Genomic DNA, 72089 nt, shown 5'->3' with positions numbered 1-72089 from the left:
TACACTTAATTAGTCTTTACTATTCCTAAGCAACACAGGGGTTACAAAGATGAGTGAGACATGACCCAAGTCTAGTAAGGTCACCATACCCTCAAAAAAAAAAGCAACATTCAGAACACTACAGTAAGTATTCCCTTTGCATGGACACATTCTAGAAATGAAGCAGCTAATAGAAAAATTCCTATTTTAGAGTTATAAATCAAAAGTGGGTAGAGACAGAGTTGTTTAAGTTTCAGGATATATATAAGACACTTGCATTTGTAATCAAATTCCTACACTGGATGAGCAAATGTTCCAAGCAAAACCAGACTAAATATAAATGCCCAAAGCAAACTTGTCTTATGGGATGGACTGTTCAGTGTTAAGAAAGTTTGGGTTCAAATAGATGTACGGAATTGCTGAAGTCCCTTTTTGTACTTTTGGGAGGGCAAAATTTTATGCCCAGTAAGTAAGATTTTGTCCAATTTCAACTTGGCTGGAGGAGGTGGTGAAATCACGGATTCATTCTCACAGTGGACTAAAGTTGCAGATATCCATGTATCTCATGTGGATGCCAAGGCCACCCGTTTGTCCACTGAGACTCAACTCCTTTTCTGCACCTTTTATATACCTTTAATTGAGTCCAAAGGAAATCAATTTCTGTCTGCTTTATTAGATTTTTGAACTATGCCTATGCTGCCTAATGAAAAAGGTCCACCTTTTAGTAAATCTGCAGGCTCAAGGCTTTCCTACTGAATAGCTTACCTACCTACCACCACGGAGCAATATTTAATTCCTTAAATTGCTTATGCAAAATGAAAGACTAGCTTTTTCTTACCCAAGGCCTTGATAGCATAGGCACTATATAGTGACTATGATAACAGGGAACTTAATTCCTTTAGTCTGAGTTTTCTCATCTGTAAAATAAAGGGGTATTATCTAATATCACTACCCCCAAATTCTGAGATTCTCTCTGCTTTCCTCCTACTGCTCCAAATTCTGTCTCCAGCATGTGCCTCCTTGAATTATTTTTAAAAATGTTTTTATATCAACCTCTAACAATTTATGTTAAAATATGTTTTCATAGAATCATAGAGTAGTTAGAGTGTTAGAGTGCTATGAATACATAAATAACATCAGTTTATTGGCTTACTGTACCCCAAAATTGAGAAATACATTCACATGTGATATGTTTTGACATACAGATTCCTGGGTCTCCATAAACCTACTGACTCAGAATCTCCAGGGAAACAGGATTAGAAACTGCATTCTTTCTCTGGTTACATAGACACAATATTCATTTTATGAGACTACGTGTCTTCTTAGTGTAAGCTGGTATAAAGCTTGAAAATTTCAGTAATGTTTGTCTCCACACACTGTCATCATTTCTGCCTCTGGGTTTGTACACATGTTGCTCCATATTCTGGAATGTTCTTTCCCTTCGTCTTAGCAAAATTCTATCCATCAGTCAGAACTTTGATCAAGTCCTATCTCCTGACTAAATAATAGCTCATAACTACGTGCCAGACACTGTGCTAAGCGTCACTCAGACAAGCCTCATGATAGCCCACAAGGGAGCTGCTGTTCTTAACCCCATTATACAGCCAAGGGCACAAAGGCTTAGAGAAACCCAAGATTAGGTTGCTAACCTAACCATCTCTCAGTGAGTATAGACCGTGGGGTCTGAGCATGCTCTGCCTCACCAAGGACCTCTGTCACCCTCTGCATAGACCACCTTCCTTGCTCACTGCACAGTACAGCTCCCAAGCATCTCTCTTGTCTCTTAACTCCCCCAGAACATGCAGTCTGAGCCCAAGTGAGCACCTATTTGCAAGCTTTGCAATTCTTTCCTTGCATCTTCTGTCTTCCCAACTAAACTACAAATCCAGCAAAGGCAAGGGCAACATGGTAGGCTTGACTAATGTTTCTCAATTGATTACACATGAGAAAAATGTAAATTGTGAAAATGTGCAAGATTGTTATCGTGTTTTAACCACAGAAGAGTATCAAGTAGCAAAAGAAAATATCAAGTGCAGCGTCAATCTTTGTTCTAGAAATACGTTTTTTTTTTCTCTACGTAAGTTTAGGAGTTGGGAGGAGATGGAATGATAAAAAGCACAATGGAAAGAAATCCATTTCTCAATGGCCATATTTCACTTCCCGGAGACCTTGGCCGCACCTCTAGGACCACTCTACTGTATGGATTGTGCTGACCCAGAAAATATGAGAATTGTGGTCTTGTAAAATCTTTTTTTGCTTAAATCAATTCCATATGAGCAGAGCAATAAAAGCTCCCTTGTAGATGTTACACCCTGCAATGCATGCCCCTAATCTCTTAACAGACAATTGGGTAAAAGAATTTGCTGATAGAGTTACAATTTTGAGTTGGGTCACTTTATGAAATGAATGAATTAAAATGTGCTTTCCTTTGTCTTAGGGAAAATAATTTTTTCATATTTGTTGGTATTTTCCATATTTGACTTAAGAGTCATGTTGGCTTCAACACTAATAACTAAAGTTAAGTTAAATTTAGAGAAACTTCTGACCTAATGTGAATTCTATTTGAGGGTCTTTAAATTCTCTTAAGTGGAAATTAAAGATATTTGCCGGAGTAAATGTGTGCAATGCGTTATTGAGAGACTTCTGTTAATGGTAAAATGTAATCACCTGTACTGTTCTCTTTTGTCTTCTCCTACTTTAAAATATTTTTCTCTAATTCATCTCGGTACACACATAGATTCAAAAAAGAAAAACTTGTAATGTATATTAGCAGTTTTATTTCCCAAAACTTTTAAGCATCTAAAATCATTCAGGAAACTTTTTGTTCACCTTGTGTATTTTCAAGTATTTCTCAAGTTGGGAAGGCTAGGATACTAAAATAGATTATTTTTATCGTATTTTCAAAAATTGACAACTAGTAGTTCCTTTGAATGTTTATAACGACTTAAGTTAACAAAGTAGTTTTTCTCCCAAGGGTAAAAATAGATTGTGAGAGATTTGAACATTAATTTAATTGTAAAGAGTTACAATTAGTGGCAGTAAACATGTAGAAAGATAAACATCTAAATTTCTTAAATGTCTATAGAGCTTTTATTTTGGCTTTAGAAGTAATAATAAATGGCACATTATTCAAGATGTTACTCCAAATATAATTTAGAAAACTTTTCTTGTCTTTTAAGCATGGAACTAATATATTTAATTAGGTTCTATTAATTTTTCAAAACATTGTTCAGAAATTAAGTTTTATTTCTTGAAAGCCCTGTAACTATACTCTTGAATTTTCTGCCTCTTGTCACTGTCTATTACCAAAGGGTTTCTTTTCGAGGCCCTACAATGATAATTTAAACTCAAGGACTGGCCCAGTTTTTATTTGCTTCTGTCTGGCTTTATTAGTAGTAATTGTCTTCATTCTTTGTGTGCTTGTTGTATGCAGGGCATGGCTCATGATGGAGGCTTTAAAATATTGTGGAATGACGAATTTCACAGAGAATTATAGTAATGGAGAAGGTCTTAGTCTGTTTGTGGTGCCTTAACAAAATGCCTGAGGCTGGGTAGCTTACAAACAGTGGAAAGTTGTTTCTCATGGTTCTGGAGGCTGGGAAGTCCAAGATCCAGGTGCCAGTGGACTTGGGTGTTTGGTAAGGGCTTCCTTCCTGCTTCCACAATGGCTCCTTGTTGCTGCATGACCGTTTGGCAGAAGGGATGGAGAAGGGACAACCTCACTCCCTCAAGCCTTTTTGGTAAGGGTAGTCATCTCATTCATGAGGGTGAACCCTCATGGCTTAATTACCTCCCAAAGGCTCCGCCTCTTAATTCCATCACGTTGGGGGTTAGCTTCCAACATATAAATTTTGGAAGGACACATACATTCAAACCATAGCAGAGGGGCCCCCAGTTTTAATTCCACATATATTCAATTTGGTATTTTAGGTGTTAAAAACTTATCTACATGTGGACACATGGGGGGATCAACACACACTAGGGCCTGTTGTAGGGATGTTGGGGGAGGGGGAGCATCAGGAAGAATAGCTAATGGATGCTGGGCTTAATACCTAGGTGATGAGTTGATCTGTGTAGCAAACCACCATGGCACATGTTTACCTGTGGAGCAAACCTGCACATCCTGCACATGTACCCTGGAATTTAAAACAAAAGTTGAAGAAGAAAAAAAGAAAATGAAAAAAATATCTATGTGTCAGTCAGCCTAGAGTGTGTACTTGAGTAATCATCCTAGCAGGTGACATACTTACTCTTATAATATTGTCATTATTCAAAACACTTACTTTCCTTAGATCTTATTTGGAACTGCTCTAGAGTCAGTTTGCACACTGGAGAATAAAGCTCACCATTTCACGTTTGGGATCAAAGTGGAATTCTATGGCTCAGTTGCCCACTTTAACTCATCTGACTTGGAGCTAAGTGACTTTTCACTGTGTTAAAAAAATCATACTAAGGAAAAATTTTATCACTATTATTGGCAGTGAGCAATGTCTCTAATGGCAATTCAAAAAAGCACTTTCCAAAAATAACTTGTATATGGCCAAGGCACACTTCTGGGATGAGGGAGCCATCTTTCAAGGACACTTCTTTGAAAAGACCATACCCACTTGTTATGTGTGCTTTGAAACTAGACACATTATTTTATACCATACCTCATTCATTTAATTTATCAATCCAGATATACTTCTGTCAGGAGCTTTGGGAGTGTGGTTTGATTTTTTAAAGCATCACACCGTGCCCAAGTTCTGCATTCCACAATGAGAAACATGGACTTTAGGTCCTACCCTTCTTTAAGAATTAAGTTCTGTAGATAGGTTACAATGCTACAAGTGGAGAATAAGCAATATAAAGGGCTTAGCGAAATATGAACTTGGGAAAGTGAGCTGTTAGTGTCTGAATTATATTTTAATATGTCAAAATTAAATTTTGACAAACCAGACTGGAGTCATGTCATAGAATTTAATTAATGCAAGAGCTTTTAGAGATCATCTAGTTACAATCTCATCATCTTTTGGATTTAAAATATTGATGGTTCAAGCTTACATGACTAAGACCAGAGAAGTAATTTTTAGCCCTCAGAACTAATGCATCAACCTTTGAGCAGAATACCATCCTACCATCCTACCATCCAAACTGACCCAGTATTGTTAGTTCCCCCATGGTACCCATCACTGAAATACTTTTTGAAATTGTGCATTCATGAGGACATCTACATTTCTTTAGCTATTTTTTAATATATGATTTTTTTATTATATAAAGAAATTAATATATCTCATATATTTGATTTATAGGTGCATTGATTTCTATATAATGTATATATTTGACTTTGCATTTTTGGTATTGTCTGTTTTATTAGTGAACTAAAAGTTGCCCTTTTAAAAATACAGAGTAAGGATTTGTTCACAGGTTTTGTACGTATGCAAGAATTTTGCTTTTTCTTTTTCTTTTTTTTTTTTTTTTGAGACGGAGTCTGGCTCTGTAGCCCAGGCTGGAGTGCAGTGGCCGGATCTCAGCTCACTGCAAGCTCCGCCTCCCGGGTTCACGCCATTCTCCGGCCTCAGCCTCCCGAGTAGCTGGGACTACAGGCGCCCGCCACCTCACCCGGCTAGTTTTTTGTATTTCTTAGTAGAGACGGGGTTTCACCGTGTTAGCCAGGATGGTCTCGATCTCCTGAACTCGTGATCCGCCCGTCTCGGCCTCCCAAAGTGCTGGGATTACAGGCTTGAGCCACCGCGCCCGGCCCGAATTTTGCTTTTTCAATGTCATCTGTTTAAACTAGATGAACTTCTTTTTATCCTTTAAGTCTCATAAGCGTCAGTTTCTTGGGGAAGTCTTCCTTCATTTTTCAAACCTAGTGAGATGCACCTGTGGTTAAAACTTGGCATTGGAAACCCATGCTCCTCCCTGATAACTCTCAATGCATTTGTAGTTAATTGTTCATGGCAGTCTTCCTTGGTAGACTCTGGACTCCATAAAGGCGGGGACCCCATCTGTCTCAGACCCCCAGAATCTCTCCAGCATGTAGCATGCACATGGCAAGTATTTCTTCTCGTCAGGACTCTGGGTTGCAAGGTTACAACTCACACCAACTTATGCAGGAAGAAAGAACCAGTGGCTCACGGAGCTAAAACGTGTAGAGATAAAAGTGGGTTGTTTCATCACGGCTGTGTTCCTAGACTCAAGCTTTGTCCTTAGGATGATTTTTCCTCTTGTTGCTTTTACTCTTAAATATATTCTGTCTTTGTAGTGGCCAAGATGACTCCGGTTGTTCCAGGCTTACCTGATCCTTGGTACCCCATGTCTCACAGGGGTATCGATTCAGCAAATATTCCAACGTGGGTTTTCATTGTTCTGCTTGGGTCGTGGATTCATCCATGAGCCCCCTGATGGCTGAAGAGTCTGGTGTTCTGACTACGTTAGTCAGGATTGGGAGACATTCCAAAAACTTGGAGCAGAGGTCAACCGCACCTGACCCATATAAAGAGTGATATCTAAAGGGAGAAAAGGAATTCTCTTATCAGAACAGGGGGAATGAATACTGGGCAAGCAGAAACATTAATAAATGACTTATATTTATGCAGTGATCTATGTGGGTTTTTTTTAGACAGTGTCTTGCTTTGTCACCCAGGCTGGAGTGTAGTGGTGCAATCCTAGCTCATTGCTGCCTTGAGTTCCTGGACTTAAGCAATCCTCCCGTCTCAGCCTTCCAAGTGTCTGAGGCTACAGGAATGCACCATCATGCCTGGCTAATTTTCGTACTTTTTGTAGAGATGGGGTCTCACTATGTTGCTCAGGCTAGTCTTATACTCCTGGTGTCAAGCGATCCTCCCCCTTGGCCTTCCAAAGTGCAGGGATTAGAGGTGTGAGCCACTGCATCTGGCTTGCATTTACTAATTTAAGATGTGCACTGAAATGCCCAGAAAACTGGTGTGGAGGGAATGAATGAATAATACAAAGTTTTATGATGAAGGCCGGCCTATATTTCATACCTACAGTATATTGGTAATATTATGATTATAATTATGATGGTTACCATTATCGTTTATTGACTGCCAGAAACTTTGCAACTGGATCCCTGTACAGTGATAAGAGATTTTTCTCATCATTTATTAGAAAGCAATCTGAAAGGCCAACATCCCTCTAATTGTTTCTCATCCCATATGTATTTGAAGAACTTTGTACATGTCTTTGTTTGTGGCTTGCAGTTTGCATCTAATTTCTGGCTTTTATTTTTCTCATTTTAGCACAATTGCCTGCTACCTCATAGTGTTCTCTTGGGTGAGCTGACCAAGTTTTTTCTTATAATTGTAATTTGTATTTTGAGTGTTTGCATAATTAATTCGGCTTCTTCCCACTCCTTCTTCACTTTTTCATATAGGATAGCTTCCCATCTTCCACCCCCAACTCTTGGGATCTTTCTATTGTTCTTTTGAGAAACACTGAGCTTCACTAGATGAATTTTCTGTTAAAAGTCTGGTCCAAAGAGATTTTGCTATTTTACTAAGCCTATTAATTTTGGCATTCGCTTGTTATTAATTTTTTTCTAACTTCACGTCTCCCATAGTTTTCTTAAGTATTCTAAATTCCACACTAAGACCTTCCTGTTTTCCTACGGAGTTTTAACCTTCTTTGAGGAAATGTAGTGAAGTTCTTTTTGAGGAAATGTAGTGAAGTTCTTTTTTTTTTGAGACGGAGTCTCACTCTGTTTCCCAGGCTGGAGTCCAGTGGCACAATCTCAGTTCACTGCAAGCTCCGCCTCCCGGATTCACGCCATTCTCTGCCTCAGCCTCTCCAGTAGCTGGGACTACAGGCGCCCGCCACCTCGCCCGGCCAATTTTCTTTTTTTAAAAATTTTTAGTAGAGATGGGGTTTCATCGTGTTAGCCAGGATGGTCTCGATCTCCTGACCTCTTGATCCACCCACCTCGGCCTCCCAAAGTGCTGGGATTACAGGCATGAGCCACTGCACCCGGCCATGTAGCAAAGTCCTTAAAGTGGATTCTTGAAATCCCTGAGACTGCAAAAACCTGCGTGAGCATTCCCAGACACAATTTCCAGGGGCAAGGTTGGTATCTGTCATCAGAGTTCAAGTTTATGAAGCATGAATTTTTCAGAGCTGAGGTCCTCTCACCACAGTCCTGCTGGTCATTGATGAACTGATCTTCAGCTTCTGGCATAAAGGGTGAGGGCCTGGGTTTTTTGTCATGATCGTGTCTTGACTTTGGCCCTGTTCTCTATGTAGGGAGGGTTTCAAAAGAAGAGGGCTCAGACTGTCAACAAACTTATCTTCTGTCCTGGGTCAGTGACTGCAGAGGGTCAACTTCTCAGTGTGACACGGTCTTTGAAGACTTCTATGACCCTGCTACTTTGTGGCACCCTCTCCAGATGCAGCACTGCCTGCCCCCTGTCCAGCCATGCTTTATCTGCAAAGGTAGCACCCACTCCTTTTCCACGCATGCCTATTTAGGAGATTAGTGACTCATCACGTACGTTGTCTTTCTCTTTCCTGTATTCCTAGAGAGTTCTGGGTCTCCCTTTACTTCTTAGACTTGAATACATGTATATGGAACCTGGATGTACAAAAACCACATCAGGCAGCAACCTCCTATTCTTTCTTCTTTATGTCCTTATTGATGTCACTGTGGTCTGGTTGCTCTGCTCAAGTATAACCATATTCAGTCCCTGCTGCATGTTTTCCAGGCTGCTGGCACTTAGGTTCCTCTCTCCTTCACAATTCACCTACAGTGCTAAGCAGGGCATTCTTTGCCCTGGCCATCACTAGCAGAACAGAGGGACACAGGGATCGGGTTGAAGCTGAGAGGAAGGACTCCCACAGAAGACTCTGTGCCATAGGAGTAAACCAAGCTAAGTTTCAAACACATCAGACTACTTGTAAACACCACATTCTCTACATTAGAGGTGAGATGGAGGCCAATGCTGTAAAGTCAAGGGTTCTGAGGCTGCTGCCAAAAAAAGGCGGGGGGTGGTTAAAGAATCTGGAACAGGATATAATGATTTAGCTGGATTGAGATGTACAGCTACAGTTAGGCTGGATTAAAATGCAAGAGGTAAAGAAACAAAAGAAAATAATACCTGGGATTCTTCCCTACCATCTAAGACTTCCTCAGCATCATTACTGTAGAGTGAATGATCTGCTCATAGACACTGTGTGTGTGCTTGTGTGTGTAGTGATAGAAGAATGCGATGGACACATGCTCATCATTGACCAGTATGATTGGGAAGGGCATCAAATATCACTTTAGTCTTTATTCCAGACTAAATATTCTGGAAATATACTTATTCCTTAGAGAATGAGTCTCCTGCAATCTTATTCTTCCAGTGGTTACCATCGTTAACAGTGCGATGTCTATTCTTCCTATTCATATATTAAAATAAATGCACATGTACCCACAAATAGATATTTCATACATCAATGGGATCATCCATAATCCTGTTCCATAGCTTGGTTATTCTGCTACCAATGTATTTTAAGTATCACCATTTAAAAAATAAATTTTGAAAACGAAATAGATGAATATTTCCTGAAAATTTTACTGAAGAGCATCAGATTCAATTACATCTCTAAAGAAGCACCAGGGAGAAGTTTAAAAGATACTAATGATTAAGTCTGGAACACTTCTTAGAATCAATGATTACATTTCACAAACTCATTTTTTTTAAGTGAAAATCATGCTGGCACAGAATTAGATAATCTCAATGTGAAAACTGCAGCAGCCACCAGCTGACAACTGATGAAACCCGGATGCCACTTTGGCGTGTGTTAGCTATTTAACAGGGTTCGAATCAGATCAGAAATTATGAGAGTCAGATTAAGAACCGAAATTCTAACAAGTTCCACCGTACGTGCTTAACATTTTGCTCTCTCTACCCTTGACATCTATTTTTTAAAACTGGCTGTGATTATTAAAGTATCACATTCTGAACTATAGTGTTAAGTTAACAAGTGATTACGTAAGAGCCATCAAGGTCAAAGGCTGAAGCCACAGCAGTAGTAGGAATTAATGAACTAAGACCTCTAGCTTCTAGGTTCCAGCCAAGCTTTCTTTTTGATAAAACACTTTCTATTTTGAAAGAATTACAGACTCACAAGAAATTGCAAAAATATTACCAGGAGACACTGCGTACCCATCTCCCAGCTTCCTCCAGTGGTAACTAACGTCTTATATAACAGTAATACATTATTAAGCCTAGGAAATTGACATTAGAACAGTACAATGAACTAGACTACAGATATTACTTGGATGTCACCGGATTTTGAATACACTCTTTTTTTTTTACATGTTGTGTGCATAGTTCTATGATTTTACCCCACGTATAGATCTGTGTAACACCAGAGCTAACAGCCACAGAACTGCTCTGTTACTACGAAGGAGTTCCTTAGCACTACTCTTTTATGCTCACATCCTTCCCTCCCTCTCTAAGTCCTGGCAACCACTGATCTGTTCTCCATTTCTGTAATTTTGTCATCTCTGTATTTTTGGCCTTATGACATTCCCTGCTACCTCACAATCAATGTTTCTGGTGCAGATCTTCTCTGAAATGTCCATCTGGTCCCGTTCAGTCTTCCGTCTTTTGAGGCCTGGAGTTCCTTGATTCAATCAGCCATAAAGGTCACAGATGATCAGTGGTTGATACTGCAGTGAAGAAAGCAAGGTCCATAGAATCTAACGCCAATGACAATGAGAACTTGACTCAGCCTAATTTCACCAATGTATTTCTGGGGCTATTGTAGCAAAGCACCACACGTTGGGTGGCTTAAACAACAGAAATGTATTGTCTGATGGTTTAGGGGCTGGAAGTCTGAGGTCAGGGTGTTGGCAGGGCCATGCTTTCCCTGAAAGTGCCACGGAAGGATCGGTCTTACTCTTCCCTCTTACCTTCTGGTAGTCTCCTGACTCATGGCAGCACAGCCCATCTTTGTATGATGTTCTCCCTGTGTGCATGCCTACACGTCATGCTCTGTCAATACGTCTCTCTCTCTCTGCCTCTCTGTGTCCACATTTTCTCTCTTATAGGGACACCAGTCGTATCGGATTAGGGCCCTCTCTAATAACTTTATTTTAACTTAATTACCTCTGTAAAGATCCTATCTCCAAATAAGTTCACATTTTAAGGTACTAAGGGCTAGAACTCCAGTACACTATATTTTTGCGGGGGGATACAGTTTAACCCGGTGAACAAGTTCCCTGAAAAGAAATTTAGAAAAAAGAGATTTTATTCCAGTGAAAAGTTGCAAACTGCAGAGATGTAGCTTCAGTATAAACTGGAAGTGCATTCCAGATAATAAGAAAAGGGTTTATCTTCTGTAGAGAGTGTGCCCACCTAGGTTCCCTCTCAGGTCCTCTTTTGTGAATGAAGGATTCAAACTTGCTTAGTTTCGATTGCTTGATCTTTGTTGAGTTCTATTGGTTATATAGGTCACAGCCTATTAGGTGGTTTAGGTGGCATAAATAGGAACAATGAACGTCCCAAAGTTAAGCTGACCTGCAGGTTTTCCAGAAACTCAGGGCATGTGTGTGACCTTAAGTCAGCAAATGGCCTAAACTGAACTATTGGAAACTACTGTCTACATGGTGAAATCCAAGAAAGATGGCTGGGTGCGGTGGCTCAGGCCTGTAACCCCAGCACTTTGGGAGGCCAAGGTGGGTGGATCACCTGAGGTCAGGAGTTCGAGACCAGCCTGGCCAACATGGTGAAACCCCATCTCTACTAAAAATACAAAACATTAGCTGAACGTGGTGGCGGATGCTTGTAATTCCAGCTACAGGGGAGGCTGAGGCAGAAGAATTGCTTGAACCCGGGAGGCAGAGGTTGTAGTGAGCTGAGATCATGCCACTGCACTCCAGCCTGGGCAACGAGAGTGAAACTTTGTCTCAAAAACAAACAAAAACAAAAGCAAACAAACAAAAAACCCAAGAAAGATCCTTTCTGTGGCTCACGTGGGCTCCGTCTAAGTTCTTGTTTCCCTTTACAGGAGACTCACTTCTTTCCCAGTTAACTTCAGAAATGACCTCATCATCCCAGTGAGTTACCCCCTCTTCTGAAGTGTTCCAAGAAAATGAACGTTCTTTAACTCTACAGTAAACATAATCTCTAGGCAACCGGGTTTCAATGCCAAAAATAAAAATGGAAGGCTTGGTTTTCTTATGGAGTGACTCAGCTTTTTGTTTGTGTAAGCTAATTTGTTCTGAACTAGAAGAACTGCTGAACTATATAGTTTACATAGCCTGATAGATTGCAGACTAATAATGAGAGGTACAACACATCTTTCCGGCCGTTATTTAGAGGCAGTAGGCAATGAAGGTTGGAGAAGTTCTAAAATGCTTTTTTCTCAAAACCAGTTTTGAACAGGGGGGATTGCTTGGTTTTTCTCTGTCTTCTAGTGTTCTTTATCTTTGCGCTTATTCCTTGTGGTAGATTTACAAAGCAAAATATTAAATAATGCCAAAAAATAAAAATTAAAAGTCTCAGTTAAAGAATTTTTAAAATCATGCTTCGAAAAGGCATAAAGCAGAGGTAGCAAATATAACTTAATGATAATAATTGTATCTATAATTTATTAAGTACTGATTGTGAGCCAGGCACTCTTCTAAGCATTTTATTTGCATACACTTATTTTAGCATATAATTAAGGAATCTTAAAAGGAGATAGTAATCAAGAATTAACAGCATTCTGTGTTTTTAGGAAACATGGATTTTGTGTGGCAAAGTAGGTGGTTGAAATGATCACACAGATGTAAAAAAGAATCAGGGAGGAATAATGGCATAGAGAAAATTTAAAGAGTAATGTATTATGATCTCTTTAAGACCATAGTATCATAAAACGTCAACTTATATAACTTATTCAGTTAAAAAAATAAACTTCAGGAAAAATTCATGAATATTGATCAATGATCAATGGCACTCCAAACTTTTTTACACACTATACTGTTTGAGTGATAATGTATAAAAATGTTTTTAAATCCTAATATATCTTTTTAAGATTTAAGGATGGTCATATGACATTTGTGGTTAAATGAGTTGGCTTAAATGAAGCATTTGGAAAACAGAAGCATTATACAAATGCTGAACAGAATTAGATTCATAAGATGTTTAGAAAACTTTAGAGTAGTGACCATAACTCCTTCCACAGTAACAACTTTTTGAAGAAATCTAGAGTCTATTCATTTAGAGCTGTTTTCTACATTTAGGTTTTGAAGCTCAAGTGACGTGAAGGTTCAATGTGTTTTCTTTCCTACAGGTTATATGCACTTCTTGAAATTAAGAAACAGATGAACCTACTTCCTAGAAAACGTGGCAGGTTTTTTTATTGGAAGTTGTCCCGTATAATAAGGATGACACATTCTCTAAGATAAGAAATTGAAGGAAGAAGGGGGAAAAAGAGATGGTGAAAAGTGGAGAAAGGAAAGCTCTACTAGGTGTATACTGTATGTCTAGATGCTGTAGATTTATTATGGACAAAGATACGTGGTGTAGCATTTCCTTATAATTAAATAATGTTCAAACTTCTAGTCTTTGAGTAGCACTTGTTCAGTGTAGAGCTCTTCCAAATTCAATGATGAAAAATGTCTGTTGCCCACAATTTCCTCTTCTTTCTCATCTTTTATCCTAAATATACTTAGGAGCTATTTCAGAATAATAGATTCACTGTAGGATGGAATTTAACTATTTCATTACAACCTTTTATCTAAAAAATTTAAAAAAGCTATTTCAATAAGTATGAGTATTTCAAACTCGACCTATTTCATTGTAACAATTATAAGTAAATAGAAAAAAATTGAATTATGTCTTATGTGGACTGAAGAGTAAGACATGGGGAATTTTAATAATTTGAACAATTCTGAGTTGCTGGAAATATAAAAGAAAGTTTTAATAGAAAGACAATACATTTTTAAAGCTCTTTTAATGTATTGGGTCATGGAGTAAGACAGGTTTTGAAGTGGAAAACTTGTAAACTTTGATACATCCAGAAAAAAACAGTAACTCTTTTGAGAGATTAAGGCAATGTTTTTGAAGAATATCAGAGATTCATGGGCATGTCACTGATTCTGAGATTCCTAATGGAGGCCATCTCACCTGTCAGGTTATCCTGTCCTGCCTTAGCCTGGGAAGCTGCCAAAGAGAGGAAACAAGAACAAGGACAGCCGTCTAATAGAACAAGGCAATGAAAGTGTTTTGCAACTTATGTTGACTTAAAAAACATTTCTTTTTGTTTGGAACTAATTACGAACTCACAAGAAGCTGCCAAAAGTGTACAGAGAAGTCTCATGTCCCCTGCATCCAACTTTCCTCAATGTTAGCATCTTACATACATAGCACATTATCAGAACGAGGAAATTGATGTTGACAGAATACAATGAACTAGACAGCAGATCCCACTCAGATTTTACTAGTTTTTATATACACTCTTTTTTTTTTGGATTGACATTTACAAGTTGAGAATATTTAACCCAAGTTCCCAAAGTCCTAGTTAGCATTGTCTCTAATAATTTCCCTCGCTCTATTCCTCCTCCTTCCTTGGTTCACTCACCTGCTTACTCTTTTCCTGCCTGGTTTCCATCCATTCCACAATGGTACTCATGTAGTATCGGGTGACGTGCTATGTGCTGGAAATATTAGTGAAGACAGTGGTGGTGGGGCCCTCACGCACAACCCAGCCATCTCTCCCACCTTCTCTGCCATCCTCATCAGACCCTTAACAAGCCACCTGATGAATCTTCCAGCCTACCATCTCCCCCAATCTACTCCTTCCTTTCACAGCTCTAGGGTAATCTTCCTCAGGCACAGTTCTTGTCACCGCTTCTCTTGATAAAGAGCTTTTAGAAATCTCTTATTCACCAACAGAATTAACTAGTATAACATATGTTTAGTAACTACTCTAGAAAGTCCTATCCTTCCAATGTCCATAACTCATGCTCTGGCCAAAGTCTTCTATTTGTGGTTCAGGAACTCCCCTGCATGTTTTTACCTCTTGTCGCTCTATTCTCTGGAATGTCTCCCATCTCCCCCTCCAACAGATACATTAAGCACAGTTCACGTACCACCTCCTCCATGAAATCTCTTCTGATGGCTCCAAGTAGATGCAATTTTCCTTCCTTTAATTGCTACCCCCCCCCTCACCGCCGGTATTTCATTGGCAGTGTTTATCTTCTCCATCTCATTTGGCGTCAGATGGGTCTATTTCCGCTACTAGATCGTGCCTGCCTCTGTAGAGGGCGGAACTTGCATCATTCTCTTGTAGTTTTTCATTAATGTTTGGAGAAGGAACATGGGTTTGGAGTCAAGAGAGAGATTTGTAGTCTCCCTACTCCTGCAGGTCTCTTAAGGCTCATGTGCCTAAGTCTTGGACATTCAGTAAAATACTGCATGTGGAGTGCCTCCCATAGGGCTTGGCACAGGAAGCATGTATGAAAAAAAGTCTTCAAGCATGGGTGGAAAATGGTCTTTCCAAGAAAAGAGAAAACAGGTTTTGTAAATATGGCTATCTTCCAAGGAATTAGAGATTCCCGGACTAGTGAACACTTCAGAATATCTAAAATAAATGTTGAGTTCAGAACCATCTGAAAGCTAGAGTCATTCTGAGAAAGGAGCGGCCATTAACTCTTGACAACATGTGCTGGGAATAACACGGTCTGGCTGGGAGCAGAAACTCCCAACTCCTCTCCCCAAACACACTTTCCAAGGAGCTGAAAGGGCAGAATCATCCACATCCTTTTATTCCCCTCCCCCTTCCCCATACACCTGGATATTTTACCTGCATGTTACCAGATGACAGTTATACTTTCCTCCTAATTCTCTTTGGAAATCGTTGATAGAGACAATTCTTGATTGTTTAACTCACAGAAAGCTTGGCTTGTGATTTGCGTATGTGTTACCTAATTTGCATATCATTTATAAGTCTTTCTTTTATTAGCCTGAATGATTGAGTTGAATCTATATACATTTTTATCTCTCTAACAGTATGCAAGGCCCACATTTTATCAGATTTCAATGGATTCTTAGGGATATAGGCATTCCCCTGTGATTTAAACTGTGAAGATTAAATCCCTTTCTTATTTAAAGGGTTAGAAGATTCACTGACTTTGTAACTAGCATGCCCGGTCTACAATTCAGCTGGCAGGAGCTCTCTGCAAAATGACAATCATTCCAAGACCTAGAAGCCAAATATTATGTGGGCAGCCTCCAGTGATCTGGAAAAAGAGTTTAGAGGTTACTTTTGAGACTGATAAAGTTGTTCTGCCAGAAGGCCTAGGTCATGTAATTTGATCTTTTGCAAACTTATGGGACCTGCACCAAAATAAGCTTGCAAGGAGAGGAACATTCAAGGACCTCCATCTGTCTCTTATTGTTAATGACTAATAATGATAATAGTGAAACAATGATATGAATAAGGACTATCACAGAGCAAGGGCTTATCTTCTCCCAGACCTCAGACTAAGTAGTTTATACTCTTTCTCCTAGAAATTCTCAACAGTATATCTGTCTTAGTCACATTTTTAAGATGAGAAGCCCAGGCTTAAAGATTTTAAATCACTTGCCCAAAACCACAAGGTTACTAAGGGACTGGATCAGGATTTAAAACTGAGTTTCTTTGACTAAAAGCTGTGTCTTAACCACTGTGATCTCATATATTACATTTTCTGAACTACTTTAAAAAGAAGACTTTAAGTTTATTAAATTACTTCATCCCCTTTGCTTTCTTTTCTTTCTTTCTGAATTAAATGTTCACACCATTGTGGGCAAAATATGGGATTTACTAACCATCCACCCTCTTTATCTTATTTACTCTTAATAACCATACTTGTAGGGCATTATTAGCTTCACATTTAAAGATCTGGAAACTGATGTTCAGAGAGGCCAACTCACCTGCCTGAAGTCACACAGCCCATATGAAGCAGAGCGCAGATGTGAGCCTGTTCTGAACATGACGGCACAAAAGTGTCTTCCTGGAAGAACGTTTAAAGGAAGCTTATGAGCTCATTAAAATTCATACCTTACTCTTCACACTCCAGATTCTTTTTCATAGCACCTGTTGGCTTGTTGATTTTAATGTATCGTCCCCAATAATTTCTTGGGGTGTGCTTTGGAGTTAGGGAGCAGTAGCAAGAGGCATGGTCAAGGATAGATTTTTCTCATTGATGCCTATTTTTTTTTTAAGTTTCCAAGGTTGTTGTTATTTATAAGAGATCTTATTATACCTTTTGCTTCATGACTGAAATCTCGTAACATTCTTAGAAATATGTGGGTTGGTAACTACAAATTTAAAATCTTTACAGCATGGAAATTTCTTAGGTAAAAAATCTTTTATTCTGAGAAGAGATCAGAAATAGATTTATGGGATTTTGATGTGCCCTACGGGAAGGCAGGTGGTTATATAGCTCTAGTTGAAAATTAATGTTTGTCCTTTGAAGAGCCAGGTAGGAGTGAAGAATGTGTATTAATTCCCTGATACCTAATATGATGTCATGTAACACCCAACACTTGACAAATTATGGATTTTTTTGAGGCTTTTTCCCTCACTCAAGCAAATACTCCTAATACCTGCCTTGTCATAATGAGGCCTCAGCTACGCTGAATCCCCTGAAATGCCACGATATAGGCCATGTGCTGGGAGGTGGTCCTGCCTTTCAATACCAGCATCTAAAGTGGTTAAACTCCACCAGAATTTCTCAAAGTGTGGATCAAGGACAATTTGCATCAGCAATACGTGGGATGGGCCTGGCACAGTGGCTCATGCCTGTGATCCCAGCACTTCGGAAGGCAGAGGCGGGCGGATTACTTAAGGTCAAGAGTTTGAGACCAGTCTGGCCAACATGACAAAACCCTGTCTCTACTAAAAATACAAAACAAACAACAAACTACCTGGGCGTGGTGGTGTACGCCTGTAATCCCAGCTACACAGGAGGCTGAGGCAGGAGAATCATTCGAACCAAAGAGGCAGAGGTTGCAGTGAGTTGAGATCGCGCCACTGCACTCCAGCCTAGGTGACAGAGTGAGACTTGGTGTCAAAAAAAAAAAACACCCAAAAAACAAAAACAAAATTACTTGGGACTTATGTTGAAAATGCAGTTCCTTTCCACCTCAGAATCTCTGACTGGGATCCAGGAATTGGGTTCCTCAGGCAATACTTCTGCAGAGTGGAGTTTAAGACCCTATCTTCTGTACTAACTACTCCTGTCTATCCTTATCTTGTCTTTAATCCCACAGTAAGAAAGTCTTATTGGATATAAGAACACAGACTCATAAAAGATGAGTACATTTTCTTTCATCATGTTCTGTTTCTCCAGTAACACTTAATGTATTAGGAGTCAGCTGCAGATTCTCTCTGCAAAGTTACCATTAGGGATGCCCAAGTTCACAGATGATTCAACCAGTAGAAGTAAAAAATATATAATTTAGCAAACGCATTTGACCTTCATCCACAGTAAAACTTTCAAAGATTTTAAGAAAACAGCAAATTTGAAATATTGGGTTTTTGACTCCTTTAAAAACATTTCTACAAAGGCCATTTATTCTTCTTATGCTAATAATGGAGAAAAGTGTACACTTTAGGCAGTCAGATGAGACAGGAAAAACGTGAGGATTCTTGGTGTATGTGTGTGTGTCCTGCCTCCGTGGCTTCCGTCAGGAATATTGCATTGGATACAACTGGGCAGGAACCCAGTCTGCATTCCTCTGTCCAGGAGAGATTTTTTTTTTTTTTTTTTTTTTTCTATACAAAAGTGGTATAGGAAATTGGTTTAGGGTACTTTGTAATTTCTGAGACTCTTTCCCCTGGAGATAAGAGACGTTGATCTGAGTGCCTTTCTGCTGGATGAATTGAGATGATGGGGGTAGAGAGAATTATCAAGCCGGAAAGTAATACAGAGCCTTTCCCAGCCTCCCTGGGGGTCAGTTCTATTTTTCTGCGTTTGCTGGTGGAAGTAGGGTGGAGTGTGATTGGAAAGCCAAGCTGTACTCTGCAGTTTAGTCTGCAGTTAATATGAAGACTAGCAGCTGACTTCTCCTCAACGTGGGAAGGCTGAGCTTCAGTTTTCAGAGCCGGCCGGGCCCCACAAAGCCCTGATTTACTGCTAAGCTGAAGAGACACTATGCTCCTCCCTCATTAAAACCACGTGGTCTATTTCTGTCATGAAGGTGTATTTTACTGTCAAGTCACTTCCTCTCTTTCCCTCCTCAAAAACCAAAACCGAACCAAATCCAAAACAAAAACCCCTCAAGAACTCTAGAAATAGATATATCAGTATGTCATAATGCTGTAACTTCCTTGCTAAAAGGGCTGTTCAGGGAAGGCACTGTCAGTTCCTAATGAGTATGTTGTTAGCGAATGTATTTTTCTTTCTAAGAATAACTCAGAAGGGACTTTTATGACTTTTAACACGTGAGGTAAGAAAAGTCACGGATTTCTGCCCAGATCCCTTTCCAGGTGCGTGATGGCATTGCAGTTGGTGATTCCTTCATGAAAGGGTGACTTTACATCAATGACTTGGTCAGTAACAGAATGCCAGAATGTCCCTTTCTGTCCCATAATACAGCCCAAACATACCTGCAGAGCTGATCCTCCTTGACTATTTTATTTCATTAACCTGCCCCCACCCTGTTCAAAAACTTATTACTATTCCTTATTATTTCATCTTCTCAAATTTACAACATTCTATCATCTAGCCACATTCTACCATCTAGCCACATTCTATAGTCAATGATTATTTCCACTTTTTTCATGGATACTTATCTTGACTAAATAATAATGATAACAGTGATAGTAGGTATAGTAACAATGCTACTTTGTATTGAATGCATTTTGTTCTACACAGTATTCTTTTTTTTTTTTTTTTTTTTTTTGAGACAGAGTCTTCCTCTGTCTCCCAAGCTGGAGTGCAGTGGTGCAATCTCAGCTCACTGCAACCTCTACTTTCGGGCACAAGCGATTATCCTGCCTCAGCCTCCCAATTAGCTTGGACTACAGGCATGCACCACAATGCCCAGCTAATTTCTTTTGTATTTTTAGTAGAGATGGGGGTTTCACCCTGTTGGCCAGGCTGGTCTCGAACTTCTGACCTCGGATGAGCTGCCCGCCTTGGCCTCCCAAAGTGCTGGAATTACAGGCATAAGCCAACATGCTTGGCCCCTGTTCTACACACTGTTCTGAGAGCTGCTCTTGCTTAATCCTCACAACAAGCTGATGAGTTACTGTGATTGGCTTATTTTTATTTTTTATTTTTTGAGATGGAGTCTTGCTCTGTCACCCAGGCTGGAATGTAGTGGCGTGATCTGAGCTCACAGCAACCTCTGCCTCCCGGGTTCAAGTGATTCTCTTGCCTCAGCCTCTTGAGTAGCTGGGATTACAGGCGCGCACCACCACGCCCAGCTAATTTTTGTATTTTTAGTGGAGATGGAGTTTCGCCATGTTGGTCATGCTGGTGTGAAACTCCTGACCTCGTAACCTGCCCGCTTCAGCCTCCCAAAGTGCTGGGATTACAGGCATGAGCCACCATGCCCGGCCAGCTTATTCTTAATGTCTCCATCGAACACATGATCAGACAGGCTCAGAGTGGTTATATAACGAGCTCAGGGTCACACGGAGGCCTGCTTGATCATTCTCGTGGGCCCCACACATCCTTGCCACTACTTCTGCAGACACGGGGTTCCTCTGGCCTAAGATGCACTCTTTTTATCTCTATTTTCCTGAATCTTATACAATCTTCTAGACCTACCTCAATTCCTATCTCCTTCAAGAAGCCTTTCCTCATAATTCCTGTTCTCATTAACCTTCTCCCTCTCTTCAGAATTCCCCTAGAAACTCATTACTCTTTTCATTTCATATGTGTTTTGTCTTCTTCAACCGTTGCTTCCCAAAGGGTCGATCTTTTGCACCTCCCAAAGGTTCTAGCACTGTGCCGACAGCATAGTAGATGTTCAGTTAAGGCTTTCTTACTTGTAAACCCTTCCAAATCAAACATCTAACTGAATGCCAAAAATCTATTGAACAAACTGATGCTTTCGTGAACTCTGTGCCATGTACAAGGGATATTATCTCACTCCAAATAGGCCTTGCAACCCACTTGGATGAGCTGATAGTTTTTATGCGTTGATCTCCAGGCCAGTCACCAAAGGATTTGCACTTTACTTTATAACAGCAATCAGTTTAGGCATTTAAAATAAGTTTTTGAGATGAACTTCGTTAGAAATCAAAAGTCATCCTATGTATACTATTTTAACGGTAATTTGGCATCTTGTTTCTTATAGAGAATACTGAGGTCTCAGGTCAACACTGATTTTTGTGCAGTAGTAACTAACACCTCACTGGGTTTGCCACATGAAAGATATGTAACAGTTATAAATAAAATACTCCAATAGGAAAATGTGTCTTGCCTTTCTGTAAATTACCATCAATTCATGGAATCCTCATTTGATCCTTCTGGGACCAGCAAAAATTGGGAGCAGGAAAAGTGCCGCTTGGCAAAACTTTGAATTTTCCTTTTGTGAAATGTGAATATAGGACATCAACGATATGCACTAAACACTGCAAATTGTGTGGCTGCATTAAGCATGATAAAGCACTATGAGAGGATCACTAGGTAAGGGTTTTACACAAGAATGGAAAGAGAGAGTGAATGAGTTGAGGAGCTTGCCATGTACAAATTAAATCACTTTGATAAAAGGGACAGAAGTATCGAGTTCTCAGGGTTTCAAGAAGCAGAGTAAAGAAAGATGAGCCTTTAGTACTCTTAGTCATCAATCAAGCATTATTGAGGCTAAGAAAGCATCTCACCCTACTCAAATTCTGTATAGTGCAGTTCTCAAACCTGGCTGTACCCTAGAATGGCCTAGAGAGATCTAAAAAGTTTTAAAACCACACCACCACCACCACCTGAAGTCATCTTCAGGTAGGCTGAACTGGAATGTCTGAGAGTGGAACTTGGAGATCTGGAGTTTTGAAACTTTTTCCTGTGATTCTGCTATGTGGTAAATGTTGAAAGCCTCTTTTGTATAATTATCAGAATTCGGATGCCTTAGGAGGTTGATGCTTAAGGCTTCTTTCCTGCTAACTTCTGACATGTGCTATCACAATATAGCTTTGAGGATTTAGGATTAAGCCCAACTCTACTGGAAAAGCTCACTTAGCTTTTGGGCGTGAAGGAGCCCTCTATAGCCAAAATCTTAAAAGGGGTTTCATGTTAATAGATTCTTGGAATATTCAATTCAAAGTAATTTTGAAGGCAGTGAGAGTGTAGTATACCTCAAAAGAGATCTCAAAAGGGAGTTTGGAGTTGACAACCAGTGCCAGTGGAATAAGGGATCGGCGTTAATGTTAACACATGGTTTAAGTTAAAAAAGGCTTATTGGAAGAGGTCAGGTTCAGGCCCTGCATTTCCGTTTGTCTTTCTGTATTCTGTAAGCTTATTGAGAGCAGGGATAGTGTTTAGTTTGTCATAAAATCTCGACAATGACTGGCATAGAATAGGCAGTAGATAAATGTTTGGTGAAGAGATTCAGGCCCTGAGAAAAGATGGAGGCTAAAGCCTGGATTTCAGACCTCTTTGATGTGACCAGTCAGATACAGCACACGTTTCTACCATGGGAATTTGACAATTCCCAAGACAACAGACACCTGTTATAATGCAACATATACTTTCATAGACTAGGAGCTACTGTGGTTATGGGTTTATGTGTAGTAAATGCGAGTGTCCCTATGGTCAGACTATAGAAGTTTTTGTTCACTAGCGCAGTGACTAAATGTTTTGATTGTACATTTCTATTATGTATTAAAAAGATGAATAGAGAGAAAAAGAATTAGGCCAGGAAAACAAAATTTTAGCTTCTTTAATTTATTTAGATCATATGAAATCTTCCAAATTGTCCAGCCTAGGCAAAAGGTAGACTTTTTTTTTTAGATCATTTCTCAATTCTGTGTGCTCTTAACACCATAATTCTATTCCCAATTATGTTTTTAACTTTTTGGGCCATTACCTTAACATCTACACAATGTCAGAGGGTTAAGGTGATCACTATTGCTTCTCTTAGCTCTACAGCTCACCTACGGCTCTATAATCTGACTTGCAGCTTCTCTACCAGAGAAGCAATTTTACTATTCAGGAGTAGTTTTGGCCAAAGGAAGTCCCCTAATGTTCCTATTCTAAATGTTTTTGTTATCTTCCACTAGCCTGCTTGAAATTCAATGTAACTAGCAACTTCAAGCTATTTATGATATGGCTTTGGGCAATAATCCTAAAAAGCAAAAATCCTAAACGCTGTAATCCTGAATGTTGAAATCCCCAAAGATCAAAATCCCTAAAGCCTAAAACCCTGAAAATCACAATCCCAAAAGATCAAAATCCTGAAAACATGATTAAAAAATTTTTTTTTTAATTTAAAAATCTTATTTACATGTTTAAAAGAGAATTTATTTGAAAAACATAGAAAACCATGACAGGACACTTCAAAGGCCACTTTCCACAGTAAAACAGGCAATAATAACACATAGTTTTACAAGTAGATAACTCAGGCATACTAATGCCAGTCACAGTTATGAGCAGATGAGCTCTATTAATAATGAAATAGTTTACATAATTGTGGTCATCTGAAATATCAAGATGTACAACCCAAGTCTTTTGATGAGATTGATTGAAAACCTTGATGAGTCACCACCACATATGCAGTTGCTCAAAGAACTGAGATCTTGGAGAATTTTTACCTTTCCAAAATGCAGATGTATAAAAAAGAAACCTCTTCATTTATTGAGGAAGTTTCAATATTTTAAAATACATGCACAAGGCTTACATACCAAGTTAAAGTTGGATAATGCACATTCATGGAGTCAAATCTGCAAAATAAAAGTGCATAAAAAGAATTAGAGCTCTCTAAAAATTTTTACACAATTTATTTGGAAATGATGTGAAGATGAAACACCTAGCATAGTAAATTGTAAAAAGTAATGCTGACAATTTAAAACAGTGGGGAAAAGAGCTAAAAACAAACAAACCCCAAAATAGACAAACAGAAAAACTAAAATAAAAATTTGGCATGTGAAAAAGTGTATTAAAGGGATAGATTATGGGCAATTGCATGGAGATAGCACAGAAGAGCTGGTCAACTTTTACCATCACTAACCACATTTTGAAGTCTTGCATCACAATGAATAGCTGCTTTTTGTCTTTTAGGACATGACTTTTCTCAAAATACATTCACATTCATTTTCTAGGTGGCACTGCTCTTTTTGAAGTTCTTCTATGATTCAATATACATTGACATGAACATTTCCTGTTAAATTTTTCCATCTTCTGTGCCATATTTCTATGTTGTTTTGGGTACATGGGACTCCATTCTGCATGCACTCATACACAGACCACAAATTTGGCAGAAACAATCCTGGTGATGGAACCCAACACTGTTGTGTAAGTGTCTTCTTATCCTACCATGCTCATGATTATTTTGGAACCAGACAGTATCTTTGCTGGCTTCTTCCAGAAAATTTGGCTTTAATTCATTAAAAGCTCCTGAAGCTGATGAAATAATCTATACACCAAACACCTGTGACAAGAGTTTAGCTATGTAATAAGCCTGTACATGTACCCCTGAACCTAAAATAAAAGTTAAAAAAAAAAAAGTTCCTGGAATTATGTCAGCTGGAAGGAATGCCAATGCAGACAAATGACACATTTTTAAACTGAAATTTTCGTCATTGCCATATTACGTGGCCAATCCACTCCTCTGGATTTTTCCACTGAATGCATTGGGCTGAATGGAAAAACCCAACTTTATTGGTAACACCTTGAAATTCACTTTCAGAAGCCTTGAGCACACCTAATTTTAAATCTATCATTGTGGTTGGGAAATTCAAGTAGATGTTATGGATTTTAGACTTTAGGGATTTAGATTTTAGGAATCTCAACATTCAGGATTATGGTGTTTGAAGCTGTGTCTTTTGGGATTATGATTGGCGCTGTTATGAAATGAATGGTTCTTAAAATTGGTAACTAAATTGCATGATAATATGTAAAATTTTTGATATAGCTGATAGACTTTCAATGAACCAAACTTCTAAATTATTATTCATAATGTGATTAATTGATTTAGTCATCCAACCAATATTGGTGACCTCTGGAAGAGAGGTTCTAGTTACAAAGTAACTGAGGGTTTAGCAATGGTGAAGAGCAGAGACACTGAGTTTGTGTCCTTCCTACAGGAAGCTTTGCTGTGAAAGACCTGCGAGATCCTGAGAAGTTAAATAAAGAAGGGTGCGGAGAGAATGAACGTATTCCAGCAGACTGTGAGTAGAGGGGGAAGAAGTGATGGATCCAAGTGCTGACAGGGAGGAGTGGGGGGTTCCTTCAAGGGCACGTGGTGGCCTTGACAGTGCCTGATCATAGGACATAGTTTCAGTACTTCTGTGTGGCAATAGTTTGGACATGACTAAAAATAACACTAAGATAACACAGAGATCAAATTTGTTCTAGAAGGGTATGGGTAAAGTGTAAATTAGAGTACTTAAAAATTGTAAAACATCTTATTTGGTCATCCACAAAAATGTCATTTCCAGCTGTGTTAGCCTGGAGTCTCCAGAGAAAAAGAAACAGAACATCTCTCTCAATCTCTCTCTCAATCTCTCTCTCTATCTCTCTCTCAATCTCTCTCTCAATCTCTCTCTCTATCTCTGTCTCCCTTTCTCTCTCTCTGTCTCTCTCCCTATTTGACTTCTTTCCAAACATGAATTCAAAAAACCATATCTGGGGAGCGAGAGAAAGAGAACTGTTCACTGTAAGCAGAAGCTAATAAATATGAAGAACTTTAAAGGTAGTTTCCTACTTACAATTGGGAGAAGAGGATTATTCGTGAGAGAGAAAGACAAAGAGAGAGAGTGTGTGTGCATATGTGTGTGTGTGCGCATGCGTGCACGCAGGTATATTGTACATAAAGATACAAAGAACTCTGTCTCTCTCTCTCTCTCTTTATATATATATATATATCTAAAGAGATTTATTATAAGGAACTAACTCATGTGATTACGGAGGCTGAGAAATTTCAAGATTGCAGTTGGCAAGCTGGAGTCCCACCAGAGCTGCTAGTATATTTCCAATCCAAGTCTGAGGACCTGAGAACCAGGAGAGCTGATGCCATAAGTTCCCATCTGAATTCATGTCTGAAGACAGAAGACGACGGATATTCCAGCTCAAATGCAGGCAGAGAGAGAGAGAGAGAGAGAGAGAGAGAGAGAAAGTGAAAAAGTGAGGGAATTCTCCCTTACTCAGTCTTTGGTTCTATTCAGGCCTTCAACAGATTGGATCCGGCCCACCCACAATGGGAAGGCAATCTGCCTTACTGTGTCCACCTATTCAAATGTGAATCTCATCCAGAAACACCCTCACAGACACACCCAGAATAGTGTTTAACCAAACACCTGGGCACCCTGTGCCCTGTCAAGTTGATACACATTAATAACCATCATACTGGCTACATTGGTTAATGTTTTGCTTTATAGCCAGAAAATGGATTTATCAGACTTGCATGGAGTTTGGCTTTTTTCCAAACACGAATTCCAAAAAACAGTCCTTCCCTGGATTCCCTGTGAGGTAAAAGATCCGCCTTGGGTTCTGTTTGCCGCTAGAATTCATGATTGTAAATTGTTTCCGTTTTTAAGGGGGGATTATAGTCACCAAATTGGCCACCCCTAAATTGGTGAAAAATTAAGGGGGAAATCTTCTGGATGGAAGTTTAAGAATTCAAAATATTCCAATAATATATGTAGGATAAAAACCTTAGATTGCTAAGACTACCTCATTTAGCATCTGCCAGGAAATACTTATTGTTCTAGAGAATGTATAAAAATAAATACACTAGTAGCCTCCTTCTTACATTTTGGCATTACTAGGTTACTTTATTTAATACTTTTTTCCAAAGAAGGTACTTGATATGCTTTTTGAAAAATTTAATTAAGGAGTATAGTTGGAAAAATGGACATAGTTGGAAACATGGAAACAAGGAATGTAGCAAAGATAGAAAAAAAAAAGAATTTCAGTTGTCCATCTGTTTTGAATTTTAGATTAGCCAAGATTTGCTGGATATATGAAGCAGGACAGATCACCCTGAGTCAACTTCATTCTTATTGGTTCATAATCCTTTGTTCATATTTACTGGGTTGGTAGAGCAATAGATGGTTTCTAACCTCAATGTTCACTGTAAGCAGAAGCTAATAAATTTGACTAACTTTAAAGGTAGTTTCCTACCCAAAACTGGGGGAGGAGGAGTATTCATCAGAGTGTGTGTGTGTGTGTGTGTGTGTGTGTGTGTAGGCAGGCATATCATACATGAAGATGCAAAGATATTGTATGTAATATGTAAAAATATCTTAGAGTAAAATTGTGACAAAAATTTAGATTTGAAGTCCATAGTTTTTCCTATCAAAGTCCTTAAACCCCCAAATTTCCTAATGAAATGTGGCTATGACTTAGCCAAAGTCTTGAATTTTTTTTTTTTAGTTTTAGGTTTTTTAGAGACAGAATCTTGCCGTCACCCAGGCTGGAGTGCAGTGGTGAGGTCATAGCTCAGTGCAACCTTGAACTCCTAGTAGGCTCAAGTGATCCTTCTGCCTTAGCCTCCCAAGTAGCTGGGACTACAGGTGCATGTCACCACACTTGGCTTATTTTTAGATTTTCTGTAGCCTCAGGGTCTCACTATGTCGCCCAGGCTGGTCTCAAACTCCTGACCTCAAGTGATCCTCCTGTCTCAGCCTCCCAAAGTGTTGAGATTATAGGCATGAGCCACCACGCCAGGCCCAAAGTCTAGGATATTAATTGGGCCACATTTTTTTAAGGAGTCTATGATGAAGGCACAGTATTGGGACTAACGCCCACTGTAGTCACACTGCTTTCTGTGTCTCTCCCACCAGAGTTGGGAGAAGGCCAATCTGTTTCTTCCACTCTTCGTTTCCTGTGGCTATATTTTTGCTTCTAGGATACAGGAAGGAGTAAATCTTGCTTCTTCCTTAGCTACCTTCTTCAGTGTTTTATGGGGCTCTCAGATCTTCTGGGTTAGACCGAACCCAGATTCAAATCTACTGGGTAGATTTGAATAGCCCTGAGTGGGCATCTCTGGACACTGGAGGCAGCCTCTCTCATTAGTCCCACTACTCTCTTCCTCCTTGTGGAGGCTGGCATGCTCTGCACTGAGGTTTCGTCCTCCCACTGTGTCTACAGGGAAGTTGCCAGTGTGGGCTTGATAGGAGGGCAAGAATAGGCCTCTCCAGTTTCCTTATTTTGAGGCCATAGGTGGCTTGAGACAAAGGCAACTGACGATTGTCTATTGTGTCTCTCACTAATACTCTGCATTCAGGTTTACGCCCCAGGGCCCACTAGGAAAGACGTTGTGCTGGCTCCATTCCTCCCGGCTTACCTACTTACCATAGGATCTCATCGGAGGAGTAGCTGGGCTAGGACAGAGTGTGGGTATTCCTGGGACCTCTGCCCAAAGCTCCCCATAATACATCCGTAACAATTTCCAATGCGTGGGAGAATCTAAGTTTTAAAAACAGATGAATAACTTTTAGTTAAGCCCAACAGAATGGGATATTATCGGAAATATTGTGGGCAAGAATACATTAGTTTGACACATATTTACAAACCAAGCCAAAAGTTTTATTTTTCTTGCATGTAAACTTTATTATTCTACTTGAAAACCTACTGCAATACAGCTTGTTATTTTGTCTTGAAAATATTTGGAATTTTACTAGTCTTAAATAATGCAATACTGTTCAAATAGTTGTATTTTTAAGAGAAATATCAAATAAGCTAAAATTACTGTTAATATTGAAAGGCATAATGGGAAAGGTTAGGAAGCCCATTTTAAGTTTTTAAGGAAAGAAGTGAGATAGAGAAAGAGGAAATGGCTGAAATGAGATAGCACGATGCTTCTTATTCAGCATTAGTGATTCACACATTTGGAAACTGGCATTTTTGATTCAGGAAAGGATTTCTTTCTTCTCTCTGCTTACATTCTATTCAAGATTTTTTACAAACTTATTTTTTAATTGACCAATAATAATTGCATATACTTATAGGATACAATGTGATGTTTTGATCTATTTATGCATTGTAGAGATTCAGTCAAACTAAGTAATTTATATCCATCACTTCAGCAACTTATCTTTTTTTGTGGTGAAAACATTAAAAATCTATTCTTTATGCAATTTTGATTATGTTCATTGGAGGCTAGTTCTAGAGAACACGCATTTGTTTAGCAAGGTTAGGAAGTCTATCGTGCACACAGACCAAATGAAGATGCTATTTTGCCGTGTCAGAAAAAATTTAGGTCTATGTCAGGGAACTGATAACTTCAGCAGATCAAATAGATTTGCATGACAATTAATTTCTTAGAAATATGGTACGTGAAGAATAAGTTTTCAATAATTTCCTTGTTAGACTGGAGACATTCTTTTAGCTATTTTAAGAAATTCAGATTCTCAGGGGAAAAGAAAGCAAGTTTAAAGACACCACCAACAATCACAGTTTTTCTTTTTTTTTTTTTTCTTTGAGACAGAGTCTTGCTCTGTCACCTAGGCAGAAGTGCAGAGGCACGATCTTGGCTCACTGCAACCTCCACCTCCCGGGTTCAAGTAATTCTCCTGCCTCAGCCTCCTGAGTAGCTGGGATTACAGGTGTCTGCCACCACGCCTGGCTAATTTTTGTATTTTTAGTAGTGATGGGGTTTTACCATGTTGGCCAGGCTGGTCTTGAACTCCTGACCTCAAGTGATCTGCCTGTCTCGGCCTCCCCAGATGCCAGGATTACAGGCGTGAGCCACTACACCCTGCCCACAGTCTTTCTTTTAATATCTTTCTTACACTTCTCAATCCTGCTCTCGATCACTTACACTTTTGTCTCATTTTCTTTGTAGTATTTTTCTTCGGCAATGTTCAGATATCTTGGCTCTGAGTTCAATGCCATTTCAGTAGCCCAGGCTGTTCAGACCACCTGTTCAGTGGCCTGAATGTGACAAGAGGCAAATGCTTCTATTGATCCTTGGCAAGTCTGAGAATCACAAAAAAATATTACAAGTAAGATTTGTCTGCTGTTTTCATTGAAGGTAACACAGTTGTGACCTGTCCAAGACCTACAAAAAAAGAGAAAAACAAACTAATAAATTGCTTTTGATATTGTTATTGACAAGAAATACAAAATACCTCTAAGCAGGTGATAGGTAGGCAATTTAATCTTCACTAGTATTTAATCATTGGTGCTTTCCCCTAAAACAGAACACCTTAAAAGGGTACTTGTCAGCACAGAATAAAAAAGTGAGGCATATAAAATGTACCATTTGTTTACTGTTGTCATTACTGGTTGTCTTCCAAGAAGTTTATGTTGTTTCAGCTAATCAAGTGAGATGACATTATTTTCTTTTGTGAATTTTTTTACTCATTAAAAAAAACTCTTTTATGTAGGGGGTCCGAATACTAGTCAAATGTGGTGTCCAACAGTACACCAACTTGGTTCTTAGAGCAGTAAACACCCTTGGAACACAAGATCTTTCCAAAAGATTCATTTTGTAAGTTGCGATTACTGAAGTTACTTTCAATATAATCTCAATAATCTATTTTAGTAATGGATGCAATGTATAATCGCACTGCAAAATCAAAATCTGCTGCTTATCATGCTAATGTGATATTTACAAGAGTCATCACCATGGTTTCCAGTCCAAAGTCCCTCAAAGCCTTAAGCCTTGGTCAATGAAAAGTGAGACTCATAACCATGCAACTCTTAATTTTTGAAAGATTTCCTTAAAAAATAAAAGAAAACCCCAAGGAGAAATATTTTTGGCAGTGGAAATGTAGCAAATGTATCACTTGCAGAGAGAGACTCAAACGATAACTGTGTTTGATTGCTATATATTTAGTAATATGATCATTGGTGAGTAATAGAGTGTTTTACATGTAAAAGTATATTTACTTAAAATGTTTGATATGTCCTCCATAGTTTATAACTAACACTAAACAAAGCAAAAACTTCCCACTACTTTCTACCCAGAAATTCTTTCCTTTGTGATAATATTATTATTCTATTCTTAAGATTTCTTGTGTTCAATAATAGTCTAGGCTGTCTAAAGTTTGCAGTCATTTGGGGATCCTATATAGAACAATTGGTTCTGGACAAAATACTGTCCCTGAAAGCAAAAGGGTTGAGCCACAGTGCCCAAGTAGAGCAGAGTAGAACTGTAACGAGAGACAATTTACTCCATAGCACAGGCCAGTTAACCAGAGCCCAATATCTAGCAGTGAGAGGATAGCAAAGACATGGTCTTCATTTCAGTCACCTGACAGTCATTTCAAAGGTGCCTATTAATTTGTTGATTATGCACTATTATCTTAAAATAATCAGTCTAGTTCATACATTGTCAGCAGGGACAACGTCACCTTCAAAGGGACCACAATTTGTCCTTGGGGAATGAAAAATTTTTACTTTTTAAATGTATACAGCACAGATATACAATATATCTGTGGTATAAGAATTTCACGGGAGGGGCAGTGGGTAGGAAAATGTCTAAAAATGTCTCTTTAAATGGGCAATAATAATAATAAAAAAAAAACCACAGCTCTAGTTTCATTGAAAGGGATTGATAGACAATATCTGTATTTGTACCTCTCAGGAAGATAACCATAATTGCAAAGTTATCAATAGTGCTTCAGTGTGGCAACTGCTTCTATTATTGGGTTTCTTTAATTCTCTCTTTGGTCCCTATTCTGCTAGGTTGGCCTCAACTGCTTAGCATCATGTGATAGACAGCAACAGGTCAAATTAACTTGCTGTAAACTTACATAATCATGAATTGACTTCAGAGATACTTTAATCTCTCAATTTTTAAAGTCAAATATTTGTAACTTTATTTAAACTCATTTTAACAGATAATAAAACATGTAGTATTATAGAAATATATTTAATAAAATTCTCATATTCTCCCTATGCCATCTGGATGTTAGTTAACTAACAGGTATTTCTTAGGCAACGATTATATGCAATGTACAGAGGTTCAGCAGTTTCCCCCTTGCCCTCATGGAGAGGTGAAATGAGCTTAAAAGTGCTAATTACAAAATTAGTAATTTAATTACAATTTTTTTTTTTTTTTTTTTTTTGAGACGGAGTCTCGCGCTGTGTCACCCAGGCTGGAGTGCAGCGGAGCGATCTCGGCTCACTGCAAGCTCCGCCTCTGGGGTTCACGCCATTCTCCTGCCTCAGCCTCCCCCGAGTAGCTGGGACTACAGGCACCCACCACACGCCCGGCTAAATTTTTTGTATTTTTAGTAGAGACGGCGTTTCACTGTGTTAGCCAGGATGGTCTCGATCTCCTGACTTCGTGATCCGACCACCTCGGCCTCCCAAAGAAAATTAGTAATTTAATTACAATTCTTATAATGCTTATAATGATACAAGAGTGGAAACTCAAATACATTATATGGAAGAGCATTGTTAAAGCAAACTAAATATGGCCTGAGAAGGACTCGATACTTCTATATCTGAGTCCTTGTGGACAAACTGCCACCTAACTTAATAGGCAGACAAGATTGAAAACCTAACTTAGGAATATGTGCCTGTGACAATAGCTGAGTCTTGGCCAGTCCTAGTGGCCATACTTCAACCATTCATACACTGCTGAATGTTCAAACTGTGTTCAAATAAGGCATATGCCAAGCTGTAATCAATCCAGCCATTCTGTACCTCACTTCCAATTTCTGTATGTCATTTCCCTTTTATTTATTTATTTATTTTAGTCTATATATCTTCTTCCACCACGTCACTACTTTGGAGTCTCCTTGAATCTGCTGTGATTCTGGGGGCTGCCTGATTGGCGAATCATTCATTGCTCAAATAAACTCCTTTAAATTTAATTCGGCTGAAGTTTTTCTTTTATCAGCATGTATCATTGGGAACCGGCATTGTTGGAGGATAAGGAGAACCTACTTTATGGAGAAAAAATCCTGCTGAGATCTAAAGTCTGCAAAGGCATGGAGAGGAAGATGGGAGGACAGAGGAGGAAACATGAGTGGGGACTCTGAGCAGGAACGAGCTTGACTCTGGAGGATCTAAAAGGAGTGGTGTGATTGGAGAGAGAGGAACTGGGGGTGATGTAGGTGGGAACAAGGCTGGATGATGGCAGGCCAGATAACACAGGATTTTTGTGGGCTGTCCTAAGGATTGGGGAAATATTCAAACAGAAATAGAAGGTGATTTTAGAGCTTGAAGTAACAGTGAATTAATGTGACGAGCATGTTGAGATGCCTTCTGAGCTGCATTGTGGAATTTCATTTGGAGGAGAGTGAGTATGGGTGTGGGAAGCAGTAAGTAGGCTTTTGCATGAACCCAGTAGGGTGGTTGCAGTAGAGATGAAATAATAATTAGAAACTGGTGATCGACTAGACAGAGGAGTGAGGAAGAAATAAGTACAAAATAAGAGGCTTGGGTTCCTACTTGTGCAGCCAGCTGGGTGGATGGTGCGGCCATTGTCTTGGGGTGGCGCACACTGGAGGAAAACCAGATTTAGGAAGGCCAAGACCAGGGGTGTGGTGGGGAGCAGGGAAGGGAGAGAGCTTAGGAACCCAGTTCTGAATACATTAAGCCCAAGGTGCCTGTGAGATATTCCAGCGGAAGAGCTGGGTTGGCAGTCAGATACATCATTTGCCTAGACTTCGAAGAGAGAAGAGACCTGAGGCGGGGACAAAATTTGAGAGGTCTAATTGGACGATTGCAGCCCCAGGCATGGATGAGATAGTCTTGGAAATGGCTATCAAAGAAGAAGACAATTGGGCCTAGTAGTGAGCCTTGTATTACTCCAACATTAAAAGTCCAGCATAACAGACTGAGGGTGGGCAGAGAGGTTGCTGGAGAGCTAAGACAGTTCTGTGTCACCAGGAAAGAGAATATTACAAGATGGTGGGAATGGATTGAGTGGAAGCTTACTGGGATTCCAAATGACATGAGAATGGCAAAACCATTCTCATGTCGTCGGATTTGCTGACCCGGTCTTTCTCAGTGAGAATGATTCAGGCGGAGTCAGTGGAAATGTGGTTAAGGACACTGAGATGTAGAAGTTGAGGAAAGAGAAACAGCTTTCATAGACACCTCAGCCATGAGGGATAGAGTGAGAAAGGACAACTATTGGAAAAGGAAGTCGAGTTAAGGAGGAAGACCCCGCTGTACAGGATGTGCCTGCACGTGGGACCCCAGAGTCTTCGTGGTTGGAGAGACACATTCCTATTATACAGAAGGGGAGAATGAGGATGAGGGAAAATGAAGTAGTGTATAGACTTGGCCACAGAAATTTGAGAAAGTTTCTAGGTTGGAAATATCATTCTTATAAATATGCAGCCGAAATGCAAAACTCTCTCAAATTCCTGTTACATAGTCCTAAACTTGCTTATATCTTATCTTTGGACAATGCAGAGACATCTAACCAGTATCCCTCACCCACTCTCACCTCTCACTGCACCTGACTCAACAAGTTCTCTCCCTCTCACTCTTATAAAAAGGAAGAAGTCATTTGGGCCCCTAATGAAAAGAAAAAGAGGCAGTATCACGCTTGTATCTTCCATAGACGAGGTCCTAAAATAAATTCTTGGTGGGGAAGGTTAAGGCCTTATCCAAAGCTCATAATGGTTTTCCTCCTTTTGGCTCAGGGACTACAAGTCAGTGCCAAGAAAAATCTCATGCCCCTTCTTGTTTTTGCAGAGCACACAACATAAACGTAACCCCAGCAGTAACAAGACTGACACTTAGTTCTCTCGTTTTCTTTCCTCTTCATAGATGCCAAGGATTAGATCACTTCATAATGGAAAATTACAATTCCCTTAGGGATTAATTCAATTGAAATGTCAAAGAGCTGGGTGGGGAGGGTTTTTTCAGCACCTCAGCTCAAAAGAGAAGAAACGTTATTTAAATAGGTTCATATTTCATGTCTGGAGGGCAGGAAGTTTTAAGGTTTAAAGGGGTTACTGGTGCTTCCTGGAAATTCCAGGCTTGAATAGATTTTCCAGGTGTCTTCTCTCTCTCCAAAAAAGATCCTTGCACTTTTCCCACCAAGTTGAATTATATAATGTTTGGATGTGTGTCACACCTTTAGGGACATACCCTGGTCAGGTGTATTCACTATGGCTGTGACGTGGACTCATGTAAGTCCTGCACCTTTGCTGTGACTACCATTTCTCTCTCACTCCAGAAAGATTGTCATAGTTCAAGAGCAAGTGATGTGTATTAACACAATAGAAGTCTTGATGTCAGCTCAAAATAGCACACATTATGTATTACAAATTGTATATGTTATTCACAAACTATAGGATTATGTTAAAACGGTGAGTGCACAATACTTAGTAGGAAGCCTGGCACACAGTAAGTGCTCACCAAATGGTGATTCTGAAGAAGGAAAGTCAAATGGCTTGAAGAGCCATCAAGGTGAACCAACAACACGATAGAACCTTTCACATCCTGCTTCAGAATCAGTGTCTAACACTCAGTTTTAATGACTGCACATATTTATTTATTTATTTTTTGAGATAGAGTCTCACTTTGTCGCCCAGTCTGGAGTGCAGTGGCGCGATCTCGGCTCACTGCAAGCTCCACCTCCTGAGTTCACACCATTCTCCTGCCTCAGCCTCCGGACAGTAGCTGGGACTACCGGCGCCCGCCACCACGCCCAGCTAATTTTTTGTATTTTTAGTAGAGACGGTGTTTCACCGTGTTAGCCGGGATGGTCTCAATCACCTGACCTCGTGATCCGCCCGCCTCGGCCTCCCAAAGTGCTGGGATTACAGGCGTGAGCCACCGCGCCCGCCCAACTGCACATATTTTTAGATGGAGGTAATTTTGCGTCCAGGCACCATTTATTCCAGCACTGCCAATAAAAGTATAATGTGAGTGCTATATATTTGAATGACACATATAATTTAAATTTTTCTGGTAGTCACAAAAAACAGATGACACACACAAAGCAGGTGAAGTTAAGTTTAATAATATATTTTCATTGGACCCAATCTATTAAAATTGTCTTCATTTTAACATGTAATCAATATAAAAGGCTTATTAACAAGATATTTATATATTTTTTCATGTTAAGTATCCAAAATCTGGTGTATATTTTACTAACAGCACATCTCAATTTGGAAGAGCCATATTCCAAGTGCTTCATTGCCCCTTGGGGCACGTGGTTACCTTATCCAATATGCTGGCTTACGACTTCATGTGTATAATCTCATTTAATTCTCTGCTCACTCAAGGGTAGTTATACTTTGCCCATTTTACAGATACAGAAAGTGATCATAAAGTTAATTCTACTGATCTAAGACTCACCATATAGTAAGTGGTAGCATTAGAACCCAAACCCAGAGAGTCTCACTGGAAGTCCTGTTCTTCAAAAACCATGCCGTGTGCTTTCAAGTCGTTTAGAGACATGGATTCTTATACTTTCAAAAAGACCTTGAAAATATGAGAAGGCCATTACAAATCCTTCTTTTTCTTTCTTTCTTTGCCTCTTCCTAGCCTCTGGTTGTTGGAATTCTCAGCCTTCCTTGGCTGACAGCTACAGCACTCTGTGCTCGGCCTCTGTCCTCACGGGTCCTCGTTCCCTCTGTGTGAGCCTCTGTGTGTCTACCTATAAAGATGTCTGCCATACTGGATTTAAGGCTCGCTCTACTCCTCATCTTAAATAATTATGTCTGCAAAGACCTCGTTGCTAAATAAATTCACATTCTGGGGTTTCAGATAGATGTGAATTTTGGGGGGATGCTATTCAACCCAGTACAAGTGTCTACTTGTATCAGATGTTCTTCTGGGCACTAGGGGTGTACAGGTAATGGAGATGTGCATAGCCCCTGCCCTCTAGGAGGAGTCATGTGTGGAGACAGGAGACAGACATTGATCAAATAACTACACAGACACTTTCCTGGGTAATAGAGGTCTAAACAGAATTGAGAAGGAGGGGAGCAGGTTAGCCTCGTCCTTTAGGAAGCAAACTCCTTCATCGCTGGGACCAAATCTTACTCATTGTTGACTCCCTGGTGCCTGGTACATTGTTGATGTTCAGAGACTGAGTACTAAGGGAAAAAATGCCAATGAACTCATTATAGAAACAAAGTTAAAAGAACTTGGCTCAAGCCTGTAATCCCAGCACTTTGGGAGGCCGAGACGGGCGGATCACCAGGTCAGGAGATCGAGACCCTCCTGGCTAACACAGTGAAACCCCGTCTCTACTAAAAAATACAAAAAACTAGCCAGGCGAGGTGGCGGTGGGCGCCTGTAGTCCCAGCTACTCGGGAGGCTGAGGCAGGAGAATGGCGTAAACCCAGGCGGCGGAGCTTGCAGTGAGCTGAGATCTGGCCACTGCACTCCAGCCTGGGCGACAGAGCGAGACTCCGTCTCAAAAAAAAAAAAAAAAAAAAGAACTTGGCAAGAAGGTCAAAGACTTATTTTGAGATTATTCGTGTTGACTGAAGGCGAAGACGACTTATTTCTAACTAGAGAAAATGTCAAGCCCTCAGTCAATTTTTGTGGATAAATAAGTCTTGTCTACCTCACTTCCATTTCAGCACATCTTTCTTGTTCCATTTCTGATTGGTCTTGCATTCAATTAGTTTTTTGATGCTCATTGAGAATACAGTTATTTGGCTCATTATATTAGATAATAATAAAATTAGAATAATAAACTTCTTCCTCTCTTATGAGTTTATTGTATATTCTTGGATATTCATAATTGCAGTATATTTCAGTATATTATTTTGGATGTTTAAACTCACCCATTGGACCAGTTAGGTGCTATTAGGTGGTGAAGGCAATTCAGTAATTGAGAATCTTAATTTTTGTCTAGGGGCCAAGAGGAACAAAGTGAAGCTTGAGTTGCAATGGTAAAGAAGCAGTAGTTACTCATCAGAGAGAGAAAAATATTTTGTTACTTTTGTGATTGCATGGCTTCCTTGATTCTGTCCATGTTCAGATATGATTACAGAGTGGTCTTATTTGGGCTTGGTTTTATCATAGTCATGGTATGACCTCATGTGATGTTGAAATTCTGTGAAATTGTTTATGTTTATAGGGAACACTGTGGGTTGTTACCAGCTGTCAGTTTTCAGAGCCTTTGTTTATCTTCAGTAGACGCCTCCACCCTGTCAGGGAGTCACTTTCATTAGGTTCTTGTTTATCTTTCCAGTATTTCTTTTTTTTTTTTTTCCAAATACAGTCATGTATGTTCTTATTTCTCCCATCATAAACAAAAGGTAGCATACTACATACAGTGTTCTACAACTTGCTTGTTTTTCTTTAGAATATACACTAGCGATCTTTCTGTATCAGTACACAAAATTCTCTCCCATACTTTTTGTGGGTGCATAGTACTCCATTGTCTGGATGCATCATAGTTATTACAGAATTTTGGCACCTTAACAGCATATACCTTCTGATTCAGGACAGAAAAGCCCCAGAATTGATGCTTAGTTGGAGAGAGTTCTTGGCTTTGCCCAGGAAAGAATTCAAGGGAAAGCTGGTGGTGTTTGCAACTTTTATTGAAGTAGCAGTGTATAGCAGGAGCAGAGGTATTGTTCGCTGCAGTGCAGCACTACCCCACAGGCAGTGTGCGCCCAGAGGAACAGCTCAGAGGCAGTTCTGCAGTCATATTTATACCCATTTTTAATTATATGCAAATTAAAGGGTAAATTGTTCAGAAATTTCTAGAAAAAGGTACATTGTAGTAACTTCTGGGTTATCAGGTCGTTGCCATGGAAAGTGGTGGTAACCTCCAGATGTTGCCATGGTGACGGTAAACTGACAGGGCACACTTGGTGCACATGTCTTAGGAAGAGGTGCTTTCGCCTCTTCCCTGTTTTAGTTAGTCCTCAATCTGGTCTGGTGTCTGAGGCCTGCCTCTGGAGTTGAGTCCTGCCTCTTACCTCACTTGTACCTCTAAAATAACAGTGCGGACAGATGCTTATGTGTAAAACACTGAGCTTACGTTTGACAAGCACTTGCAATGTAGACCGGAGTCAAGACAGATGTGACACTCTGCAGTGTAGACCAGAGTCAAGACAGATGTGACACTCTAGCAAGCTGGCTTCTATTCTTGGTTCCACCAGCAATTTCCTTGACAAGTCACTTAAGGTTTCTGAGCCTCAGTTTTACATCTGTAAAAATACGGGGTTGAAAAATATTGGAAGCCTAGTCAAATTTCATCCTTTTGATTTTATTCTCATAGCAGGTAGATGTTTAACCACCGACTTTCCAGAAGAAACAAACACCTGATCTGTAATGTTTGCTGACTTTCACGGTGTAAATACTGTCAGCATGACCAAAATCTCAAGCTACTAACAATTTAATAGTTTTCAAAATTTCCAAAAATTTAACAACTGACTTTTGGAGCTGAAAAAATGTCCTAAAATGAGGCTCACTGAGATTCAGACATTGTAACGTCCTCAGAGAGAAGGTATATCCTACACACTTATCACACTTAGAAAAAATAAAAGACAACTAAAGGACATTATCCTCTATATCTACTATCTTAAACATTCCCTGAAGTTTTCATTAATCTGTAGCACAGGAGTCCTTAGGAACAAAGAGTAATTCACTTTAGTAACTGTAATAAATTACCCAATCTTTATCTGCCAAGAAATTTACTCCATTGGGTCAAAGTTTCCTGTATTAGTATACTATTTAATCCTGATTCTTTACTATTGCTGTACATTTTAATCAGCTTTTGACAATTATGCCAGCCAGGCCCCACCCCAGACTAATAAAGCAGAATTTCAGAAGAGTGGGTCTCAGACACTGGTTTGTTTTAAAAGTGTTCCAGGTGATTCTAATGTGCCCCCAGGGTTAAGGACAACCGGCCTCTGGATACTTGGTATATAGGTCCTCTGATACTTGCCTTTCTTTCTCTTTTTAAGTGAAGGACACTGTGCAGATACGTGTTCCCATACAGATAACTGATTCAGCTAAACTAACTCATGTGCAAGAAAAAAATCTTCAAGATCATAAAAACATGGCTAATGCGATTGATCTCTCTGAAAAATAAATTCAACAGAACTCAAAATCTGACCTCGCATTTTATTCCTCAAATGTAAAATCTACTGCAAGAGTAAAATGAGAGGAAATCCAAATGTCTAATTCCTCTCTGTGAGGTTTAAGTTTGTTTTGTTTTAAAGAAAGGTCATTTTGTTCCTCCTCTTTTTTTTTTTTTTTTTTTTTTTGCTGGCCTTGGGAAGCAGCCGACCATCCCAGCATACAAGAAATTAATTACCCTGGAGGGCCAGGTGCAACCAGTTAGTTGGTTGCTATGGGGACAGAAGCTATACATCTTGGACTTTTCAGGATAGTTTCTTATTGCATGAAATCTTATTCTTTTCATAAGGGCCATTCACAAAAATATAAATGTAAGTGTGATTTGATTACTCTTACATATGCATTAGTACATAAACAGGAAAAAATACATTGCCAAATAATAAGCCCTCATATTTGTAAAGAAAACTTAAGACTAGATACAACTTGAGTAATTAGTTTTTTTTTTTCTGTTTTTTTTTTCTTTTGAGAGGGAGTCTCGCTCTGCAGCCTAGACTGGAGTGCAATGGCGCAATGTGGGCTCACTGCAAGCTCCGCCTCCCAGGTTCAAGCCATTCTACTGCTTCAGCCTCCTGAGTAGCTAGAACTACAGGCACCCACCATCACACCTGGCTTTTTTTTTTGTATTTTTAGTAGAGATGGAGTTTCACCGTGTTAGCCAGGATGGTCTCAATCTCCTGACCTCGTGATCCACCCACCTCCCAAAGTGCTGGGATTACAGGTGTGAGCCACCGTGCCCGGCCCAAGTGAATTAGTTTTTTAAAGATCTAAGACATTTTGAAATTCTGTCAGACAAACTAGAAAAATAAACTTTTCTGGAGTCTTGTGACACTTAGAGCACAGGGCTGCTGTGCCCAGTACGAGTTAAAGTTAAGCCCAACATATGAGATGCATCAGCTCTCATCCAAGATTTCATTATAAACTCTGTTCAAGTAGACTGATTTTCAATTCTCCTGAAGAGACCCAATGTAGGGCTGCATCTCTAAAACATAATTAAAAATGATAGTGTTTTTTTCTTAAGAAGACATGTTAAAACTCATTATTCAAATAGCGTTTGAGTGATTTCATACAGTTGAATAACATTGGTACTGTTTCTAGGTTTTGACAAATGTACCATGGTTATTAGTGTTAAGATGTTAGCATCAGGAGAAAGTATGTGAGGAGTAGATGGGAAATGTCTGTATTGCCTTTGCAATTTTTCTGTAAACATAAAATTATTAGGTTGGTGCAAAAGTAATTGAGGTTTTTGCCATTGAAAGTAATGGCAAGAACCACAATTACTTTTGCACCAACCTAATATTCCAAAGTCGAGTCTCCTAGTGAGTAAGGTGTGGTCATTAACTTGTAATAGATTAATTTATTATAGTGGATACTGGTAATTGTTATATTGATTATGTTAAATTGGCAATGGAAATAATTTGGTGAAATTTTGGGAATCTGACTTTACCTTGGGATTTCGTGCTGAATTTTAAGCATATTCTAATGAATAATCTAAACCTATGGTTTTTGAACCATTTTTACCCTCTATTTGCATCATCTATAACTCTAGAAATGTCATAACTTTCATTTTGAACAAACCACTGTAGAGATTTAAATGACAGCATTAGCTATCTGTGATGCACTAAATTTCTTTGAATGTCTGATACACTGATGTTGTACATAATTTACTAGAGGCCAAATATTTTCATTTTTTTTTTTTTTTTGAGATGGAGTTTCGCTCTGTTGCCCAGGCTGGAGTGCAGTGGCGCCATCTCGGCCCACTGCAAGCTCTGCCTCCGGGGTTCGTGCCATTTTCCTGCCTCAGCCTCCTGAGTAGCTGGGACTACAGGCACCCGCCACCACGCCCAGCTAATTTTTTGTATTTTTAGTAGAGACGGGGGTTTCACCGTGTTAGCCAGGATGATCCCGATCTCATGACCTCGTGATCCACCCGCCTCAGCCTCCCAAAGTGCTGGGATTATAGGCGTGAGCCACTGCGCCCAGCCTTTCATATTCTTTTATTAAGTCAATCCAATTTGATATTTGAATGACATGTTTGCAATAAACTCTTATTTGCCCTCATTTGAAAAAAACAATTTTGCTTTGTTTTTCTTCAACTTGTCAGGGCAAAAAACGCTTAAAAAGATATGCGCTTTAATGAATTGAAATATGTTAGTTCTAACTACCTCTTTGCCAAATATTGTAGAGAAACCTAGGAAGTGTCAGTGCTTTCTCTTCTTTGGATGTGTGTTAAGATTTATTTTATAATTCATATTTAATATCAAATGACATTTATTGTGTCTAGAAAAGCCCTTGGCACATAGTAAATGCTAATATATATTTATTATATGAAGAAATAAATAGTTACATTTAATGTTTTCATATTTAGCTTCTTTCAAATGAAATTTACTTGAAGATATAGACCTAGTTTATTTACAGGAAAGTTTATTCCACAGTGTATATTTATCAAAGTCCCACAAAGGGCAATCCAAGTGAGTATATGTCATATCACCGTTATACAACTTCCAAATTATAGAACCAATTTAACTTATGTCTAGCTCAGAGTTTGTGACCCTATGAGTTTTGTACTTTTTAAATTCTTTTGCTTTTGACCTGGACTTCAGCACTAACTCCATAGAGACTGAGTTAAATATAGCTTCCAATTTTCAATATATAAGAGAGATGAAAGGTTAAGATTCTTAATATATAAAGTAACTTAAAAATCAATAAAAAGGCACTTCTGGTCAAGATGGAGTGACAGAGACTGGATTTACCTTCCAGCCTGAAACAACCAAAATGCCAGAAAAAAATAAATGAAACAAAGTTTTTGAAGACTTTAGACATCAAGCAAGAAAGGACAGTGGTTCTTGAAGAACAGGAAACAAGTGAGGTGAGACCTATGATAACCCCAGCTTATCGCCTAGATGGAGATTTCAGGAATCAGCACAGGGAGGGGAAACTGGAGGAGCTCAGACTTCTTACCCGGGTCCACCTGAGTTGAGGAATTACAGACAAGGGCCTGGGTAGATCTTGGCCTGAAATTCCAGGGCAGAGTACCAGAAAAGAGGGAGCAGTACAGGGAGAACACATTAACGATGTGTTCTTCAGTTCTTAGCTGAGTACAGAGCAGGGCCTGTATGAGAGGAAATTACCTGAAAACAGGAAAAAAGCTGCCTGACAGGATATAAGGGAAACACTGCCTGTTTTCATATAGCTGGGAATAGTTCATGTTCCAACGACCCAAAGTGGAAATCTTAAGAATTCATGGAGATTTACATTTACATAGAGGACTCAGAAGGCTTTGGCTTCAGTAAAATTACTAAATTACTAAATTAAAATTACTAAAAATAGCCCTCAGCAGTTGAGAAAAATTAGACCAAGACTACTGGTTGGAACTTTCTGACAAACCTTAAAAGCAAGATCTGAAATGATTAAAAACTGTTTCCTAGTAATTTAACTATGCTTCAGACCAAAGCTCAAGGATATTTATAGGAATACAAAAATATCCAGCACTCAGGAAGTTAAAAATCAAAAAGACAGCTATTTAATTAAGGCATGCTAAGAAAAGGCAAGAAAATACGACCTGTAATGATAAATCAATTGACACCAGTCTAGAAATGACACACATGATAGAATATAGTAGACAAGGACATTAAAAGTTATTATGACTGTATTTCATATGTTCAAGAAACAAGAAAAAAGGTTGCTCCTGAAAGATATAAAGACATCGGATATGAAAAACATGAAAATCAAACTTCTAGAAATGGAAACTATAATATCTGGGGTAAAAAGCCTACTAGATGGGATTCATAGCAGATTAGATATTGCCCAAGAAAAGAGTGCTATGAACTGAATTGTGTCCTTCTACCTCAATTCGTATATTAAAACCCTCACCCCAAATGTAATGGTATTTAGAGATGAGGACTTTGGAAGATAATTAGAGTTAAATGAAGTCATGAGGATTGGGCCTTCATGATGTGATTAGTACCCTTATGAGAAGAGGAAGAGAGGGTGATTACTTGCTCTTTGCCATGTGTGGATACAGTGAGAAGATAGCTGTTTGCAAGCCAGGAAGAGGGCCTCCATCAGGAACTCAGCTGACTTCCCAGCCTCCAAAACTGTGAGAAATACATGTCTGTGGTTTAAGCCACCTAGTTTGTGGTATTTTGTATAGCAACCTGGGCTGACTAAAATAATTAGTAAATTTGAAAACATAGCAAAGAAACTATCCAAATAAAACCAGAGATAAGAAAAAAAATGTAATGAAAGAGAGTCTAAGTGAACTATGGGACATATTTAAGTTGTGTGTGTATGTGTGTATATATAAAATATATACTAATATACTAAATCTATCTATCTATCCATCTATCTATCTATCTATCTATCTATCTATCTATCTATCTATCTAAAATTAGAGTCCATGTGGGAGACAGAGGAGCACAGAAAAAATATTTGAAAAGTAATGACTGAAAACTTTTGACATTTGATATTTGATATAAACTGTAAATACATGTATTTGAGAAGCTCAGCAAACCCCAGCAAAATAACTTGAAGAAAAATGTAAGGTATCTCATAACCATATTGCTGAACACTAGTGATAAAGATAAATCTTAACAGCAGCCAGAGGAAAAAAGACACATAACAGAAACAGAAACAAGGTTAAGGATGATGGCAAATTCTCACCAGAAACAATTCAAACCAGAAGACAGTGCACTTTGTTTAATGTATTAAAAGAAAAAATTATGTCAACTTAGAATTCTATACCCAGTGAAATTATTTTCCAAAAATCAAGGCAAAACAAAAACATCTTAAGACACAAAAACTGAAAGAAGTATTCACCAGCAGACCAACAGTAAAAGAAATGTTTAAGCAATCCTTCAGGCAGAATAAAAGTGATACCAAATGAAAATCTGATCTGAGTTTTAAAAATGTAGACAAAGAACACTAAAAATAGTAACAAAAGAACACTAAACCAAATATTTATGAAAATGAAGATGAAAATCATTTTAAAATTATTGAAAATTTTTAAAAAGATAATTGTTGGCTGGGCGCAGTGGCTCATGCTTATAATCCCAGCACTTTGGGAGGCTGAGGCAGGTGGATCAGAAGATCAAGAAATCGAGACCATCCTGACCAACATGGTGAAACCCCGTCTCTACTAAAAATACAAAAATTAGCCAGGCATGGTGGCGCCCGCCTGTAATCCCAGCTACTAGGGAGGCTGAGGCAGGAGAATTGCTTGAACCTGGGAGGCAGAAGTTGCAGTGAGCTAAGACGGTGCCACTGCACTCCAGCCTGGCAACAAAGCGAGACTCCATCTCAGATAAATAAATAAATAAATAACTGTTTAGAGAAAAAATAATAAAATAATAACAATGTATGTGAAGCTGTTATATACATAGGAGCAAAATGTATGACAAAGATAGCACAAAGGCCAGGAGGGGAGAAATATTCTAAAGTTCTTATGCAATATGTGAAGTAAAGGATGTATACTATAAATCTTAAAACAATTACTATAAAAACACAAGAAAGTTACAGCTAATAAGCCAACAAAGGGGATTAAATAGAATTGTTAGAAATAATGAGTGCAATAGAAGAGAGGAAAAAGAGAAAAAATGAGAGAAGGAAAAAATAGAAAACAAAGCAAGATGGTAGATTCAAACCTCAACTATATCAATCATAATATTAGATGTAGATAGTATAGCACCCCAATGAAGAGGCAGAGATTGTCAGATAGGATGAAAAAGTAAGGCCCAACTTAATCCAACAAGAAGACTTAATGATTCTAAATATATACGCACCCAACATTGGAGCACCCAGATTCATAAAACAAGTTCTTAGAGATTTATGATGAGATTTAGTCAACCACACAATAATACTACAGGACTTCGAGACCACACTGACAGTTTTGGACAGATCATTGAGGCAGAAAACTAACAAAGATATTCTGATCTTACAGTCGACATGACCGATTGAGCCTAATAGACATCAACAGAGCACTCCACTCCACAACAAAATATACATCCTCCTCATTTGCACACAGCACATACTCTAAGACTGACCACATGTTTGTTTACAAAGCAAGTCTAAACAAATTCAAAAAAAACAGAAATCGTATCAGCCACACTCTCAGACCACGGCACAAGAAAAATAGAAATCAATAACAAGAAGATCTATCAATACCATACAATAACACGGAAGTTAAACAACTTGCTCCTGAATGACTTTTCAGAATACAATTAAGGCAGAATTTTAAAACATTCTTTGAATCTAATGAAAAGAGACACACAACATACCAGAATCTTTGGGACACAACTTAAATGGTGTTGAGAGGAAAGTTTATAGTGCTAAACACTCATATCAAGAAGTTAGAAAGATCTCAAATTAACAACCTAACATCACACCTAGAGGAACTAGAAAACCAAGAGCAAACCAATCCCAAAACTAGCAGCAGGAAAAAAAAAAAATCAGAGCTGAACTGAATAAAACTGAGATATAAAAATAGATACAAAAGCTCAACAAAACCAAAAGTTAGTTGTTCAAAAGAGTAAACAAGATTGATAGACCACTAGCAATATTAATGAAGAAAAAAAGAGAGAAGATCTAAATAAACACTATCAGAAATGGCCAAGACAACTTTACAACTGACCCCACAAAAATACAAAAGATCCTCAGAGATTATTATAAACACCTCTATGCACACAAACTAGAGCACCTAAAAGAAATGGACAAATTTCTGTAAACACAGAGTCTCCCAAGATTGAACCAGCAAGAAATTAAAATCCTGAACAGATCAATAATAAATTTTGAAGCTGAATCAGTAATTAAAGGCCTACCAAACAAAAAAGCCCTGAGCCAGACGGATTCAAAACTGAATTCTGCCAGACATACAAGGAGCTAGTACCAATCCTACTAAAACTATTCAAAAAAAAATTGAGGGGGAAGAATTCTTCCCTAACTTATTCTATGAAGCCAGCATCATTCTAATACCAAAGCCTGGTAGAGACATAATGAAAAAAGAAACCTTCAGGCCAATATCTCTGATGAACAGAGATGCAAAAATATTTAACAAAATACTAGCAAACCAAATCCAGCAGCATAGCAAAAAGTTAATTCACCACAATCAAGTAGGCTTTATCCCTGGGATGCAAGGTTGGTTTGACATACACAAACCAGTAAGAGTGATTTACCATATAAAGAGAATTAAAAACAAAGATCACATAATCATCTCAAAAGATGCAAAAAGGCTTTCAATAAACTTCAACATCCATTTATGTTAAAAGCCCTCAACAAATTAGGCATCAAAGGAACATACCTCAAAATAACAAAAGCCATCTATGACAAACCCACAGCCAGCATCATACTCAGAGACAAATATGAGATGTAAAATAATATTAGGGGAATGGGCAAAAGCTGGAAGCATTCCCTTTGACAACCGGAACAAGACAAGGATGCCCTTTCTCACCACTCTTATTCAACTTGAAAGTCCTAGCCAGAACAGAAAAAAGAAAGAAATGAAAGGCATCCAAGTAGGAAGAGAGGAAGTCAAACTATCTTGGCAGATGATATGATTCTATACCTAGAAAACACTACAGACTCCACCAGAAAGCTTATAAAACTGATAAACAACTTCAGTAAAATTTCTGGATACACAATCAATATATAAAAATCAGTAGGATTTCTTATTTATTTATTTATTTATTTATTTATTTTTGAGATGGAGTTTCGCTCTTGTTGCCCAGGCTGGAGTGCAATGCTGCAATCTCGGCTCACCGCAACCTCTGCCTCCTATGTTCAAGAGATTCTCCTGCCTCATCCTCCCAAGTAGCTGGGATTACAGGCATGCACCACCATGCCTGGCTATTTTTTTTTTTTTTTGTCTTTTTAGTAGAGACGGGGTTTCTCCATGTTGGTCAGGCTGGTCTCTAACCCCCGACCTCAGGTGATCTGCCCCATTCGGACTCCCAAAGTGCTGGGATTACAGGCATGAGCCACCGTGCCCAGCCCAATCAGTAGGATTTCTACACACCAATGACATTCAAGCTCAGAGCAAAATCAAGAATGCTATCTCATTCACAGTAGCCACAAAAATATAAAATATCTAGGAATACAGCTTACCAAGGAGGTGACAGAGTTCTACAATGAGAATTATAAAACATACTGAAAGAAATCAGGGATGGCATGAATAAATTGAAAACATTCCATGTTCATGCATTGAAAAAATAAATATTGTCAAAATGGCCACACTATCCAAAGCAATTTAAAGATTCAATGCTATTCCCATTAAACTACCAATGACATTTTTTCATAGAATTAGAAAAAAACTATTCTAAAATTTTAATGGAACCAAAAAAGCCCAAATATCCAAGGCAACCCTAAGCAAAAAGAAAAAATCTGGAGGCACCACACTACCTGATTTCAAACTATACTACAAGGCTACAATAACCAAAACATCATGGTACTAGTATAAAAACAGATCAATAGAACAGGACAGAGAAAACAGAAAGTCACATACCTCCAATCAGCTGATCTTTGACAAAGTCAACAATAACAAGCAATTGGGAAAGGATTCAATAAATGGTGCTAGGATAACTGGCTAGTTGTATACAGAAGATTGAAACTGGACCACTTCCCTACACCATATACAAAAATTAACTCAAGATGGATTAAAGACTTAAATGTAAGATGTAAAACAATAAAAACCCTAGAAGAAAACCTAGGAAATACCATTCTGTACATTGACCTTGGTAAATCATTTATGACTAAGTCCCCAAAAGCAATTGCAACAAAAGCAAAAATTGACAAGTGGGACATAATTAAACTAAAGAGCTTCTGCATAGAAAAATGAACTATCAAGAGAGCAGACAGACAACCTACAGAATGGGAGTAAATATTTGCAAACTATATGTTCATCAAAGATGTAATAACCACAATCTAAAAGAACCTTAAATCAGCAAGCAAAAACCAAATGACTCCACAAAATGGGCAAAGAAAATAAACAGACATTTCTCAAAGAAGAGATACATGCTGCCAAAAAATATATGAAAAATGCTCATCATCCCTACTTATTAGAGAAATGCAGGTAAAAACCACAATGGGATGCTATCTCACATCAGTTGAAAGGTTATTATTAAAAATTCAAAAAACAACAAATGCTGGTGAAGCTGCAAAGAAAGGGGAACACATATACACTACTGGTGGGAACGTAAATGAGTTTAGCCATTGTGGAAAGCAGTGTGGAGATTTCTCAAAGAACTTGCAACTAACACTTGACCTAGCAATCTCACTATTGGTATATACCCAAAGGAAAATCAATACCAAAAAGACACATGCACTTGCATGTTCATTGAACACGGAATCAACCAAGATGCCCATCAACAGTGGACTGAATCAAGAAAATGTGGTACATAAACGCCATGGAATACTACGCAGCCATAAAAAAGAATAAAATCATGTCCTTTGCAGCAACTTGGATGCAGCTGGAGGCCATTATCCTAAGCAAACCAATGCAGGAACAGAAAGCCAAATACTGCAATGTTCTCACTTACAAGTGAGAGGTAAACATTGAATACACACGGTCACAAAGATGGGAATAATAGGCATTGAAGGAATTGGCACAATAGGCATTGGACACAATAGGAACAATAGGCATTGAAAAAGCCACTGCTTGTGGTTGGAGGGCGGGAAGAAGGCATGAATTAGAAAACTACCTACCAGGTACTATGCTTACTACATTGGTGATGGGATCATTTGTACACCGAGCCTTAGTGGCATGCAATTTACCTGTATAACAAATCTGCACATGTACCCCCAAACCTAAAATAAAGGTAGAAAAAAAAAGTAAGACCAAGTTATATGCTGCGTATGTGAAACATACTTTAAATATAAGGACACAAATAGATTAAAAGTAAAGAATGGAAAAAGATACATGGTGTTACACATAATTAACCTAAATAATCTAAATACTTAAAAGTAGCAGATTGTTTAAATAAATTATAGAATATTAATAAAATGGAATATTCTGCAGTTATTAACAATGTTGATGGAGAAGTATATTGAATTTGAAAATAATTATGATCAATTAAGTCAACTGTATGATATGAGAAATAATTGAGGAAAGTATTCCTCAAAATTTTGCAGGATTATCTCTGGATAATATAATTTTGAGTGATTTTATTGACTATGCATTGTGTTACTCATTATTAATAATGAATTTTGAAAATTAGCTGCCAGACTGACAATTTGGGTCTGGCTTTCCCCTGACTATACTCCAAGTTATATATTTAGAAGGTGGGTTATGCTTTTAGTGGTGCCCATTGCTCTTTGGAAACCTTTTAGTTGTTTAAAAAATAAACTTTGGGAGGATCAAAATATTTCTCTTTTACCCATCTGGCATCTTCCTGTCCCCACACTTGGAAGATGATTATATCTCCTAATTCATTGTAGACCAATACTTCTCAATCTATTTGTGGTGAAATACTTAAAAGAAGTCCCATCTATTTTCGGCTGATTATTTTGGTCTATTTGTAATTGAATGAAACATTCCTACTTAGAGAGGATGCTTAGATATCATAGCAATATTAAATTGTGATAAAAGTTTCTGGATGCCTAATCTTAGTTTCTTTACTAAGACTTGTAATAAAAGGTTTGCCGACCACAACTTAAGTATAAACAACCATCATGGCACAGTGGATTGTTCCCCTAGTGGTTATAACTGATCTCGGTAATTTACTGATCAATGACCCCTAAATTCAATGTAAACTGAATTGATAGAGATTAGTAAGTGACACCAAGCTTAAAAACAAATCATAAAGAAGAAACTTGAAGTGGGATAGACTTGAATCTATAGGAATTATGAGCATATTGTGAAGACTTAGATGCTTGGAAATGCCACATCTTAAGGCATTATTCCCTTTCACAATGGCTTGACATTTCTATAATTTTCACTTTTGGCGTGTGTATCTTTTGTGTTAATGTGAGTAACATAGCCAATTTAATTTACTTTAAATGTATGCTATAGAAAAGATGTTGCATTCTTGGGTTCAATTTTTATTTCCATCTGGAAGTCATTTTTGTTTTGAAGCAGTAGAATATATTCATTCCATTTTAAGAAGAAAGTCAGTGGGAAAAAGTTTGCTATATAAAACCTTGCTTCACAGTTAACTTCCATATCTGTTCCACATATTGAGGTGCTTTTTTTTTGTATTCTTCTTCCAAGCTCTTACTATAGATTTGCAAAATGTTGAGGGTAGAAGAAAAGAAATACACATTCTTTCTGCTGAAGCAATTTAATATTTCAATTTTCAATTACTTTCATAGGATTTCCATAAAATAGTTCAATAAGAAATATTGTTGCCAATTTTGTTGTCCAATCTTACTAAGTAATATCAACATAGTTGGGCTAAATCTTATTTTTTTCCAGGACACATAACTAATTCTCATTGCTGTTTCTATTGGCAGATGTTTCCCTTCTTAATCTGACTCTACATTTTATCTTCAAAGAATAAACATTCTCTCTACTAAGAACACCATGAGACAGAAAAGTATTTTTTTAAAAATTTCCTTTCCTTATAGTCAAAGCTAGAACCTCTCAGACTGCCAAAATGGTTTGCCTCTTTCCCAAGTCAAATTTGTCAAAAAGTAAGACTTGTAGTTTTTCCTAAAAGTTTGGATAGTGAATTTAGGATTTACAAATCAATCAAATATTAAGTGCCAGGAATATTCATATGTAGCTAAAGATGTGCCATACTCTTACAGCTGAAAGTGAGGTCAAAGGAAAGACATTAAAGCTACATAATGGGAAACAAGATACTTCTGAACTTTTGCAAAGCTTCTCCCTCCCCAGTTTCATTAAGGAAAAAGATATCTATAAAATCAAAGTCAAAAGATATTTCCAATTATGAGGTTCAGACTGACAATGTTAGCATGCTTTGCTATGGCAGACTATTGCAAAGATGTAAGTTACCTAATTAAGATCAAGGATGTAAATGCATCTCTACAGTATCCTGGCAATGGTTTAGACTATCAAGCCTTTTGCAGTTTTCTGGTGCCTGATTAATCTGATGCCTAAGCCTTTTGCAATTTGTTCTTTATTGAAAATTACACATCTTCCTCTTATTACAAAAATTGTTATAAATTCTGTGTTAAACTATTTTTCTCATCTTTTTTCCTGTCTCCTAGTCTAACCAATCTAGTGTAAAGCACTCTGCTAAGTATTCCTTTTGCATGCTTTCTGTTGATTAGTATTTTTCTCCAGCAAGATTCCTTCCAAAGGCTAATCATAGAATTGCTGACTAAAGGCATTTTTATAAATAATTTGTAGCGGTATTGGACTATGGTTTGGCTGTGGAGTGCAATCATATAATTTGGAGTTTCCACTAACATTGTCTTCCTTGTATGTTCACTCAAGGGTGTATCCTGATGTTTGAAAAATAGAAAATTACCAGAGCTGGGGAGGAGGAGAAGCTGGAGAAAGAGGAGGAAGTGGAAAAAGTGGTGGGAGCCTTTCTCCCTGGCTGTGTCCAGTGAGTTATGGGATCGAGACAAAGCTACTACATTTTCCATCCTCATCTGCCTTCAAGTAACTTTTAGCAACTGAGGACTGACAATAATATATTTAATTAGCTTTCTCTTCTTCATACCCAGAGGCAGTTTACTTCAGGCCCTCGTTATTTTTCTCCTGAATTCCTGTAATAGCCAGCAAACTGCTCTGCTTGCCCTATGGCCTTGCTGGTCCTGCAATTCATCTCCTACCAGCTACCAGAAGGATTTTACTCATAGTGAATTTGATCATGCCTATCTTCCTGTTTAAGAATTCTTCAGAGAAGGGCCTCAGGATAAAGAACAACTTATTTTTTATGCCATGGTAGCCCAAAATGTGAACATGGTGAAGCTATGACCATATATTACAAATCCTAAGCACAGAAGCAACTCATTACTTCTGATCACAAGGCAGTGGCTAGAATATAATCACACGGTTCATTTATTTGCAAAGGAGGCTGGGAAATGTAGTCTATCACTGTGCCCAAATAAGAGGAGAATGTATTTAGGAGGATAGCTAGCCTTCTCTGCCACAGTAGATTGTTTTAAAAAACCCCTTAGCAATCACAATAAATATTCATGAATACGGAATTTTTCTCACTAGCAGAAAAAAGAGAATTGACATTTATTGAATGTCTACCATGTGCTTAGCATAGTTTTTCTAGGAGAAATACTTGGTCTTATTCATCTTGCTACCTCCTGAACTTAGCAGATTGTCTAGCACACAGTAAACACTCCAAAAAAAACTTTGCTAAACTGAACTTTATAAAAACGTGGAATTTTTTAAATATATGAATAACAGCAGGCTTTCATAATCTTGTTCATTTTTCCTTTTTCCTTTTTTCCTGCATCTCCCCCTGATACTGTATTATTTTTTCTTTTGTTTTTCTTAGTGTAAGCCTTAATTGTTAATGCTTTCCCACTGTCACTAATTAAAACAAGCAGCTGACTTGAAGGTGAGGGTTGCTTACTATTCTTCAACAACTGCCTCAAACTGACTTCTAGTTGATTATTTCCTTACCAGAAAGGTGATTCAGACAAGTTCATGATTTTTAAACATTTGATTGTTGATGACTAAGCATGGTTTTTCTGGGTTACTGCCTAAGGAGAGCATTTAGCAGGAAAGTGGGAATTGATGCCCAAGTCATCACCCCTCTGGGCAAAGGAATTCCTTTCAAATTCCAAAGGAGCATGTGCTAGCTCACTCCTTATTGTAAAAACAAATCACTGTTGAGAGTTGAAATGTGGCTCAAAGGCCTGGTTGATCCTGATCCCTTTTCTGTAGAAAGTGGGTGCGGGGAGGTGGGAGGAACGGCCTCATATCCCAGGAGGTTTAGTAACAGAAGTTGTATCTGTTGGGAACAAAGTGTCAAAGAAGAGAGGCTGCTGGTCTGGGAGGGCAAAGGCCTCCTCTGAGCCAGCCACGTGGGTCAGGTCAGGCCCGATGATCAATGAAAAGACAGCTGCCAGAGCTAAATCAACTTCGCCTCCACAGTGGGGTGCGATTCTTCTGATACACACAATCACGGTCACTTGGCAGCTATAGAGCTAGCCCCAGTTTACCTAAAATATTGCCAAGATCTCACTCATTGTTGCCCTCCCGAGCTTTTCTTGGGTCTGTGAAATGCTGATGCCATTTATAATCTTACCTGTGTTGTCTAGGTCTGGTCAGGAGAGGGCAGATTCCCAGGTTTCCCAGGCAGGGTGGTTCCAAAGGCTCCAGCAGCCACTCTCTCACTATCCATGGATAGGGCGGCTTTTCTCCTCCTCCTCATGCTGTTGAGGTTGTAACTGGTGTCTCCATGGACTGCTGAGGACTCTTGAGTCCAGTGAGTGGGCAGGGCCAGCCAGGGTTTCCTTTGATTACAAAGCTGGGATTTTCAAATCAGGGACACAGACATCAATTACCAGCCACTCTGGCCGAAGGTGCTGGTCTCTACCTCCCGCTCTTTTGATAGAAGCTGCCAAATTTCACAGGACCGAAAAGATTCTCAGGAGACTTGTCTTTCTCAATTAAATTTTATCTATGGCAAATGTCATTTCCATAATAAGTTCTGGAACTGTCTCCAACTCCAAACTTCAATATTGAATGTCTATTTCCTTATCCTTTTCTAAGAATGACTTAGCATTGTCTCTAATGACTCATCAACAAGATGCCAACATTCTCTCTCATTTTCTCTTATCTTTGAGGCAAGAATCTTATAGAAGAGCAAATCTGTGTAAAGCTGGATTTAACTTTTTCTGTACCTACACCCCACCTTGGGGAATCTGGGAGCAGGGATTGAGGGGGTATTGCTTTCTCTGGTTGAGAATCATTAAGGAAAAACTGAGACAGGGAAGTAGGAAGTACTGAACTCTGAACTCTATTCAGGAAACCAAATGACAATTTTGGAGATGTCAACTTCTGCAACAATTTTGGGCAGTTTACTGTTAAGAACTCAGGAAGAACTAGTGAGTCAAGTCATTATTTCAAGTTTCCAGTTGTAATTTTCTTAACTGCTTTATTTATACATGTTCCTCATGACTCCAGAGTCAGTTAATTCTGTCTCTGAGTTATGTAGTAAATGTTCATCCAGCAGACAGATTGCAGGTGACTCCCACTGGCTATGGAATCAAAGTGTTCCTGTCATCACTATTTTGGTTCCTGGAGTGACCCTAACTACCTTGTAAAGCTGGACAAACTGTCTAGATTTGAAGTAATTGGTGATGAAATTGGTCAAAGAATATTTAGGATGATATCACATCCGGAAAATCTCTTGCAAAAGAAAGTACTTTTAGAGGAAACACAAAAAGGAATTTTAAAAATACTATTTGGATAATACACACTATGGGATTTTTATTTTTATTTTTTTAGCTAACAGGAAATGCATCTGAAAGTCTTTCCCCTAACTGTCTGGGAAGGCCTGTGGGATGAATGAATGAGTCCTGCTGTTCTTCGGAATTACCTTACCACAGATGCTGGCACCATCACCCCAGCAGCACCCCAGGAGATCTGCCTAGATGAGTGGTTGTCACTTTTCTTCCCCAAGTCTGCCCTGGACCGAAGCTCTTCCTCAAATTTGTAAACTATGGAGTCACAGCATCACTGGTACTTATCATTCCTGCTGGCTTTTGCCCCTGAGGGTGGGTCTCTGTCTTTAGTTTAACAAAGATCATTCCAGAGCAAGACTAGGAAGAAAAAGTGAGGCCTTCATGTGGCATTAAAGAGGCTTCCTTTCTCTGTCTTTGAGGAAACAAACACACAAAGAACAAAACCAATTCAATAACTTCTAAAATTTTCAAATTACAAAGATTTGAAAGAGGTTATCCAAGATGGTAGTGTTGCAGGACTTTTCCTTAGTTCAGCTAAAGACGGGGTCCTTGTCTCATGACCACAAAGTTTAGGCTCACAGACGGTTTGAAGGGCGAGTAAAGCAGAGTTTTTTTGGGTCAAAAGGGAAAAAAGGGGGAACAGGGATTTTCCCCAAGGCCAGAGTTCCTGATAGAGTGCTCGCTGTCTCGCGGTTTGAATCCCAGGTTCCACACAGGAAGAGGAGGGGTCAGGCTCCTCCCCACTGCAAATGGCGCGAACATCTGTGACTCCACCCCAGTGCGCATTCCCAGTGCACAGGCTGCCTGGAGTTTTTCCAGGGATTCCCCTCCCACTTGGCTGTCTCAGTAGTTGTCTGTTACAGTGGAATAATTGCAGTCAGAAAAAGGAAAAATGGATAACAAGAGATTAAGGTTGAATTGGTGTCTTCGGATCTAACTAGTAGTGGGAATTGAGACAAGCCAGTTGTCCTCTCTGAGCCTCTGCTTCCTTACCTGTAAAATCAGGGACTAGTAGTGCCTATCCCACAATATTATGGTGGAGATTAAATGACAGAATGTGCCCATCACAGGCCCTCATATATGAAATGTTACATCCAATTAACATAGTTCTGTGTCCCTTCCTTATAGATTCTGAAATTTACTTTGCATGACTATTCCTAAAATGATGGAAGTCCTTTTTCTCCTTTCCCCAACATTCATCTTGAGTTGTAGATAAAGAGAAGTAAACATCTGACTAAGGTAACGACATCTAGTTTAAAATGAAGGGATACACTTCTTTAGCATGTTCTCTTTTAACTGTGAGATGTGATCTCCCGAAAAAACTACATTTTATGAGCTATAAATCTGACTCATAATTACTGAAGTTTCTTAAACTAGCTTCCAAAATATGATGTATTTTCCTGCTATATATCTAAGCATCACTGACTTACATAATCTTTTTCCTCCACATTTTTGACAATCTTTTCTTTCTCCACATGATTGAAATCTTTGCCCTAGCAGATGCCAAATTGTCACAACTCTAATAAATTTCTCACAAATCTATCTCACTTCTATCCAGGATTCGGCTCAATCTAACAGAGCAAATTCGTCAGCAGTCAACCACCAGACTTCAAGGCAGTCATTATTAGAGAAGATCTGCACACCCCCTCCTCCTCCCAACCAGTGTGCGTAAGTTGCTAAAATGCGTATCCAAAGAGGGCTTAAAATCTTCCCACAGCAATACTCTGTCCTGAGTTCCAATGAGATTCCTTGGCCTTCATAATTAACCAATATGGAAAAAGATAAAATGAACATAGAATTTTGCTCCTAAAATAGATGGCTCAGAGTGCCTACTTTTTGACTGAGAAAACAACCTCAATTCTCTACCCATCCCTGAATCTGTGCCCTTTGCAATGTGATTTTGCTGCTTCTTCCATCAAGAGTATAGTCTGTTTTCCTGTTCCTTCAATCTGGGTTGGCCTTTTGATTTACTTTAGTCAATAGAATGTGGCCTTGCCTCGGAACCAGGCCTTATGAGGGCTGATAACACCTCTGCTCTCTATTCTCTCCATCATGAGAACAAGCCTGGCCTAGCTGGCTGGAGGATGAGAGACCATGTGGAGCAAAGCCAGTCATCTCAGCCAAGACCCTTCCACATGAACTAAAAGCAAGTGCACGACTCATAAGTGCAGACTTATGAGTCCCCCCTAGCCAAAAGAAGAAGAACTGCTTATTTAAGCCTAGCCAAAATCGGCAGAACTGTCCAGCCAAGTCACAGAGTCATGAGCTTAAAAAAAAAAAAAAGTTTATTGTTTTATACCACAGAGGTTTTGTGGTTGCTTGTTATGCATCCTAATTGTACACAGACAACTGATAATATTAACTAACAAAGAAATGGTGGGAGCTCCTGGGATATTCAGGGAGATTTGTAGAGCTACTACCTTGGGATGAGAAAAGAGGAATTCTGTCTTTGTCTGCACTAGACCCTAGACCTTCATGTACTCATAGAATGCCTGGAGCAAGACCCATGGCCAAGGCTTAATGAGGTTGTGAGTTAGACTTTATCTGAAGGGTCTTACTCCCTTCTATTTGAAGACACATAAGCCTGTGAGGTCAAGAGTCTCCAGCTGAGGCACAGATAAGCAGGGAGCTGAGAAGATGATGCCAGAGGTCAGGCAAAGTTCTGTTGTGGGACTTTTCCTTAGTTCAGTTAAAGACGGGGTTCTTGTCACAGAGCTACGAAAATTTAGGCTTGCAGACAATTTGAAGGGTGAGTAAGGCAGAGTGTTATTGGGTAAAAAGGGAAACAGGGACTGTCTGCAAAGCCAGAGTCCCTGCTGGTGTGATTCCCGCCTCGTAGTCGGAATCTCAGTTTGCACACTGGAAGAGGAGGGGCCAGGCCCTGTGGCTCCATCCCACTGTTCGTTCCTGCCAGTGCGTAGGCCTGTTGGAGTTTTACCAGGGAGCCCTTCCGACCTTTCTGCCTTGGTTCCATGATAAACATGATGCCCCTTGTTGGAGCATGAACTTTCTTGAAGGACTTGAGAGACAAAAGTAACATAGGCTTTTTATCAAAATAATAATAAAAAACACTGTTATAGAACTGATTGTAGAGTTAAAATATATTTTTATGATAAAGTACAATCACCCATTTCTCTTTTCTTATTATGGACTAAATTTTGTGTCCCCTTCCCCACATTCACATGTGGAAGCCCTCATGGCCAATGTGATGGTATTTGGAGGTGGGGCTGTGGGGAGGCGCCTAGGTTTAGACAAAGTCATGAGGGGGAAGCCCATTTGATGGGATTAGTGTCCTTATAAGAAGAGGAAGAGGCAGGGTGCCGTGGCTCACGCCTGTAATCCCAGTACTTTGGGAGGCTGAGGCGGGTGGATCACTTGACTAGACTGGCCAAGATGGTGAAACCCCGTCTCTACTAAAAATACAAAAATTAACCAGGCATGGTGGTGTGTGCTTGTAATCCCAGCCACTTGGGAGGCTGAGGCAGGAGAATCACTTGAACTTGGGAGGTGGAGGTTGCAGTGAGCCAAGATCACGCCACTGCACTTCAACCTGGGCAATAGAACAAGACTCTGTCTAAAATAAAATAAAATAAAATAAAATAAGGAAGAGAACGAGTCTGGAGCTTTCTATCTCTCCAGCATGGGAGGAACCAGCAAGAAGTCAGCTAACTGCCACCTGGAAGAGGTCCCTTACCAGGACCTGACTGGGCACCTTGAAATTCAACTTCCAGCTCCATAACAGTGAGAAATAAATGTCTGCACCAACCCAGGTGATGGTATTTTGCTATGGCAGTCCAAGCTGACTGAGGCATTCTTCTCTCAGCCAGCATTTGCTCTCCTCTGCCATCAGATTAATATTATTTGAACAATTTTAAAATCACTAGTCTGGATAGTGGTTTCCAAATTTTTCTTTTGTGCTTACTACTCTGCCATTATCAAAAGGCTTATTACACCCTTTGCCATGTCATAAAACCACTTCAAACCCTTTTAACATTCTATGGTTGATGATTATCAAACTTTACAGATCAGGGGGTCTTTAGAATTAAATTTTGAATGATGTGTTATACACGCTTTCCTAATCTTTCTATATTCCTTATGGACTAGTTGACTCCCCATGAGAAAAGAGCAGGTGACTACTCATCCACTGAGAAAATAGACATTTCACATTTGAGACTGGAGGGATGCCAGGCCCAGGTGAGTATCTGACCCTGTGTTCCATTCATTTGTTTCTCGTCCTGACCACTAGTAGAGAGCCCTATTATTCTGTTGTTCCGGGAATCTGATTTGGATTTTCAGTCCCTCAGCTGTTGGGGACTCCAACTGTCCTTATAAGTGTATCTTCACTTGTTACGAGTTGAATTGTGTCACTTCAAAGTGCAAGTATTGAAGCCCTAGCCTCCAGTGCCTCCGAATGTGACTCCTGTGTATTTAGAATGGGTCTTTAAAGAGGTTATTGAGTTAAGATGAGCCCATTAGGGTAGGCCCTAATCTGATATGGCTGGTGTCCCTATAAGAAGAGGCAATTTGGACACCAAGGACTACCAGGGATGCGTGCACAAAGAGGAAGGACCACATGAGGAAAGAGAGAGACGTCTGCAAGCCAGGGAGACCGGCCTTAAAAGAAACCAGACCTTCCCATACCTTGATCTTGGACTTCAGTCTCCAGAACTGAGAAAATAAATGTTTGGTGTTTAAATCACTCCATCTGTGAGATTTCATTACGGTGGCCTGAGCCTACTAATACGTTACACTAGGAAACCGGCTTTAGTTCTTCAGCTGTCTATAACTTTGGCTTTCTTAAATGCTAAGAAACAGAAAATTGCCTCTTACATTTCTCATTAAAAACTACTGCTTGGCTCTCCATCTTTGACCTGTAGTCTCAAGAATGAGCCTTCATTGTCTGCAACGGTTTGTGATATCTTATTTATTAATGCATGTTGCTATTGTGTAGAGGATCATCTTGTTCTCATAGCTACTACTGATCAGGGAAAGTCACGATCTGACTAAGTATACACAAGTACACTTAGCAGGTTAGCCCTGGGTGCTTAGGAAACAATGACTAGTGGCCCAATTTCTCTCTCTCTCTTTCTCTTTCTCTTTCTCTCTCTCTCTCTGAGTGTGTGTGTGTGTGTGTGTGTCTGTGGGTGTGTGTGTCCTCACAAAGTTCCAGCAGCATTGCCTTGGGGATAGGAGAACAATCTCAATACTCTGAGATGCTAGCATGTCATGAAGGGAGGACAGAGCCACTAGTCAGAAGCCTAGATAGAGGCTGTGCAATGAGGAAGTAAGCAGGGGCTTGTTAAAGATATAGATGGAACTGGGTTCACACCTGTATTTCCAGCACTTTGGGGAAATGGGCGGATCACTCAAGTTCAGAAATTTGAGACCAACCTGGCCAACATGGTAAAACTCCGTCTTTATCAAAAATACAAAAAGTAGCCAGCTGTGGTGGCACACACCTGTAGTCCCAGCTACTTGGGAGGCTGAGGCTGGAGAATCGCATGAACCTGGGATGTGGAGGTTGCAGTTAGCCGAGATCGCACCACTGCACTCCAGCCTGCGCAACAGAAAGAGACTCCATCTAAAAAAAAAGAAAAAAGAGAGAGAGATAGATGGGGAAAAAGTCATTGGCCAAAGTCGCAGCCTTACCTTCACTGGAAATCCATGAGCATCAGGCTGGAAGAGTTTACTTGGAGAGTGGGAGGAAAAGGGATTGGAAAGACAAGAGAATAACGAACCACGCAAGGATTACTCTCAGGTTGGTCAGTGACTGCAGCATTTTATTTTAGGGGTCCTGGCCTCACAATAAATTGTTTTTAGTATAAGTATGCCGCATGACATATTTGAGACATGCTTATACTAAAATTATTTGTTGTTCATCTGAAATTCGGATTTAACTGAGCATCCTAAGTTTTACATGGCAATCTTACCCAAGAGCCAGTTCTCCATATAGCCAGAGAAATCTTCATGAAATCATGAAACTTTGATGAGCCAAGCCTTTCATTCTCCCTGAAATTCAAGGTCCAAATCTTTGCCATGGTCTACAAGGCTGGTCATGTTCATCTCCCTAACCTATCTCTTACCACTGTCTGCCTTTCCTATTACAGTCTTTGTTCAAAAGTCACCTACTGGATAAGGCCTTTCCTAGTGACCTTCTGTAAATTAGCCAGCCTCACCTGATAAGATCTATGCCTTTATTCATAGCACAAATGACTCATGAAATGTAATGTGCCCATTTGTTACTGGATATCTTCCTTATCAGAATGTAAGCTCTGCAGGCTGAGTCTGTATTTCACTTTTTTTGGTTCTGTATTCTCAGCGTTTGGAGCTCTACCTGACAGATGATACATACTTAACAAAGAGTTGTGGAAAGAATAATTGAACCAGGATATCATAATCAATATGCAGCAAAACTTAGCACATTGGTGCCAACTATCAGTTAGTAAGCTGGAATCTGCCTATGATTTTTAAGTGAATCAATTAAAAATAATTCTAAAGATTATTAATGTTTCTAGCCTCCTTGGAGAATCAACAAAAACAAGAGTTAAGAAACTTTAGCTGGAAAACAGAACTACTATTCAACCTGGCAATCCCATTAGTAGGGATATGCCCAAAGAAATAGAAATTGTTCTATTTATTATAAAGACACATGCATATGTATGTTCATTGCAGCACTATTCACATGGCAGAGATGTGGAATCAACCTAAATGCCCATCAATGACAGATTGAATAAAAAAAATATGGTGTATACACACCATGGAATACTATGAAGCCATAAAAAAAAGAATGAGATCATGTCCTTTGCAGAAACATGGATGGAGCTGGAAGCCATTATCCTTAGCAAACTAACACATGAACAGAAAACGAAACACTGTATGTTCTCATTTACAAGTGGGAGCTAAATGATGAGAACACATGGACACTAAGAGGGGAACAACACACACTGGGGCCTACCTGAGGGTAGAGGGTGGGAGGAGGGACAGGATCAGGGAAAATAATGGGTACTACGCTTAGTACCTGGGTGATGAAATAATCTGTACAACAAACCCCCGTGACATGCAGTTTACCTGTATAACAAACCTGCACATGTACTCATGAACTTAAAAGTTTAATAAAAAAAGAAACTAGCTGGAGAAATGAGTAAGAAGGACTGAACAGAGCATTACATTGTTGCTGTTCAACCACTCTGTTGAATGCATATAAAATTTCTTATTTAAATGTGTTTGCATTTAAAAAAAAACCCTTGCTTGTTTCTTCATTATGTTAATTTGTTCCAACTCTACAATTTATAATAGAGCTTTCTTACATTTCCATAAATAGGGATAAATATAAGAAATATTTCTTATATTTCCATATGGATAGCTCAAAGTGTACTTTTTTTTTTCTTCATCCAGCCCAATTTTTCTGAGCTTATGTGTCTTTTAATGCACTCCTTTCTTCTTCGTCTCCTGGGTGGGAAGGCATTTCATTTTAACTTTTATCAGTTAGAAGAAATTCACAAAAATAGCTGTAAGAGTCCAATGGAAAATGGAAATATAAGAAATATTAAAATCTATAATTCGCAAAGTAGCCACAACTCTCATCTTTAAATGAAAAGGGGAAATTCAAAGGTCCAGTCAAAGCAAAATTTAACAGAGTCTTTTGGGTAATACATTCCGAAGAGCCTGTGGAACCGAAATCAAGATGAACCTTCGAAATGCAGGAAGTCTGGTCCTATCCATTTTGCATTCTTGTCTTGGAGCAATCGACTGTAACCTTCAAAGTATAATGAATGAATTGTGTTGCATCACAGAGAGGGTGGGAGTGGAGGGAGGAGGGAAGATTTAGGGGAAATGTCAGACTTGAGTGGGAGCTAAAAGCCTGTGATTGCATTCATTTGCTTCATACAGCTGAGGACGGCAAGCAAATGGAGCTGGGATACACTGAAAGAGATGGAGAATTACATATTTTTTCTCAATTAAATGCTTCTTGTGTTTTCCTTCCTGGCCTTCAATGGTATTTATTTTTCCCTACCTGTATTAAAGCAGTATGACATTCTCCATGGGGGGAAAATGCAGAGTTTCTTTTGGTTGTATGGAAATATTTACTGGCAGCAGACAAGAATATGTTTCTCCAAAGGGAAAGCTGCATTTGTCAAAGATTTGCTTGGATTCTGCCTTCCTTGCTGGGAATAGTTATTTACTCTTAATTAGCCCTAAATACAGTTGAGTGGAGGAAGGACCTTATTTTAAACGACTGACAGTGATTAAAAGGGCAGTTGATGGGCACGGATCAGAGATCATCATCAATAATAAAATCTGACGATAGGAGCAACATGTATTTTATGTTCCCATAAACATAGATTTAGTGAAAGTAAGCCCACATAATAGTACTCGTGGCAGAGGCTGAATTGCTCTGAATTTAATTTAGAACAACATAAAAGATCCAGTATCAGCTGCAGGGCACCAGCCTGGGTTTCAGCTTGGGGGAGGCATCTGTTATGAGAACTAAAAGCCATTTCTGCGTTTTGTACTGCATGCTTTCCATTTAGGAAGAACCTCATACATATCTGGGATTCTCTCAAGGTGAGCTCACCTTTCCAGAGTGTCAGCACAGTCAACTTTCTCAGCTACCCCATAGCTCTCTCTTGACCACCTTATCTGTCACACAGATACACACACTCACAACCTTACGGCTAATTTAATCTCTTTTTATTATTTCCTGTCTGTCAACTTAATCTAAGTGAATTATCCTGGACATTTGTTACCCTTGGGCCACTATCCACTGTGGAGATCAAGAAAGGGAAAGATTTACTTCCAGTAGAGGTGGGAGGGACACATTGATGACTCCCATCTCTCCACCCCTTCCTGACTTCCCTGGATCACACAGGGGTGGGGTGGCGGAGGAAGACTACCTCTCATTGCTGCACTCACCTGGGCTTGCTTTCCACCACCTTGGGCCTGGGCCTGCATTGTAGTGTTTTACTTACATAACTTTTTGAAATCAACACACACACCCCCATTGTCCCCAGGGCACATCCCCAGTGCACCCAGAGGTTTCACTGATCACATTTACCTGTCAGAATTTTTCCTACCCCGCCCATGACCTCTTGCCCCGGGATAAAGCGTGTAGGAAGTCCCTCTCCATTTCAGTTCCGAAGGGATGCCCACGTTTCCTGTCCCAGGATGAGTGACAGTTCTTTTAGTGGAAACAACCACCACCACCCCCGCCCCCGCCCCCAGCTTTATTATGAATGCAAACCTTACCCTTGCAGTTTCTGGCAATCTTGATCTAGAGACAGCAAATGAATCTGCTATTATATAAATCCGCCATTATTTAAATTAGATCTCTAGTCAGGAAAGCTGATCTCATCCCTTACACTCTGCCTGCCTGGAAGAAGGCAGCAGCATCCTGCATGCTCTTCCATGCTTTGCCAGCCAGAGCTCCCCCCAAAAGCAGCTTTCCTGGGATACCTCCCGGGGCACAAAATTTCTGATCCCACCGGGCTGAGGGTTAGCATTTTGCTAAGCTGAATTTTCATACTCAAATAAGGTGGGAACGGAATGCAGCTCATTCGTTTTACTTTAGGAAGAATTAAAAGGTAAGATTTCTTTCTGAGACATTTTGCAAACACTGGCAATTTCCATCGATGACTCTCAGTGGTTTCAGTGGTTGACTTGCAGACCTTAGAGGAAAAACAAGGTGACCAGCTGGGTCACACAGCTGTATTCAAGTTAACCAGAAGAACCCAAAACGTTATAGCTCCGAAGTGGAAGTTTTTATCACAAGAATTGTTAGAGACCTGCTCTTTGCTATTTGCCGGAATAAATCCCTACCCCCAGGCAGCATGTGTGAAGGTTTAAGTCAAACCTGCCACCCAGTGCAAAAATAACCCTAGGCCACACTTCCCCAAGAAAATACAGTGATGACAAATAAAATACAATTGCTATTTTGTAGAACAGCTTCCATAAGTCTCTCTTGGTTCTGGGGAAATGAGCAAGATGTTCTTTGTGAAGTTCATACTGATTAGACCAAATGCAGCCAAAGGAAATCTTACGTCTCTTCCATCTTTCTACGCCCAATCTCTGGTGGATAAGGCAGGGTTGCAAATAGCCTAAAATATACAATCACTATAATTTCAGGAAGTGAAATATCTGAAATGACCCCTTGGAGAAATTACAAATAGAAATATGTGACTTAATTAAATGAGAAGCCAATTCTGTGGAGGAAAGGATTGTTTGGCAGTCACTAATGGAAGAAATTTACAGCACTCACTACCTGGTCTCAGCTCACAGAGTGGTTGGCAGAGTGAGGCCCCAAGGGGCCACATGAGGCTGGTGTAGAGATAGGGTTGGCTGCTTGTTCTGGTAAAGTAAATTGGTCTAACTCTAGAGCTCTCCAAATTGTCAGACTTGAAATCCAAGATGTTCGCTTCCCTAATGTTCATGATAATGATGTAAAGGAACGTCGCTCTGTATTAGGAAAATCAGAGTGCTAAATGGCTAGGCCAAGGTATGTGACTTAGGGTGTGACCTATTCTTTCTGATGGAAGAGCCCCTCTGAAATCTGTTTTTTTTGTGTGTGTTTGTTTATTTATTTATTCAGCAAATGTTACTTGTGAGCTTACTATCCTCCAGGCACTATTCTATGCATTGGAGCTACATCAATGAACTAAAGAAGAAAAGGCTCCTTTTGCCCCCAGGGAGCTTGTATTTTAGTCCAAGGAGACATATAGTACTGAAGTAGATGTCCAGCAGATTTTGTGTCAATCACTGTGATGGAGGCTAAATAAAGCAGGACAAGGAATACAGAGTGATGGGGGCCCAGTGAACAGAGACATTAATAAAGCAAGGAAAACAGTTGTGGGGAAGAGGGTCTAGAAATGCCCATAAAAATGTCCACTATGTCTGTAGGATATCTCTCATTTCCATGCTGTTGCAACAAAGGGAGGAGCTTAGAAACTCCCTGATGATAACAATAAGAAAGTTATTGAGCCCTGAATATGTACCAAGCACTATGCTATGCCATGTATTTTGTCAATCAATCCATTTATTGACACCATAGTCAGAGAGGCCCAGAGAAGTTAGGTGATTTGCTGGAGGTCACACAGACAAGATGTAAGTGCTGGATTTGGGACTTGAACCTAGACTTTCCAATGAACTCCAAACTTGATAAGAAACAATAACAGTTTTCATTTATTGGGAAACTGCTACATCCAGGTATTGCATCTTGTGCTTTGCATATATTGAATAGATGTTGGGGTTCATAAGGGAAACCAATGTCACACATATGCCTACTACACTGGAGGTTTCTTTGTGGCTGATAACACACCCTCTCTACCTCTGGCATGCACCAAAGGTTGGAAAACAAGAGCACCCCTTCCATTAAAATACTCTTAGCCTTATTACACAGTCTGCTCAATGAACCATCAGTGTCCTTCTGATCTACCTCTCCGGCCTCATCCTTCACCAGCCTCTCCTTGGTCACACTGCTCCAGCAGCACTGGCCTCCTTGTGGTTCCTTGAATATGCCAAGCACACATCAGCCTCAGGGTCCTTGGACTTGTTATTCCCTTTGCCTGGAACACTTGTCCTGAGATACCCACATAACTGCTCCTTCACATCATCCAGTTCTCTGCTCAAACGTCATCTTGAAAGGATGCATTTCTTGACCAACAGATGGAAACCAGCGCACACCCTGTGCTTGTCCTGCCACTTTCCACCTCCCTTTCTCTGCTTTATTTTTCTGCACAGCTTTTATCACCTCTTGACACGTTTCACATTTGATTTTTGTTGTCTGCCCTTTCCTTGTTTGAAGCTCTGTTTTGTTTACCCGTTTCCCCAGCAACTAGAGAATAAGGCCTGGCATACAAAAGGCATTCAGTAAGCAATTTTTGATAAATTATTAAATCAAGGGAAATGTACCTAATTAACAAGATCTGTGTATCTTGAAAAACGTTGTCAGGTTAACAGAGAAAAAGATGTAATACTCTTTTACATTCACCATGCTTTTCTAGGCAAGCTGAATATTTTTTCACTAATAGTACATAATTCCATTGAGACAAACGTAATAGGGAGCCATTTCTCTGGGCTCCTATCATCAGAGAGGCATTGCAAGGTGGAAGCCAGTAGTGTTCAGAGACAAGGAGCTTTCACCCCAACACAGTCCTGGGTGTTTTATTTAGATGACATTGAGGGAAGGCTGATCAAAGGGTATGAAAAACTTTACATGTTCACAAACATGTTCCTGTTGCTTTCTACAAGTTAGGAGGCTACCTTAGTCATCCAGGAAAAAGATGTTGGTGTCTCAGATTAAGGTGATGATGAAAAAATAAACAGAATGTATTTGAAGCGTATTTTGTAGATAGAACCCAGGTTTACTGATGAATTGGAGGGAAGGAACAGAAGGAAATGGAAAATGCAAAGTCAATTCTCAGGATTTTGGCTTGATCATGTTAGTTTCTGAAATGTATAAGACTAGAGGATGATAGAGGAAATCTACGGTTACCTTTTTTACCTTTGATAAGTTTGAAAAACCTATCAGTTGTAAGTGGAGACATCAAAGCTTAGGGTAAATCTTTGAAACTGGAATAAATTTTGGACTCATTAGGACAAATATAATATTTAAGCCCTATAAATGGCTGCAGTCCCAAAATGGAGCTTTGATATGCAGCCTTCCAAAGCTAGGTCATAAAATGACTTAGCGTGAGTTGGTCTCAATCCTCTCTTTCTCTTTCTCTCTCTCTCTCTTTCTCTCTCTCTTTCTCAGGGCTCGTGCTTGAAACCCTGTCATCACATCTTGAGGAAGCCCAGGTGTATTAGTCTGTTCTCATGCTGCTGCAAAGAACTGCCCGAGGCTGGGTAATTTATAAAGGAAAGAGGTTTAGTTGACTCACAGTTCCACATGGCTGGGGAGGCCTCACGAAACTTACAATCATGGTAATCTTCACAAGGCAGCAGGGGAGAGAAGTGCCGAACAAAGGGAGAAAGCCCCTATAAAACCATCAGATCTTGTGAGAACTCACTCACTATCATAAGAAGAGCAGCATGAGGGTAACCGTCCCCATGATTCAGTTACCTCCCATCAGTTCCCTCCCACAACAAGTGAGGATTATGGAAACTACAATTCAAGATGAGATTTGGGTGGGGACACATGGAGAGGCTCTCTGTGGATGTTCTGACTGAGGTTTTGGCTTACATTGACTACTCCAGTTCCCAGTCTTTGAATCTTCCAGAGGAGGCCCCAGACATGGCAAGGAGATAGGACATCCTTCTGTCCTGTTTGAATTCCTGACCCACAGAATTAGTGGGCATAAGAAATGGTAGTTTTACACCATTGAATTTTAGTTTAATTTTTTACACACGTAGTTGCTGGCACTTCTCTTTTGGGGCATGTTCCTTCATTTTCTTGAGCTAACATGTAAAAAATCTGACTACAGTGAAGCTGCCATACTGGACATTTCACATGGAGACCACACAGAGCTATAGAAAGATGCTGGAAGAGCCTCTGCTGTCGGAGTCCGATGTGTTTTGACCTTCTCAGACTCTACTGCCAGACATGGGAATGGGTGAGCCTTCAGATGATTCTTGTCTACAGCCTCAAGCCACCCAGATGGTTCTACTGAATCCTGTCCAATGAGAGGATTTGTGAGCTGTTATTGTTTTAAGCCACAAAGTTAACCTGCTTTGATATGCAGCATTAGATAATTGCAACAGTGAACTTATCAAGGAAATGTAGCAATTAGCATGAGCTGCAGTAGGGGAAGAGTGAGTGAGAGGTGGGCAAATGAAAACAATGTGTAGTCATCTCTTTCAAGAGATTGAGTTGGAAATAGGAATCAATAACTGTGGTGGCAGTACGAGAAAGATGAGGACATAATTTTTTTCTAACATGGGACATACTGAAGCACGTTTGCAGGATGTTGCAAATAATTCTGCAGAGAAGTAGATATTGATTTACAAGAGCAAAAAGAATAGATCAAATGAACAAAGTCTTCGAGAAGCTTTAAGACTTCTTGAGAAGCAGTAGTCATGAGATTGACCTCCCCTTACACTAGGTGAGAAGGAAAGGAAGATGGGTGTGTGTGGAGGTTTGTAGATTTGTTGGTGATAAGGTGATGGTTTCCATCTGTGCTAGTCTGCTTGGGCTGCTGTAACAAAATACTATAGACTTTGTAGCAGAAATAAGAGATATTAATTTTCTCCCAGTTGTGGAGACAGGAAGTCCAAACCAAGGTGCCAGTGGCATTGATGTCTGGCAAGGGCTATCTCCTTGGGTTGTAGATGACTGCCTTCTTGCTTTGTCTTCACATGATAGAGTGAACACTCTGGGGTCTCTTCCTCTTCTTATAAGAGTACCAGCCCCATTGACTTAGGGCCCCACCCTAGTGACCCCATGTAACCTTAACTACTTTCTAAGGGCCCCATCTCCAGCTATAGTCACCCTGGAGGTGGGGGTGAGGGTATTCAACATATCAATTTTGGAGGAATACAGTTCAGTCCAGCACCATTCAATAATTTCTACCTTCTTAATGAAGAATAGGGCAACATTGTTGCTGTTATTTAAGGGGGCTGGAGGGTTGATGTGAGGAGAGATGGGGTGGTTGAAATTATTATCTTAAAATGTAGCAATGTGGCATAAATCCTGGACTATGTTGAGTGTGTTGAGTGCACAGTAGAGGTTGGCCAGCGCAGCCATCCAGTTGGCAGTGTTAAAAGAAGCAAAAACTGGGCAAAACCAGGTTCAGAGTCTTCCCTGGAAGGTACATCAGAGATGTACATCAGAGACAGGGGCATGGCATCTATGGGGTTTTAGAAGATAGTAGTTGTAATAATGGACTGTGTAATAGACACTAAGAAAGGAAGGCAAAATAATAAGAAAGTTATGGGGTCCTTGGATTGGTGGTCTTGATGAGGCTCAAAATACATTGCAGTGGAAGTTCTAGAAGGTCTAGAAAAATCTGACCTTCACAGTTTGATAAGATTTAGGCAAAATGGGTTGGAAGGATGGCAAGTGTTAGCTAAAGAGTGCTGGATACTGTGTAAGACAGCTACTAGGGATGACAGAGTCCAAGGACTGTTGCTAGTGAAGAAAACCTGAGTACTTAGAAATACACTCCTTGGGATCAATGACCAAAGATGACCCAAAAGTTCAGAAAGGAATAGAGACTCTTCAGTCTATTTTAAGAGCAGATTGTATTATCTTAGATATAAAACTTTTCCTATAAGAAAAATGGAACTGAAAAATCCTTTGAAAAGTTCCTCCTGAGAATTTTCATTTCCAAGTACTATAAAAAATTATTGCAGTGTCTCTTATATTAAGGTTAATACTGATGTTAAATGTGAAATGTATGAAAACCTGTTGGAAGTCTCGGAAACGGAACTAATACACCTGTAGCTAGTTTACATAATGAGTCTCCTTTTGTTTTGTGGTATTTGGCCTCAGATAAATTGCTGATCTTAGCCCCTGCTCTGTTGCCTTCTACCTGCTGAGTCTTTGCCCATATAGCTTGATGAATCTTGTGGAGACAAACATAATGCTTGCCACTGCTGTAACTGACCTGGGGCTGGGAGTGCTCGTTTCAGCACTGAACACATTTTCTCATTTTTTCTGTTGTTCTTTTTGTCTCTAGTTTTGGAGGTGTTGGAGGTTATGATTACAAACCTTGAAACATTTCCTGCATTGGGAGATGAATTGAAACATGGTTGTTCTCTTGAGATACCCTCTGGAAGAACCATACTCACATACCCGTTTATCAGTAAATGTGACTGGTGAACTGTGTGCCCTAGAATGTTTCTAGAAGAATCAGCAAAATGAATATAACCAACACACCAGGCAGTATTTCATAAAGATTATTTATGTCTAAACCAAAGGTAAAAGGAGATTATAGAGCTCATTTTTTTCTTTTATTCCCTTTCTCCTCTCTCCATCCTATCATCCCAGCACTCATATCAACAAACCACAAAGAATTTACTTCTCCCAGCCTTCAAAATTAATAAAGTACCCCACCTCTAGAATCTAGACATAGCCACTGTCCAACAGAACTTTGTGATGACAGAAATGGTCCATATCTGTGCTGTCTAATATGGTGGCCTCTAGCCACATGTGGCTATTGAGAACTTGAATTTTTATTTTGTCTAATTGTGAATAATTTAAATTTAAATAGCCAGATGTGATAATGACTACCTTATTGGTCAGTGCAACTAATCAGTTCAATTTACTGAGTACCTGCCTTATGTAAAAGAATGTAAGAGAGAAATGGGAAAGACACAGAGCTTTTCTTCTGAAGAAATGTCCTTGGTGCTGGTCCATCAGGCAGCATTTCTAAAGCAGACAAGCTCCCTGGAACAGAACAAGAAGGATAGCTTACCCCCTAGTCATCCTAGAGGTGAAAAATCTGACTCTCATAGTTTGATGTGGGATTTAGGCAAAATGGGTGTGTAACACAACATAACTAAGCTATAGCAACGTTGCTTGATATATAGGGCACGATTATCAGAAATATCACTGAAAATGTTCCAACAACTGTCTTAATCAAGTTTTTATGGTATAAAAACACAACTCCAATATCTGTGGTTTACAGATATATACATATATTATTCTTACCCATAAGTCTGCAGATTAGCTGGGTAGCTCTGCTTCTGCCTACAGGTTGGGTTTAAATTGGTTGCATGTATCTGTCACCCTGGGAATCTCTCCTGGAATATG

The sequence above is a fragment of the Theropithecus gelada genome, chromosome 12, assembly GCF_003255815.1.
Source record: "Theropithecus gelada isolate Dixy chromosome 12, Tgel_1.0, whole genome shotgun sequence".
Taxonomy (NCBI): domain Eukaryota; kingdom Metazoa; phylum Chordata; class Mammalia; order Primates; family Cercopithecidae; genus Theropithecus; species Theropithecus gelada.
Note: the sequence above shows the minus strand (reverse complement) of the source record.